General features: G+C 43.3%; 1 protein-coding gene and 1 long non-coding RNA gene across 2 annotated transcripts; one reads left to right on the top strand and one right to left on the bottom strand.

The window, feature by feature from the left end:
- Positions 1-2,837: 2,837 nt before the first annotated feature.
- LOC116974698 (transmembrane protein FAM155A-like) lies at positions 2,838-12,870 on the top strand. Its single transcript, XM_033023418.1, has 2 exons — positions 2,838-4,604; positions 12,775-12,870. The coding sequence occupies exons 1-2, from the start codon at positions 3,882-3,884 to the stop codon at positions 12,868-12,870; spliced, it is 819 nt and encodes a 272-aa protein (XP_032879309.1). The 5' UTR covers positions 2,838-3,881.
- Positions 12,871-26,728: 13,858 nt separating this feature from the next.
- Positions 26,729-45,646, bottom strand: LOC116974130. The gene is made up of 3 exons (XR_004412285.1): positions 45,637-45,646; positions 40,959-40,962; positions 26,729-26,956 (listed from the first exon to the last, which is right to left on the bottom strand). It is a non-coding gene; the product is annotated as an uncharacterized LOC116974130 (long non-coding RNA).
- Positions 45,647-72,089: the final 26,443 nt, after the last annotated feature.

A 72,089-nucleotide genomic window follows, 5' to 3' on the forward strand; every position in this document is an offset into this window, starting at 1 on the left:
TCAGGACTTCTTCAGACTGCTGTAGGAACCATCTACAAAGGTTTGTGACTTGTGTATTTGCGCAGAAGTCTTGAAAGTCGCCAGATCTTCCGCTGGGAATTGCAGCGACCTCTGTAAATTTAAGAGTCAAGAGAGGGTCAGGACAGTGTTATGTCCCACATTCTTACTTGCAGCAGCACAACACAATATGTAAATATAGTACACTGTAAACAATATAATAAACGATAAGAATAGTTCAGTGTGTGTATATACACATACCCACATATACGTACACATAAGAAACAAACAAACAATATAGTGCAATTATAACAAAGCGTATTTGGAGGTTGTAGTGTTTAATAGCCTGATGGCTGTAGGGATGAACCTGTTCCTGAACCTGGACGTTACAGTTTTCAGGCTCCTGTGCCTGTCCCGATGGCAGGGGTGAAATGAGTGTGTGGCCAGGGTGGTGTGGGTCTCTGATGATGCTGCCCGCCTTTTTGAGGCAGCGATCCCTACGACGGTTCGGGGAGAGGTCAGGAAAACGTGATTGACTGGACAGTGTTCACAACTTTTTGCAGTCTTCGCTCCTGAGAATTCACATGCGGAGCATGTCAAGGATTGGACATGGTAATTTACATTTCACTCCTGAGAAACAGATCATTGCCACGGTCTATCGATCATGGAATGTATCATTATCATCTGCAATCATTACTATCTATATAATATTCTAACCGCCAGAGGGTGGTGTTAGGCCAATTCTATTTTACTTTTCCGGGAAAATTGTTGAGAACTCAACTGCGGCTGATGCTGTGCCTGATATTTTCTGAAGTTTATAGAATGAACTTCAGTTTATGCTTCGACCCCATGCGCACGCGATAGAAAAATCAACATCACCAACTAATTTTCCGTAGATTTCGTTTTTCAAGACACATGCGAATTCTGGGCATTTCAATAACGGAATGGACCTCAGTCGAACAGTCAGTGTGGAGAAAGACACGAAATGCTGGAGTAACTCAGCGGGACGGGACGGGGCGGGCAGCATCTGTGGAGAGAATGAATGGGTGATGCTCCACGTCGGGCTTTCCGTTTCTGGAGGATTTCAGTGGAAATCGGGGTCACAACCAGCACTGGTTGTGCTGAATCTCTCTCATTGCTTCTGCCAAGGCCTCCTAGCGACAAACATTGCATTCGCAATATTGGCCACCAGATGGAGTCCACTGAGAACTGGTGGACAAGTGTGCAATCCCAAGATGTTTTGGATTTATTTTAAATATTATCAAAAACACTTCTCTTGGCCTTTCACTTCACCTTTCACCTTGACTATTCTCTCCAGCAATCACGCCGGGTATTATTTTGACAAAACACCTCGCTTTTTTTAATTGGCTTTTGCTTCTAAGCACAACCAACTGTTGCACATTATTCCGTCCTGTCCTGTCCTGTCCCGTCCCGTCCCGTCCCGTCCTGTCAAGCATTTTCTACACTGCGAATGTATGTTGTGGGGAGGAGGCGGATTTGCTGTTGCTTTTGCTTTTATCTATGTCTGTTGTGCTCATATTCTCTATTTTAGAGGGATATAAACCAAACGCGGGCAGGTGGGACTAGTAGATGGGGCATTATGGTCGGCATGGACAAGTTGAGTCGAAGGGCCTTTTCCACGCTGTTGAACTCAATGACTATATTTGAAGTATTTTAAAAAAAATGGATTGCTCTCAAGATTAAAGCCAAAATAATTCGAGTCCATGGTGTATGAGCCTGTGAATATATCTCTCTGACTATGTTCATTGTACTGGTACATAGCTGTATTTGACATTCGACAATAAACTCTACTTGACTTGTTGCTTCTAATAATATTTCCCAGTAAAGGATACCCTTGTTACTTTTTTTTAAATTTCCCAGTGTCTGTCGCTGAATGAATAAAAAGGTGCCGCGAACGTGCATATTCATTGTAAGTTGCTTGTGGGAAATGGGAAACAACGGGAGTTATAAGAGCTGGGATCTACTAATCGCTTCGTGCTGTTTGTGTACGGGGCAAGGCGTAACCTGAAATGATCAAGTAAGTGCACCTGTGAGTTGGTGGCAGTACAGTGGACGGCCCACCGGCTATAACCGAGCGCCCGGGACTCGGTCTTGGCATGTGAGACATTTCTCCCGTGCTTTCCCAGATCACAGATACCAGGGTGGAATTTCGTGAAGAGCAAAGGGGGAGGGGAGGGGGGCTTGTTCTTGTCAGCATTTTATTTTTCAGTGCCACTAACCAGCGCTCCATTTTAATTCCACCTCCTTGATAGCAATGTCTACTGCATCAGAATATATATATATTTACAGTGGGCAGTTGAGGGTGTTCTGGGCTCATCTTCATGTAAAGATTAACTTTCGCTGTTTTGTTTTGGGTGCTGCTGCAATAATCGCTTTCTAGCATTTACCAATACCGCTTGCATTGCGCGCTAATTAAAACAAAACACGGCTTGAAATCCCAGCATTATGGCACAGGATTCCCTCGTGTTCCCAGCCTCACAACAAGTGCCTCATTCGAGGAATGTCCAGCCTCAATATAACTCCAACGTCGCGCCGTCCAAACATATCTGAGTAGGTTTTTACAAAAAAAAACAGACCCTACAGCCTAAATGTCTGCGGTTGTTTTGTTTTGTAACGGCGGCGCTGCGATGTTTCATTCTGTGCTCATTTGTAATTGCTTGTCAAAGTGGAAATGAATACAAATGGGCAGAGTGCGGCGGGTGCAGGTTGCGAAGTCCTAGACATACCCGACGTCGGCACCAGAAACGTGCCCGGTCTGGTCTGGCCGGTTCATTGGTAGCATTTTGCAATAGCCACGGGGTTGTGCTGGAAGGAATCACAACTCCCGTGCCGTCTCCTGTTCAGTGCATGCTCCGAATTGATGAAAAGCCGCAGTTTCAGATGTATACTGCAGTAAGGAGACTGCACCGCAGCAGGATTGTGCTCAGCAACGGGCGGCTGTAAAAGGAACTAGTCTGGCACTAAATGCGCACGGCGGCACACGATACAATACTATTACACCTTTCGCCTCTTGTCCCATTGCTTTAGGCAGCGGCCGGGGATACATCTCACGCCAGAATGTGAACTGGACGATCGCCGCGAACACCGAAGACAGGATCCAAAGTGCCACTTTTTGGTGCACGGTTCGAAACTTCGCTCGAGGATTTGTTGTTGTTGTTGTGAAAATAGCGAAGGGCAGCTGATATTTGTGCGTGGCTGTGGCTGTGCCGCCGCAGACACGGCTGGGACGCGCCTGGTGCACAAGTGGATGATGCAGCGCCGGTGTGTGGCAGCGCTGGAGATGTGAGTCTCCCCTTCTCTCCCCTCAGCTCAATGTGCCAGGATGGAGCGATCTCGGTGCTGGGATGACGCAAACCACCGTCCTCAACCGCAACCCTCACCCCCCGCCCAAAAATAATAATAAGAGGTGTTTCTGGGCGAAGATGGCCGCAACTTCCACCCAACATGATGAACGCTGCGTTGCTCCAAACGCCAGGGCCAGCGACGTTTCGTCGGCATCAGGAGAAATAGTTCAACTTTTCTCTGCTTGCATCTGGTGAATTTGTTGGCGCCGATGTTGGCAGGGTCGGATGTGTGAGGCTGGTGTGATGTGAATCTGCAGAGAGTGGGCAGGGGAGAGAGGAGCTCGCTCGCCGTCGCCAGGAGCAGGCTTTCCCCCCGGAGTGCCATGGATAAGTCTGGTGTGACTCTCCTTGCTGCTCCTACGGATTGGATGGCAACAGTTGACCACCCGTACATGCAACCCAAGTGAACGCTCAACAGAATAGCAACGCGGCTGATCTAGCAAGACAAACCCGGTCAATGTATATCGAGGCAAAGGTCCGTTCGCCGCGGAGCCAGCCCGAGCCGCACTTGTCCACAATATGACCAGAGGCGCCTGGATGTGTCGCCGGCAAGACAACGGATTACAAATCTGGTATGTCCCCCGCCAGAACGACAAACCCTGCACGGATTCAGAGCGGGCCCAGAAATGGCGACTGTCTTTAGCATCTCTGTTGTTTTTTACCGTCCTGCTATCTGATTACTTGTGGCTGTGTGCGGATGCGAATCTCACCAGAAGCAGAGACCAGGAGCGGAGCACTTCAGCCGAGCCGACGGGGGGGAACCGCTCACTGTCCCCACTGTTCCTCAGCGCTGATCAGCCTAGGAGCACCGCCAGCAGTGACAAACGTGCTATTTTTCTAGGTAATACCACTAGCAGACCCATCTGCCAACTGGAACCGTGTCGCCCATATTATGTGTGTGAGCAGTGTGTAAGTATTGAAGATGCAGAGACTGTGTGCGGGAGCGCCGGCGAGGATGCGTCCAATGGGTCTCCGCCGCTGTCCTTCAACAATTTCCACCTTTCCTTTTGTGAATCCTACACCCTTTCTGAACTGTTCGCCGGGATGTCGAGACCAGAGGGCTCCAATTGCGATCTGAGCCTTGTGCTGGACGGCGACGCCACCGTCTGCATTCAGTGCGTTGAGATTTATCAACGTTTGGACCAACATGCCCAAGAGAAATACGAGGAGTTCCAGAGCTTGTTTCAGAAGTATTTACAGTGGGGAGATTACTCTGTGAAAAGTTGCATCGATGACTGCAAGGTAAGAGCGTGGAGCTTTTATTCACCGTGTCTGTTGCTTGGCTGCGTTGGAGAGTATGGAGTTGGCCATCTCTCTCTGTCGGCGTGGCCACGATCTTTGGTGGCAGGTGTGTGCCCGGATTCCTCAACTAGGATCTTGTTTGAAGTGTGCGATGTGCGGAAAACTATGTTGCTTTGTGTGATATTAAAGCAAGTGTTGTATCTGAGCGGTTTGAACGGAAGATGGTGCTGGTGATTTTTGCGCAGTTGTGAAATGCGGAGAGCGGCGCAATGTGAAGGCAGCCGGTCCCACAGTACTGGGATCTAACCAGCCGTGTGTTTCCACCGGGATGCTAGCGCGGAGGGTTTCCTGAAGAAAGTGGCACTGCACTTGTGGACTGTTGTGCTGCCCGACCACCTAGTCGGGTCTGAGTGGCTTCTGCTGTTGCGGTTGTATATTTTGTTCCAAGGTTTAATGAGCGTACTCTTGGCCGTTGGCACACACCAGACGCGCCGTGGTTGCGAATCCCACCATGCAGTTACGATGCAACTCTGCACATTCGCAAAGCAGAGCTTTGCATTCCAAAAGGCCACGATAAATCTAATTTATGTATATGCGATAAACCGCCCGATGCTTTCTTTCCCTGCTGCCTATTTATTGAATGTCGACTCTTACTAATATGTTGTACATGTCAATATACACGAGATCGAAAAAAACCCTTCATTTAGTTGATTTTTAATCTTGGTCCTGACTGCTTATATAGTAAATAGGATAAGCATTAGATAAGTTAAAACAATGAATGTGACGTATAACTCCGCGGTTAGTGAAGGAGTCTGGTCAGGCGACGATATCGCCTTTTTGAACTTATTATTATTCGCCTCACAACCTCAAATGCAGCCGGGAGTGAGCACAGGAGGGTCAGTCAGACTATGTTTGCAGTGCTATTAAAACCAGGACAGTCACAAACTTTGTCAGATCATTTGCAAACACTTAGGAAAAGGGGTGCAACAAGAGAATATTTGAAGTGCACAACTCATCATTCTTGTTCAACTACTAGATCAATAAATGCCAATACTCATATTGATTAGAACATCAGCCACCAACAGGGGAAAACGAGGGCTGTGTTGTTTTTTCAAATATTTCCTCGTTGCAGTAATTCAGGCAGGGTGGAGCTCCAAGAAGTCAGGATAATGGGAACACATCTGTTTGGGATGGGTAAGGATGGGAGAGGAGAGATGTGGTGGGGCCTGGTTGAAGTAAGGCTGGAGAAGGAACAAACATTATAAACAAAGAGACCTTTCCATACATTTGTGTAAATAAACTGAACTGACCAATAAGACCTATCTATATACAGGCCATTACATATATAGGTTATCTTTCCAGTCCAATATCAATAATTTAAAACTATCGTACACATTTCAAAAGATAATTGATTTTGCTTCTGTATTCATAAGACTGGGACATTATTTTAAACATTAAGTTAAATGTATTGGTGCTGAAAGGCACTTTTAATTTGCTTGCCAACTGGGGAATCAATTCACTTTCAAAACCAGCTGCATTATATTATGCTTTCTTGATCATGCAAAGTTAAGAAAGCCAACTTTATATATTTTTCTTATTTTTCACACTTCTAATTTCATTTTAGATGTTGTAAATAAATGCTAATGTGATAAATAATGTAAATCAGAATGAGTGATGTAAATAAATGTATGCCTGCGTTTAATGTGGAAAGAGCATTACGCTCATCCACAGTGTTGTGGTACCATTGAATGGTCTGCGAAATATCAACCCGGGACTAGGAATTGCTCATTTATTGTGTTCTATGCAGAGGAATGTAAGATTCAGAATGCATTCTTAACGTCAGTGATGAGTTGGGACATTGCACCATTACCTTTCATTCGTGCACTGCAAAGGTACCGATCAAAAGACACAGTTTGTTAAGAGTTCTTTCTGGATTTTTTAAAATCTGCACAACATTGTGCAAACACGTTGCTTTCCTCGTTGTACTTGCTGTTTATTATGGCTGACAACCACTTTTGTGTTATTGTGATAATACTTAATAATAATGGAAAACATTTGTGGAGGTTCCTATTGCAAGCCTATATACTGATATGGAATAAGCAAGAAGAACAGCATTATTTCTCATAAGTAGCGAGGTATGTATCCATTTTGTGCAGGCGTAGCTTACTTTTTCCTTTTTTGTTTGCTGGCAGTATCAATGAGCAAACATTAATATCAAGACTGATCCTCCGTAGGATTGATATTGCTTACAGAGATCTTTCTAAGCCAAGTTCAAAAAAACAACATCTTCCATCACTGATAAATTGCATTATTGAAATTCGGTAATACTGTACGGAAATGAATGCTTTGACAAGATATAAAGATATAATCAAATAGTTCATGACTTGCACCTGATGTGACATGATTATCAGAAATATTTCACATGAAACGTGTTATTTAGTAAAACAAAGCAAAATACACCTTATAAGGAATATAAGGAATAAAGTGGATGAGCTTGAGGCTCAGTTAGAAACTGGCAAGTATGATGTTGTGGGAATTACTGAGACATGGCTGCAAGAGGGCCAGGGCTGGGAACTGAATATTCAAGGGACTATGGGGCCATGAGGGAGGAGCAGGCCAAAGTTGACTGGAAAGATACACTAGCAGGGATGACAGTGGAACAAAAATGGCAGGTGCTTCTAGGAATAATACAGAAGGTGCAGGATCAGTTCATTCCTAGGAGTAAGAAAGATTCTAAGGGGAGAAAGGAACAACCATGGCTGACAAGGGACGTCAGGGACAGTATAAAAATTAAAGCGAAGAAGTACAACGTAGCAAAGATGAGCGGGAAGCAAGAGGATTGGGTAATGTTTAAAGAACAACTGAGATAACCAAAAAGACAATACGGGGAGAAAAGATGAGGTACGAAGGTAAGCTAGCCAAGAATATAAATCAGGATAGTAAAAGCTTCTTTAGGTATTTGAAGAGGAAAAAATTAGTTAAGACCAAAGTTGGACCCTTGAAGATCGATAAAGGTGAATTTATTATGGGGAACAAGGAAATGGCAGATGAGTTGAACAGGTACTTTGGATCTGTCTTCACGAAGGAGGACACAAACAATCTTCCTGATGTATTAGTGGCCAGAGGATCTGGGGTGACAGAGGAACTGAAGGAAATCCACATTAGGCAGGAAATGGTGTTGGATAGACTGATTGGACTGAAGGCTGAAAAATCCCCAGGGCCTGATGGTCTGCATCCCAGGGCACTTAAGGAAGTGGCTTTAGAAATCGTGGATGCATTGGTGATAATTTTCCAATGTTCTATAGACTCAGGATCAGTTCCTGTGGATTGGAGGGTAGCTAATGTTATCCCACTTTTTAAGAAAGGCGGAGAGAGAAAATGGGGAATTATAGACCAGTTAGCCTGACTTCGGTGCTGGGGAAGATGCTGGAGTCATTTATAAAAGATGAAATAGCAGCACATTTGGATAGCAGTAACAGGTTCGGTCCGAGTCAGCAGGGATTTACGAAGGGGAAATCATGCTTGACTAATCTTCTGGAATTTTTTGAAGCTGTAACTAGGGACATGGACAAGGGAGAGCCAGTGGATGTTGTGTACCTGGACCTTCAGAAAGCATTTGATAAAGTCCCACATAGGAGATTAGTGGGAAAAATTAGGGCACATGGTATTGGGGGTAGAGTGCTGACATGGATAGAGAAGTGGTTGGCAGACAGGAAACAAAGAGTAGGGATGAACGGGTCCCTTTCAGAATGGCAGGCAGTGACTAGTGGGGTACTGCAAGGCCCGGTGCTGGTACAGCAGCTATTTACAATATACATCAATGATTTGGATGAAGGGATTCAAAGTAACATTAGCAAATTTGCAGATGACACAAAGCTGGGTGGCAGTGTGAACTGTGAGGAGGATTCTATGAGAATGCAGGGTGACTTGGACAGGTTGGGGGAGTGGGCAGATGCATGGCAGATCAAGTTTAATGCGGATAAATGTGAGGTTATCCACTTAGGTAGCAAAAACAGGAGGCAGATTACTATCTAAATGGCGTCAAGTTGGGAAAAGGGGAAGTCCAACAGGATCTGGGGCTCCTTGTACATCAGTCTATGAAAGTACACATGCAGGTACAGCAGGCAGTGAAGAAAGCGAATGGCATGTTGGCCTTTATAACAAGAGGAATCGAATATAGGAGCAAAGAGGTCCTTCTGCAGTTGTACAGAGCCCTAGTGAGACCACACCTGGAGTATTGTGTGCAGTTTTGGTCCCCTAATTTGAGGAAGGACATTCTTGCTATTGAGGGAGTGCAGCATAGGTTTACAAGGTTAATTCCCGGGATGGCGGGACTGTCATATGCTGAGAGAATGGAGCAGCTGAGCTTGTACACTCTGGAGTTTAGAAGGATGAGAGGGTATCTCATTGAAACATATAAGATTGTTAAGGGCTTGGACACGCTAGAGGCAGGAAACATATTCCTAATGTCAGGGGAGTCCAGAACCAGGAGCCACAGTTTAAGAATAAGGAGTAAGCCATTTAGAACGGAGGCGTGGAAACACTTTTTCTCACGGAGTCTGTGGAATTATCTGCCTCAGAGGGTGGTGGAGGCAGGTTATCTGGATGCTTTCAAGAGAGAGCTAGATAGGGCTCTTAAAAAATAGCGGAGTCAGGGGATATGGGGAGAAGGCAGGAACGGGGTACTGATTGGGGATGATCAGCCATGATCACATTGAATGGCGGTGCTGGCTCGAAGGGCCAAATGGCCTACTCCTGCACCTATTGTCTATTGTCTATTTCTAATTGGATTGGGTATTGCCTTTTTTCCCCCTAAAGTCAAAATTGCCGACATATTTTAGTGGCTTTCCCAGAGTAGGAAGGCTCCGATTATAAATATAACTTAATTTAAAAAAATCAGAATTAGAATTAACATTTCTACCAGATATTTAAAGCTAAGAAAACAGACCACAAGATGCTTACTGAGATTGTAGAAAATGGGCTTTAATATAGGCTACGATAGAATAATCCCTTTAAATGAATGTTTTACTTATACTTAAGATTTGGGTTTGAACTGATTCCTTCGACATGTCGGTTAGTGGAGTAGTACAAGCCCTCTTTTCAGGGCCTTGACAGCCATGGAGTTAGAATACAGTAAGCAACATTGAGGCAAGGGACAAACATACTCCTCAGTAGTTTTGTCTACTCGTATCTGGTAGCAACTTTATGATTGTTTTACCTGGTCTCCTCTAGGTAGACATACAAAGCTGGAGTAACTTGGCGGGTTGGGCAGCATCTCTGGAGAAAAGGAATAGGTAACTCTTTGTGTCGAGACCCTTCTTCAGACTGAGTTCCAGGCTCGGCTCCTTTAGTATTCTTCATCATCTATTTCACTGTTCAGCTGATCAGACCTGCTCAGTAGGAAACCAAGTATTGTTCTTGTTTTGATAACATGGTTAATTGGATAATTATTGAATATGTACATCAGCTGAGAGATTATGGTTACTTATGTTTGAGGGGGTAATGATCGAAGAACATAATGGGAAATACTTGCATCTCACTTTGTTCTGAATGACTTGGCAGAGTAGATTCGATGGGCCGAATGGCCTATTTCTGTTTCTATCACAGAAACTTATGACCATGCTTCCTCTGTCTGTAGAAAATAATTATTGAACACAAAGTTATTGTTTATAGCGATTCAAAAACAGAATGCAGGAAGACCTTAATGGATCAAGCAGCATCTATGGAGGCAAAAGGTGTAGGTTAATGTTTTGGATTAGCACTGTGCAGAAGGACAGAGAAGGAAATGGTCAGATTGCCAGTGTGTAGCAGGGTGGTGTGGGATGGGGCTGCTAGCTCATAGGCGGAAGCAGATGAGCTGATGGATCTACTTGAGGATAAAGAATGAACTAAGGTAGAATAAAACTGGGTGAATGGGTGACTGCGTGGGATGAGAACACCAGGGGATGTGAGTGACTTGGAAAACTCAATGTTCATACCTTATGGTTGTAAGCTACCCAAGCAGAATATGAGATGTTGTTCCTCCAATTTGAATTAGGCTTGTCCATAGCAGTGAAGAATGCCAAGGACAGACTGGTCAGTGTGGGACTGGGAAGGAGAGTTAAACTGACATGCAACCAGAAGGTGGCCATGATGGGCAGTGCACAAAATGGCCACTGAGTCTCTGATTGTTTCCACCAACGAAGAGGAGACTACATCGCAAGCACCAAATGGAGTAAGCCTGGTTGGAAGAGGTATAAATGAAGCACTGCCTTATCTGGAGTGGCTGTTTAGGTCGTTAGATAGGGACCAGAAAGAAAGCGAAGGAACAGTTGTTAAAATTCCTTGGTTGAATGGGAAAGCATCTCAGATGGTGGGTGGAGAGTGGTAAGTTCATCAGGGAGTCTTGAAGCAAGGGTGACCTATACCTTTTGCCTCCACAGATTCTGCAGAAAAGAGATGGAGAGGGAAAGATCGGGTAATTTTTTTATTTCTTTGTTTGTTGTGGGTATTTGATCTTGATCAATAAAAACGATAAAGTTGCTTTCCGAGTGCATCTTTCATACAATGTGAAACTAGTTATTCCTATGGCTATGTGTTCGATTTCCAACTCCTTATTCAGTTCCAATGCCTTTAATAAAATTTGATTTTGTAATACTGCTGGAGAAGGTGACTAAGCCTAATTTGATATCCATATGCAATTGTTTCCCTGTTTTTTTGGGGGGGTTTTTGCTGGGTAATTTCTGGCTCCACGAGTCTTTGCCTATTCTGAAATATTGCAATATAATTTTGTCTTTAAAATTTTTTTTTGATACCATTGGTTTGCTTATTTTGATTTTTTTTTTAGTTTAAACCTATCTTGCATAGTTAGGAACAGATTAACATTGTTTTATTTACATTCACATCAGATTATTTTGCACCTGAGGATTTTGGTTAAAATAATCTGCCAGTAAAATTGAAACACAGGGCTGGAAATTCTACCGTGACTGACAAGTAGATTTCATATTTGATACTCGTGACAGGTTTATTTGAAATCCTAGCTGTGATGTTTCTATTTCATAACATGATTTAGAAGTTGAAAGGTCAGGTTTAAACATTTAAAGCCTTTTCTTCTGCACATGATGTCTAGTATCATGTCCAGAAGAATGCCTTTTTTTTACGGTTCAATATACACAGACATTTCATCTGATATTTGATTAGTATGGGTATCAGGGGTTCTGGGGAGAAGGCAGGAGAATAGGATTAGGAGAGATAGATCAGTGACATCTAAGGGGAGATCAGTCAGCGTGGAGCAGAGTGTTCAGGATGAGGAGTGGAGATGTGATTTTGTGCACGTGTATCTGAAGGGGAATTGCAGAGGAGATTTGAGGTGGCCAGGCAGAAGACTAGAGAAGTGAGCGGGAGAGATCAGGGCAACTTTGGAATGTCAGACGCAGGGGATGTAAAGGTTGGAACATCACTGAGGACCTGGTAATGAAAGATGGTCTGCAGTTTAATTTTGTGATGAGTAATGGTGCATTTTCTGTGTTAATTGCGGTTTGTATGGCATTACCCACCGGATGGTTACATTGTTGTAAAGCTCCACTAGTAACAGCTTGTGGGACAGCATTTAGCTGTCGAGTCACAGGTGGACTACATGCCTTCTTTGAATTCCATGTTCACCGAGGCAGACACTTTATAGGTCACCCTGTTCGCTAGTCAATGGGGAAACTGATTTCCTGGATGTTTTTTCTCCTCTGCTTTTATCGGAAATGTTAAGCAAAGATATTGACGTAAAAAAAATAATCGGCCATTTCAATGCGGTAAACCAGACAGTCATCACAATAAATAGGGGAGAATAGTAGAAAGGTCACAAAAAAATATGTTGGACAATTTTGATGTTGTATAATTTTTAATGTTTTTTACCAGAGGGGAAAAGTGTTATAAAATGTTTTGGAATAGTCTATTTTTTTAAATGTGTGCCAACAGCATTTAGACTGTGAAATGAATAAGCTTTCCCACAGCCATGCCTCTCACTCACTTTATTTTCTGTGAGATTTTTTTCTAGTGCATAATGTTCCCATTATTTCTGTTACATTTCCCTGAGTGCGTCTCTGACTACCCGACACTATTTTGAAGGGTGGATAGGGAATTTACTTTCATCAATGTATTTGAGATCTGTTTATCTGGGCTCTATGTTCTGCCACTGTAGGGACAGATGGTGCAAGGTGCCAGCAAGTTCACGAATTGCACATATGAATGTGTTTGCAGAAGTTCGGAGACTGCTGACACTTTTAAGGAACGGTAGAATTTACCAGCCAAGTAAAGGCTCTAACACTGGCAGTTTACACTACTCAGGAGTTGATGATCACAACCCGCTCTCCCACTGAGGTGTGTTGAGGTATCTGTTAAATATAGGAAGCAAGTACTGTATAACACATCAGACACTTACAGATTACTTTATAATGTGAACTTCATGTTCTCTTCAAACATGTGCAGGATGCCTCATTCGGTGCAACATTTATAGTTTGCTCTCTGAAGCCAGAGAGCAAAAAGCAACAATGATTTTGTTCCAGCATTTGGAAGTGAATTTGACAAAATCTTTGGATGTTTTCATCTGGCTCCAATTACCTGAACACGTTGGAATTTGTTGTAGAAGGTTATGATAATCATCGGGAAATGTCTGACATCCATATTAAAATCATCTTTATCTGGACAATATGAGAGTAATATGCAATTGGAAATTATGAAATGTTCCAAATAGCTACTGACCTTTAATAATAATAATAATAATGAGATTTTCCAATGAATATTAGGTCAATCACCCTTGAATTTAACCCCATACATCGCACATGTGAAATACAGCAGATTTTTGAAGATGTCACTAGAAGGGTTGATGGCGGCAGTTTTCAACATTGTATACATGGGTTTCAGCAAAGCATTTGATAAGTTACCGCGGGGTAGGGTGCTCGGGAAGGCTGTGAACTATAAATGTTGTACTGAATGAGGCATGGGATCCAAAGAAAACGTGCCAACTGGATGGGAAGCAGAATTATGGTGAAAGGTTGTCTTTCGGGCTGGAGGCCTGTGACTCGTGACTAGTGGTGTGCCTCAGGGTTCGGTGTTGGGCCCATTGCTGTTTGTGATCTATATCAATGATTCTGATGGGAACATATAAGGCATGGATTTGCAGATGACACTAAAGTGGGTGGTATTTTAGAGAACAAAGATGATTGCCAAGGACCTTGATCAGTTATGCAGGTGGGCTGATGCACATTTGCTGGAGTTGAATAGAGATAAGTGCAAGGTTTTGCATTTTGGGAAGTCTAACTAGTGAAGGACCTACACCGTGAATGGCTTGGCTCTGAGGAGTGGTGTAGAGCAGAGGGATCTAGGAGTGCAGATGCATGGTTCCTTGAAAGTGGTTTCATGGGTAGATAGGGTGGTCAAGAAGGCTATTGGCAGAAAAGAGGGTTCGACCCCTGAGGAGGAGTCTTGACTCAAACCATCACATATTCTTTTTCTCCAGAGATACTGCCTGACCCGCTGAGTCACTCCAGCATTTTTTGTCTATTTACGTCACATTGGCCTTCATCAGTCAGAATATTCAGCATAGATGTTGGGAGGTTGTGTTACAGTTGTACAAGACATTGGTGTGGTGTCATTTATGTTATTGTGTTCAGTTTTGGTTACCTTTTTGTAGGAAACGTGTTGTTAAGCTGGAAAGGATGCAGAGAAGATTTACAAGGATGTTGCCAGGACTCTGAACATACTAGGAACTTATTCCTTGAAACACAGGAGGATGAGGGGTGATCTTATGGAGATGTATAAGATCATGAGTGGAATAGATAGGGTAAATGCAGAGAGTGTTTTACCCAGAGTAGGGCAATCAAGAACCAGAGGATATAGATTTAAGGCAAGGGGGGGCGGGGGGAATTATTTAATGGGAACCTGAGGGGCAACATTTTTACACAAAGGGTGGTAAGTATGTGGAACGAGCTGTCAGAGGAGGTTGTTGAGGTTGGTACTATCACAACATTTAAAATTAATTTAAACAGGCACATGGATAGGATCGCTTTAGAAGGATACTAGACCAAGTGCAGACCCGTTGGGTCTGCTCCCCCAACTCAGCCGTTCCCTACCCGTAGCCCCCACGGGAGACGTGGTCCTCCAACTCAAGCGGCTCAGGAATCATTAGTGCGGCTGTTTTTAAATGGCGTCTTTGAGGCGAGATGCGGGAGCCAGCAGCCGTTATGGCCGCTGGCCAGCAGGAGGCGGCAAAATGAATGAGTGTGGGGGGGGGGGGGGGGGGGGGGAGTGGGGTGGTGGGGGGGAGGGGAAGAAGGATTTTATTAAAAATGTGTACATAAACACGACAAAATTTAATGAGGAGTCGATACTTGGAATGAAAAGTGAAATCTGTACCGAAAGGGAAAAAAAGTCGGCGTTTCTGGGTCTGAGGTTGGGGTAGCAACGAATCAAAGGCTGGCAGCCATAAGTCAGAAACACACACAGCCAGCCAGACAGCAGCCACACAGTTTTAATATTATATAGATAGATAGATAGATAGATAGATAGATGGGGCCAAATTCAGGCAGGTGGGACTGGTGTAGATGGAGCATGTTGGTTGGCGTGGGCAAGTTGGGCTGAAGGCCCTGTTTCCACACTGTATGACTCTATGATCAAACTAATACTGCAGCTTCAGACAGGGGACATTGGCATCCTTTAGGTCTGAAGAAAGACTGCAACCCAAGACATCACCTATCCATGTTCTCCAAGGTTGCTGCTTGACCCGCTGAGTTAATACAACGGGTCAAGCAGCAACCTGATGCCTTCCTGACTCAATATTGATTTCATAAATCAGTCTGGACATTGAAACTGAGCTATATCTAAAATGGAGATCAGAGAATGAAGGGAAAGTAAAAATGGGATTACACTAAAATGAGATGATAGTCAGCAAGGGTAGAACAGGGCTCGAAATTAGCGTTTGCCCGGGTGCCCGGGCAACATAAAGTTAAAAAAGTTAAGCGAGAGCCCTGTTGAAGGACTTATTTCCCTGTACCATCTCTCCATGACTCCAAACAACCTGCTGGGCAAGTCGATTTGTAAGCAATGGGTAGCTAGGATGGCTTGGCCTTATTTCAATTTAAATTGATAGCTCTGTCTCTAAGTCTCTCGGTTCAAATCTGTTTCCAACATTTGAAAGCTGAATCAGTTGATGTTATAGTGCAGAATCAGGATGTGCTGTATAGTCCAAATAAAACAATATCGCAAAAAACACTTTCCGATGTAAAATATCCCTCGGAAAAGATAGTCCCATTTAAATTTTATTTATCAATTACAACTGTAAAAAACAAATGATCAGGTCATTATGTCATTGCTCTTTCTTTATGGGGCCTTGTTATCAATTCTCTACCCAACATGATAGCACCAGATATTCTTCAGAATGCCTCATTGGCATAATATCGTTTGGGGGTTTGTGAAGGATTTACAATGATCAATAGCTACCTTTGTGTGTCAGAAGACGTGCTGCATTAATGCAGTGTTTGTGGTGTTGGCACAAGCTGTGGGTGAATCAAGGCATTTTCTGTGACATATTGTAACACTTGGTCTTGCATTAAGCAAAGCAAAAAAAACCAACATTTTGAGGTAAGTGTTTAAGTTTATACAATCTGTGGTTGAGTTTTCTCGGTGGCAAATCACCAATGAACTATCATGAAATGGAATCTCTGAGGTTAAATATGGATATAATAATTGGTATGAAACAGTTTAAGAAGTGAATTATGGATGCATCCAATTAAAATAATTAGTAACTGAAGGGATCGAAATTCTACTCCAGCAACTTTTAAGCAGTTGATAATTTGAGAATATTCTCAGAGATTAAATCTAATTAAAAAGTGGCATTAGTCTTGGCAGATAATTATTGTTGAGGATGAAACCCTTGTGTTCTTTGCACCAGAAGCAGGTATGATAGTAAAGGTTTGCTCTCTTAAAATTCACTGGAGAAATTAATTGTGGTTCTCGCTATTGTGTTGAGAAGATACAAAGCATTCTATGGATTTAAATTGTATTATTGTATTTTTGATTTTGCCACGATAAATTACCAGGGTGATAAAACGAAGTTGGCAGATTTACCATCCTATTATTTCTGCTATTGCCCACAGATATTTTTAAAGATGCCTATGGCAGAGTTACTGAAGTGTTGGTCCGTGGTCTGTTTTGATATGTTAATTGGCGCCCCATGGTGTGCTTTAAGCTAGAATCAGGTCAGAGATACAACCGATCCTCTGGCTGTTTTATTGGGACCTGTGGATGCGGGATTGCATGATCAGGACCCAACGGCCAACTAGTGTCTGCTGATGGTATTTCGCTACATCCACAGCAGCATTAGGTTCTGACACGATACGATATGATAGAAATTTATTTATCCCAGGAGGGAAATTGATCTGCCAACAGTCATAAAACACAAAATACATGAAACATGAAATTAAAGTGACGAGTGGAAAGGATTGGGGATGTGCAAAGAATGGGGAGGGGAGTCGGTCCACCCCACGACAGAAGGGGGAGGAGTTGTACAGTTTGATAGCCACAGGGAAGAAGGATCTCCTGTGGCGTTCTGTACTGCATCTTTGTGGAACCAGTCAGTTGCTGAAGGTACTCCTCAGGTTGACCGGTGTGTCATGGAGGGGGTGAGCTGTATTGTTCAAGATGTTCCACAGTTTGAGGAGCATCCTCCCCTCCAAGACCACCTCCCATAAATCCACCTCCGCCCCCAGGACGGAGCCAGCCTTCTTGATGAGCTTGTTGATCCTGTTGGAGTCCGCGGCCTTCACCCTGCTGCCCCAGCATATGGCAGCGCAGTAGATGGCACTGGCCACCATCGAACGGTAGAACATCTGCAGCATCTTACTGCAGACATTGAAGGAGCGGAGATTTCTCAAAAAAGTACAGCCGGCTCTGTCCCTACTTGTACAGGGCCTCAGCGTTGCTGGCTGGACCAGTCCAGTTTACTGTCCAGATGCACTCCGAGGTATTTGTACTTGTTTGTATTGGGAAGGGTGTTCATTTTATTCAAGTGTGCTTTGGGGTAGGTACCCCAAAATAGTCTGACGCCTTTACTTAGTCAATGTGATCATCTTGCTAGCTAATCAAAATAACAATTAGATAGCTATGCATAAATTTAGGGAACAATAGTCACCAAGACTGTTTTGTTTTCACTCTGGTTTATACTAATGAGTGAACAAAAGCAGTAAGTTCATCAAAAGCATCAGATGATATCCTAACGTGACAGTACGACTGGGAACAATAATGAAATCTAATAAGTAATTGAGTACAATCATCATCTGAAAAACATTGTGAACTAATGTGCTGTACAAGTTTGATATCTATCCTGACGGATCATTGATTTGGACCAGCATCTATATTTTCACTAGGCAAAATGGCAATGATGCGTTATTAGTAGAGCCAGGATTTTGCCATAAATGCCATGTGCCTTTTCATGCCTTTTTAAGAAAGGACTGCAGATGCTGGAAAAATCGAAGGTAGACAAAAAATGCTGTAGAAACTCAGCGGGTGAGGCAGCATCTATGGAGGGAAGGAATAGGCGAAGTTTCAGGTCGAGACCCTTCTTCAGACTGATGGGGGGTGGGAAAAAGAAAGGAAGAGGCGGAGACAGTAGGAGAGCTGGGGAGGGAGAAGACAAGGGCTATCTAAAATTAGAGAAGTCAGCTACCCAAGCAAAATACCCACGCTTGTCTCCTCACTTCATTTACTGCTGGCTCCAGTTGCAAATCTGAGTTATCGAGTGATCTGTGCAAGGCATTCATTGATGCTGGAATTCCACTGTGGAAATTGGAAAACAAATCCCTCAGAGGTTTTTTTTTAGAGAAATACACAGAGGAACACATACCAAGTGAGTCATCATTACGGAAACATAATGTTGACAGCACCTTCAACATTGTTGTGCAGAAAATTAGAGATGAAGTTGCATGCAACAAAATATGGATCTCAAAAACTTCATCTACTCTACCTTTTTCATCAACCTTATGTGTTAACTGATTAAAAATGTCACTTGGGTAAGTTAATCAGAATTTGCCTTTATCCGATCACTGGCAAATTTTTAAACTCAAATTTCAAGTTCCTATTGAATTTGCGATTATTATTTCTTGATGTTTGTCTGTACCTTGTGGTTAGGATTTGGAAGGCAGTAGTAGGTGTGAAAGTGAAGTCAGGTTCAATGATAGCATTCACAATGGAACTGGATAATATTTGAAAGGAAAGACTTTGCAGAGTTTGGAGGAGTGCTGAAGAACTGAGATGACTTGCATTGCGATTATATGGAGGCAGCACAGATAACGAGCAGAATGGCTGTGATTTCCACATTCTCAACAAATGAGGTTATACTGCCAAGCATGTCCTGAAGCCCTTTTTTGAATGAGGGTGTTATGTCTATCATTTACGCTATCTCTTCATTCTCCAGTTCAATCCAATACAATAACTCTGAACATTTTATTATTTTTTTCTACTTGTCTCCGTGCTATCTTTTTTCTCAACCATACTCCTGAACCTGCTCCTATGATGTTGGTCCTTGTCCTATTAAGGTGAAACCTCGCATGTCCTCCTGCATTAGAACTGATCACGTTTCCCCTGGAGCTGTCCCCACTGTACCATGAGCTAACCACAATCACACTCGCAATAATACTTATTAGCCAAGTATGTTCTGCAACATATGAGGAATTTAATTTGCCAAGTCAGTCATACAAATAAAAAGCAACAGAACACACAAAACCCATTTTGACATAAACATCCATCATCGTGACTCCTCCACATTCCTCACGGTGATGGAAGGTGAAAAAAGTTCAATCTCTTCTCTTAACTCTCCCGCGGTCGGGGGCCTCGAGCCCTTTGTTGACGGGATGATCTTGACTCCCGTAGCCGGTGGCGGGCCCTCTGCGTCGAAGCGATCTGCTTCTGCATCGGAGGCATGTCAGCTCTCCCGCTCTGGACGATCGAACCTCTCGTCGGGGCTGATCGAACCTTCCGCGACGTTGGAGCTCCCGACATCCACGGCCTCTCCCGAGACTGCGAGCTCCACAATGTAAAGTCCACAAGCCGCAGTTGGAGCGATCCCAGGCAAGGGATCGACTCCGATGTAAGTCCACTCCTCATGGTGGGGCCCAAGGTCGGTCCGAGGAGGCCTCCAGCTCCATCGATGGTAGGCCGCAGAGCGACCAGAGAATGCGATCCAAAAATTAATCGCATCTCCGGCAAGGTAAGAAACTGGAAAACATGTTTCCACCAACCCCCACCCCCTCTCCCACATAAAACAAAACGGAGAACACTTACATGAACTTTTAACACACACTAAAAATAAAAAGAAAAGACAAAAAAACAAACTGTTGGCGGGGCTGACAATCATGTGGTGCCCTGGTGCATGACTGGATTATCTCAGTGTTATTGGTTTTAATGTACAGTCATAGCATTACAGAGTTGTACACCACAGAAACAGATCCTTTAGTCCAACTCGTCTATGCTGACCAAGTTGCCTCAATGAGCTACTTCCATTTTCCAAACTTTTTCTATCCATGCTTAAGTGTCTTTTAAATCACTTCCACTTCCTTGGGCAACTCATTCCATACATTTTTTTATCCAGCATGAAAATGCAATTACTACTTATCTATTTCGCCAGTTTACCTATATTCTCTTATAGTCGATTATTGCTTTCTCTGCAGTTCATTATACCCCACAGTTTCTGTTAACTGTGAATTTGAATATTGTGCCCTCTACATCCAAGGCCAAATCATTAACAATGTATCAAGGATCAAGAAGAAAGGTAGTGGTCCTTTTGGTAACTGCGCTGATCTCAACTGTACAGTCTGATAAACAACCTTTCCCTATGGCTCTCTATTTGTCATTTATCTGTTCATGGTGCCACTGTTCCTTTTATTGTATGGACTTTAATCTTAATGACAAGTTTGTATTTGGCATTTTATCACATGCCTTTTCGAAGTTCATATATACTAATCAACTACATCTCCCTCATTGACCCCCTCTGCCACATTAGCTTCAAGCATTAACAAGTTAGTTAGACATGATTTGTGTATAACAAGTTCATGCCGGTACTGATAATTCCCTGTGTGTCCATGCAATTGCTGATGCTGGCCTTGGTTATTGTTTCCAAATCATTTGCTTGTGTTGAAGTTAGACTGACTAGCCTATTTTTCGGAGATTTTCCCTGTATCCCTTTTAAGCAAAAGTATTGAAAATTTGCAACACTACATTCCTCAGACCTCATTCTGCAGATTTTTAAAAGTTCCTCATTTGTAGAAGTCTAGAAATTCCTGGCTAGGACTATGCAATTCCCTCGCTTTCATTCCTTTGCAAACCATAATTCATCTCTTTTGACCAACATCTTCTCTTTATCATTTTTTTAGCTCATCCAAATTCTCAACTGCGTGTTCCTTTGCTGAGATTCTAAAGGGCCTGTCCCACTTTCACGACCTAATTCATGACCTTTTTTACTCGTGGTCATTTTTCATTAGGCTAGAAAAACGCCGCGACCTACCTGATGTCACGAGTACCTATGACTAGCATCACAACCTACCTACGACCTCGTGACGGCCTTGCTGCGAGTATGAGTCAAGGACAAACTCGGCAGAGGTCGTGAATTAGGTCGTGAAAGTGGGACAGGCCCTTAACAGTTTCTTCAACCAATGGGGAATGCTGAGATTTAAGCCTCTGTCCCACTTTCCCGAGTTACTCACAAATTCTCCTGAGTTTTCCCCTTGATTCAAACTCGGAGAATTACGGTAATAGCCAGTCGTAGGTACTCGGGCTATATTTTTTACTCGTGGACATTTTTCAACATGCTGAAAAAATGTCCCGACTTACCTGATGCTCTGAGTACCTACGGCTGGCATTACGAGCCGCTACGAATTATCTAGGGACTCATACGGCCTCCTACGGACTCGCTACTGACTCCTACGGACTCGCTACGGACATTCTCCGAGTTTGGGGAAAACTTGGGAGAATTTGTGAGTAACTCGGGGAAAGTGGGACAGGGGCTTTAAATTCACATCATTTGACGGTAATGATCAGACAAGCTTTCATTGTTCATTTCGACTTTCGGATGAATGAAAGCAGTTCAAATTATGAAATGCATAGACAGTGTATGTGGTCAGAACCTTTTCCCCAGGGTGGAAATGTCAAATAACAGAGGATATACATTTAAGATGAGAGGGACAAAGTGTATAGGAGATGTATAGCACAAGTTTATGTACACAGAGTGGCGGGTGCCAGGGATGATGGTGGAGGCAGATACGATAGTGACATTTAAAAGTCTTTCTATAAGCACATGGATATGGCCCCGACCACGGGGGAACAATGGAGGAGGACTGACTGTACTTTGTGCCTTCTACCGCAGTGAAGAATGCTGCGGTGGATGTTTGTGTTAAATTTGTATTGTGTGTTCTTTTTATTGTACAGCTGCTGGCAAATTCATTTCACTGCACTTTATTGTGTATGTGATGAATAAATCTGATTGATTAATTGATATGGAGGGATATGGATCACATGCAGGGAGGGGAGGTTAGTTTCTTAGTATCATGTTTGACACGGACACAATGGGCTGAAACACCAGTTCCTGTGCTGTTCCATGTTCTATTTTATGTTAATGCAGTGCCATAACAGAGCACTTGTTGTGGGATGGATTTAATGGTAAATGGCATATTTATAGAGTGTGCAAGGCATGATCTGCTAATCATGAATAATGTGTGCACGCTGTCTGCACCATCTGCAATGTTGGTGCACATAAATGTTAGGGATAGTGAAGTTGCGGTTACATCAGTGAAGGCCGTCAGCATTTAATTTGAGGGAGAAGACGACAGATGATCAGATTATCAGAAACGTTCCTGCCGATGGAACCTGTTACATCAAGCGGAAAAAACCCCTGCATTCTTCTGAGCCTTGCTGATCAGCTGGATCCATCGGAGGTAATGCTGCTTAGGCCAGTGGGAGGTAAATGAGCCTGGGTAGTTTCTACACAGCAGGGTGGGCAGAGCAAAGCCTTTTAGTTGAAGGAAATTTCTGCTCAGCCAGCTATGGATTTTGGAAGTCTGAAAGTTCTGAGATATTGGAGGTATTGAGTGTTATTGGTGAGGTAGAGCTGATTTTTTTTGTTAGTACATGAGAGCGGACAAATACTATGTCGGCATCAGCTGCACATTATTGGTTTCCTCATAAATATCAGATAGCAAGGTCAACGAACGAAGGTTATAAAATGGAGTAGATTATAAGAAACACCTTAAAGGATGATTTAGGAAGAAAATAACAAAGCTTGAGTCTTAGCCAACAACCAGCGGGGAAATGGGAATTACAAATTACTGACATTAGTCAATAGGAAAATGACTAATTACAAATGTGATAAAAAATACCAGAATTTGAGTTGTCCCACACATCCAGGTCCAGCTACTTTTCTGCAGCCACCATGTTCTTGAATTGACCTGAACAACCTTAATCCTACCTCAGCAATGGAACATTACAGAACACCTCCCGCACTTCTAAGAACTGGTTTTCCAATTGTGTTTTCCACTAACGTCTTGCTTTTGCAGTCATTTTCCTTTTCATTGTCTTGTATAACTTATTTTTCTGTGCTTACTGAGTCTATGTTGCTGTGACACTAGAGGAAGCAAGATTTCATTGCACCTTTGCCTCGATGTGCTTGTAGATATGACAATAAACTCAACTTGAACTGACTTGAAGCTGTGGAGGGATTAGCAAGCAAGGATAAGAATTTTAAAGATAATATTTTGATTGAACAGAACAGCAGACAAGGTCACCAACACCAGAAACATTGGGCGATAGGGACTTGTGATCAGGACACGTGTGGTAGCATTCAAGAAGACTTCAAATGTATTCATCAATGGATAGAACGAGGCCATCCATTGAGGTAGTGAGGTAATGGCAAATGAACTGATGCAAGAGTGGAGCTCAGAGCTGAAAATATTTGATCTTCAAGATGGTTGAATATTTTGCTCAAAGATAGACATAAAATGCTGGAGTAATTCAGCGGGACAGGCAGCATCTCTGGAGAGAAGGAATGGCTGACGTTTTGAGTTGAGAAAAGTCTTGACTTGAAACCCTCCAGTTACTCCAGCATTTCAAGATTCCAGAGAGTTTATTGTCATGTGTCCCAGATAGGACAATTAAATTCTTGCTTTGCTTCAGCACAACAGAATATTGTAGGCATAAATAAATACAGAACAGATCAGTGTGTCCATATACCATTGAATATATATATATATATATATATATATATATATATAAATAAGCAGATAAAGTGCAATAGGCTATTACATTTCAGATTTTTGTTTGAGTCGAGTTTAATAGTCTGATGGTTGTGGGGAAGTAGCTGTTCCTGAACCTGGATATTGCAGATTTCAGGCTCCTGTACCTTCTACCTGAAGGTACATTTTGTGTCTATCTTTAATTTAAACCAGCATTTGCAGTTCTTTCCAACACAATCTGTAGCTCAAACAGGCAGCACAGTCAAATATGACAGAGCTTGCAATAGCTTGACTTATTCTCATATTGAAGTAAATAAACATGCCAACTGTACATAAGATAGACACAAAGTGCTGGGGCAACTCAGCATCTCTGGAGCAAAGGAATGGGTGACATTTTGGATTGAGACCTTTCTTAAGATGCCAACCATACTTAATGTTTCTCCCTTGTCTTTGCATTTTAACATGCATGACCTCCCACTGAAAAAAATCACAACCAGATCTGATTACTCTCAGTATTCCTCCTGTATATCCTCCTTAATCATCAAACTCACTTAATATTGAAGCTGTGAGCTTTCCCATGGTTAATCATTGTAGATCTTCCTGTTGATCTCTGACGTTGGTACCTTACCATTTCCAAGAGTGAATCACCAGACCTACTGAGAATATTTCACTCGAACAATGCCACTTAGTTAGTGACCCTACCTACCATCGAGTCTACTGCCATTTAATCATGACTGATCTCTGCCATTTTCTTGCCTTCTCCCCATAACCCTTGACATACGTTCTAATCAAGAATTTGTATATCTCCGCCTTAAGAATATCCACTGACTTGGCCTCTACACCCCTCTGTGGCAATAAGTTCCGCAGATTAACTACCCTCTGACTAAAGAAGTTGCTCCTCACCTACTTTCTAAAAGAGCGCCCTTTAATTCTGGAGTAGGAAGAAGTACAAATAGAAAGTGCTTCAAACTTTATTAATTCTGTTACTTTGAATGTGTCTTGATTTAATTGAATTTGGAAAGATTAAAATAAATGTCCTTGAGTGTTTCTAAATGTTAGTGACATTCATAGACACCCAGTCTCCAATAGCTTTGACAGCTGAGGAGCCTGTGGCTAGCCCTCACTGGCTCTTGAAGTATCTCCTGGGGCTTGGTCTGCTACTATTGGGAAATCCCCACTCTCTGCTGGATCTTGCCAATCAGCTATAAATTGTTTTCCTTGTTGAAGCAATGCCAAGGGACTGCAGCGGTAAGAGTGGGCTTTGCAGACAGATGATGAATAAGGATGAACAGCTTGCGGCTCAGAAGAGAATCCACAACACATGCTTCAGGCTTGTCAGTTTCTAGTTGAAGGGAATCAATTTTAGATCCTGGAGAAGAAGTTTTGAAATTTTAAAGAGGGTTGGGGATTGAGAATGTACTGGTGAGGCAGTGATAAGGTTCACTTCTCTAGACACATTTCAACAGCACCGGTCATTGTCTGAATACACAGCAACCTGAGGCAAGCCCGGGCTTCTCTCTCTCTCTTATCAATCCACTGGAAAAGGCCTGCTTGAGACAAAATATAAGCTACAACCTAGTCCAGTATTCCACTATATATCTTTTATATATTTAAAAGCATTTAACCTTTTCATTCCCTCCTTTTTATCATTTTGATGATAACAATTACAGTCCTCGCTGAGTACATAAGAAAGGCCATAAGCATCGCAACAGACAAATTAAGAGTACAATTAGTAACACAATCAATCCATAGTGGACAATAATTCCCCAAGTCCTTCCAAACATATTAAATGGCCACGAACCTCCCCCTGAGCTATAATCATAGAATTCAGCTCCTACCTTCTTTATTTTAGCCACTTCCATTGTGATATGGGCGGCCAATGCGGTAATGTTGGAGGAAGCATCAGGAATAAAAGTACAACATTCCCGGCTGATTATGGCGCATGTCCTTTACTGCTAGGATAAAATCTAGGGCCATTCTGTTCTGTAACACTACAGTTCTCATAGCTACCATCTCTGCTGTTACCCCTTCTATCTCCTCCTGAGTTGCACTCAAGGAGGCGGCAGTGACATTAGCAAGCGTCTCCATAGCGGAGGCCATTTTAATGGAGTTCCCGATCATAAAGAATTGCTCAGCGTTCATTAGGCTTCGCTTGGAAATCCCCGTGTGCTGGTGCAACTGGTTCATGCTTCTCATGTGTGGGACCACATAGGCAACTTAACACCACCCTGTCCAGTGATGGGGTCCTTTTAGTCGTTCCCAAGTTGCCCCGTCTGCCGGCGGCATTCCTGGTAACCATGGGTAGCCCCAGGATCCACATACAAAATATGTGCCATTAACCGGTCGGGGTGGGCCGGCAATGGTGGCTGACTGGGTTGCCACACACGTACTGTTTCCGAAAAATACACCAGTGCCTTGGTTGTGGCAAAAACAGGTAGTATTAACTGGGGGTACACAAAATTGCTGGGGGAACTCAGCGGGTGCAGCAGCATCTATGGAGCGAAGGAAATAGGCGACGTTTCGGGCCGAAACCCTTCTTCAGACTGCTATTAACTGGCCTGTCTGGATCTCTTACTATCTGCAGTCGGGGTATATCTGCTGCACTTGTCATGTTTAATTTCCAATCTTGTTTAAAGGGAGCGGTGTACCATCCTTTAAATATGGGTTAGTCCTCAAGTTTGCCATTCTGAAGGCACCCATTAGTTGCTGCCATTGCGAAAACAGTTCCTCCTCCATCATTATATGGGATGTGCGTACACACCCAGCATACACTTATATTATCACGAAGGGCAAATTCAAAAACTCATAGAAACAAATTATTTTCCCAAGTCCAGTCCATCTGGGCCAACCCCAAAATAAAAGGGGGGTCAATAGCCCCATTGCCCTTTCTTGGTTCTCCAAACTGTTTACAGTCAATCAGATGTATCCAACAGGGGGGATCTTCTATCTTCACGGCGGTTGCTGTTGGTAGCACTTGGTATAGTTCCTTTCAACACAGTCTCAATTTCTTCCAGTCCCAGTACCTTATCAGTATGTAGTCTGACAGTATAGATTTGTCCCCGTGTTCAACTGGTAGTGGCCTCTGTGCCTCTTGTACCTGGGAATGCAGACCTGGCAAGGCATAGGTTAAATGCTGTGCATACATAATTAGTTCATCGCTGAGGCCCCGTAGGTGTAACATCCACACTCTAGTCGCGCCCCAGGGGGTACGTAGCCTGGGGTCACCCTCATTTCAAGGACAGCAGTAAATGCAGCCGAATAGATGGCTTAATCCTGGTGCCCAAAAACTACACAAGCTACTTGTGCTACACGTTGGAAGATAGAGGAGAACATAAAAAACTATGATTTAGAAAGATTGTTCCTAGTTCCTTTAATCAGCACTAAATAATTTTATACATTCCAGGATAATCTCAGAATAGTGAATGCTTTTGGCAAGTGAGAACAGTGTCTGGTTGTGCTTCATCTGGCCCAGCCAGATTTGGCTTTGAATGAGTGTCTAACACACCCTTTCAAGTCTGTTTTCACAAGTTCACAAGTTATAGGAGTAAAATTAAGCCATTCGGCCCATCGAATCTACTCCACCATTCAATCATGGCTGATCTCTGCCATTTTCCTGCCTTCTCCCCATAACCCTTGACACCTGTTCTAATCAAGAATTTGTCTATTTCCACCTTAAAAATATCCACTGACTTGGCCTCTACAGCCCTCTGTGGCAATGAGTTCCACAGATTAACTACCCTCTGACTAAAGAGGTTCCTTCTCACCTACTTTCTAAAAGACCGCCCTTTAATTCTGAGGCTATGACCTCTGGCCCTGGACTCTCCCACCAGTGGAAATATCCTTTCCACATCCACTCTATCTATGCCTTTCATTATTCTGTAAGTTTCAATGAGGTCCCCCCTCAACATTCTAAACTCCAGTGAGTGGAGGTCCAGTGCTGTCAAACGCTCATCATATGCTAACCCACTCATTCCTGGAATCATTCTTGTAAACGTCCTCTGGACCCTCTCCAGAGCCAGCTCATCCTTCCTCAGATATGGGACCCAAATTTGCTTACAGTACTCCAAATGCGGCCTGATGCGGCTGTATGGAGCATCAGCATTTTTGATGCTCCATACAGCATCTCTGTTTTTGAATTCCAGTCCTCTTGATAGAAATGCTAGCATTGAATTTGCCGCCTTTACTACCGATTCGTCCTGGGACATAAATAATAAGCATTGTTATCGGGGTGGTTGTCAGGTTGAGAGAGAGAGTGGTTGGTTCAATCGTGGATAGAAATCTCAACTTGGATAGACGGGTGTATAACTACAGAAATGTAATGGCCACAGAGGGGCAAAGGCTAGATAATTGAGGCTTTGAAAATGGAGATACAAATGCATTGGAGAAAGTTATTTTTTTTCTCAAGAGAGTGCACCAAAAACAAAAGATTTTGAAGGAATATTTTAAGTGATAAAAGTCATCAGATTTGACCCTACCTGCAATTGAAACAATGGGGATAAGAAGACAAACAAGGGAGAGATGGCAAATGAAGGTTGGGAGGTTTATAGGAAGGAAAGGACTTGGGGAAGGATGTGAGGATAATGAACTTAAGAGATCAAAATGCATTTGGAGAATGAGGTCACTTGGATGAGGGTGGTTGAGAAATATTAACAGAGTGATCGTGAGAGTTATTTTATGGTATCCAGGCTGGTAGCTGAGTTGAGGAACTTAAATGATAAGGAGAATGAGTGGAGATTGAAAAGCTGAAGTAGTTCTAGGTTTCTTAAGGGCCTGTCCCACTTACGTGTCCTTGGCACGCAAATTACGCGACCTCGTGGTCGCGTTGAGCCGCGATGGTCCCGCGAAGCTCGGGCGCGATTACATGCTTACGCACAGCCGTCTGGAGCGCGTGACATCATTTGAAGATGGACACAAAGCTGGAGTAACTCAGCGGGGCCAGCAGCATCTCTGGAGAGAAGCAATGGGTGACGTTTCATGTCGAGACTCATCTTCAGTCTGAAAAGAAGGGTCTTGACACGAAGCGTCATCCATTCCTTCTCTCCAGAGATGCTGCCGGTCCCGCTGAGTTACTCATGCATTTTGAGTCTATCTTCAATTTTCTTGGCCCCGCTCTGGGAGTAGAAGTGGGGGCGGATCCGGACCGCAATGGCCGTGAGCCCCAGGCCGAGCTCGACGATTGTTTGCCTACTTCTGTGGCTGTTGAAGGTGAGACGTTCCGTCGCGCCAGGGTCTTGGGCCTGTCCCACTTTGGCCATCAGTTCCGCGACAGGCCGTTGGCGCGCAAAGATTTTGTTCACTACAAAAATCTGGGATCCCCGCGCGATGTCGCGCACAACTACATACCCCTCCGTGCTTCTAAGTGAGACCGGCCCTGCGCGGCCATACGATACCCGTGTGCCTCAACGAGACCACGAGGTCACGTAATTTGCGTGCCAAGGACACGTAAGTGGGACAGGCCCTTTAGATGCAGGACTGGAGACTGGAGAGGATTTCCTTTTCTTCTCCTCAGGATAGAAAGTCATAAGGTCATAATGTCATAAGTGATAGGAGCAGAATTAGGCCATTCAGCCCATCAAGTCTACTCTGCCATTTAATCATGGCTCATCTATCTCTCCCTCTTAACCCTACCTTCTCCCCATAACCCCTGACACCTGTACTAATCAAGAATCTATCTATCTCATTCTCATTGATAAATTGGTCACTCTCAGCCTCCCCACTCTCACATGTGCCTGGATAAAAGATTTCCTCACCAACCGGCCCCAGACTGTGAGACTCGGCCCCCACCTCTCCTCCACTCGCAGGTTGAGTATCGGCTCCCCACAGGGCTGTGTGCTAAGCCCCCTCCTATACTGTCTCTACACCTACGACTGTAGTCCGGCCCACAACAACAACCGCATCGTCAAATTTGCTGACGACACTACTATAGTCGGACTTATTTCAAAGGGAGACGAGGCAGCCTACAGAGAGGAAGTCCTGAAGTTGACAACCTGGTGCTCAGAAAACAATCTGGCTCTGAACACCAGGAAAACAAAAGAGCTCATTGTCGACTTCTGGAGGCACAGCACCGACTTAGTCCCCCTACATATCAACGGCGAGTGTGTGGAGAGGGTCAACACCTTCCGGTTTCTCTGCGTCCTTATCTCTGCTGACATCTCCTGGACAGACAACACGACAGCGGTCATCAAGAAGGCTCAGCAGCGGCTGCACTTCCTGAGGGTTCTCAGGAAGCACAACCTGGACTCTAACCTGCTGCTGACCTTCTACCGCTCGTCCATCGAGAGCCTGCTGACATACTGCATTACAGCATGGTACGGCAGCTGCACCATGGCAGACAGGGAGAGGCTTCAGAGGGTAACTAGGACAGCACAGAAGATCATTGGTTGCCCTCTCCCCTCCCTGATGGATATTTATACATCCCGTTGCCTTAGCAGGGCAAAGAATATCATCAAGGACAGCTCCCATCCTGCATTTGGACTGTTCGACCTGCTGCCCTCTGGAAGGCGCTATAGATGCATCAAAACTAGGACAAATAGACTCAGGAACAGTTGTTTTCCGAAAGTCATAACTACTCTTAACTCACACATGCACTAACTTCACGGCCCAACACCCGGACTTCCATCTACTCCATCCACGTACTGAAATTTGGAACTGTAATATGTATTGTAATTGTAATTTTAAATATTTTTAAAATAATTTTTAATATTTTAATATAACTTTAAAAATCTGCCTAAGAATACTACCTATTCATCCTTCACCATTTTGCCTTTATAGATATGTATATAGCGCCGCAGAATTGTGCACCTATCTCCCCCCCCCCCTGTTTTGTTTTCTGTTTCTTGTTTTTTGTACTAAATTATATGTATGCACTGAGTACGAGATGCTTTTAATCTCATTATACATGTATAGTGACAATAAATGGCATATCTATATCTATCTATCTATATATGCCCATTGACTTGGCCTCCACAGCCTTGTGTGGCAAAGAATCCCTCTCCACATCCACTCTATCCAAGCCTTTCACTTTCCCATGTTTCAATGATGACCCCCTCATCCTTCTAAACTCCAGCGAGTACAGGCCCAGTGCCGACAAACGCACATCATATGTTAACCCAGTCATTCCTGGGATCGTTCTTGTAAACCTTCTCTGGACCCTCCAGATGACCTGAGGTCATCCAGTCTAATGAGGAGAAGGGTTGGCAAGTAATGATAAGTGAATGTCAGAAACATCCCTTCCCCTTTTATTGATTCAAGCTTCCACTGCATTGAGTGATTAGGCAGAACGTTAACTACGTTCTATTCAGCACAGCACTTTTCAAATATACTTTAACCTATGTTTGTACACTCGGCTTCCGACGGGTTTCACAAACCCATTTTGCATCAAAATAAATCTCTGAAATGCCATGCAGACACAAACACATTTTTCTTACAGTGGCGCTGACAGTCTGCTACCTCTATTGATCCATGTACTTGCATACTTCTTATCTCAATGGAAATCAGTGCTGGCAGTGATGGGAAGAGTTGTGGTAGGGGTCATCGTTTTTGGTGGCATCAAGGATTTATTTTTGTTTAATTCTACTCAAATGTTCACCTCATGTGTCTGTTCTTTGAAATGCAGAATAACTCTTGCCTCGTTCTCCACACCCGGTGTGTCTGTAACCAGCAGAGGAGGATGTTGTGAACATCTTTGCATCATTACTTCATCTATTTTTCACAGCGACCTCCTCCAAGATTGACACTAATTATGAACTAAGGTCACCTGCAGGAAGCCTGCATGAGTAAAAAAAAAACTGCAGATGCTGGGAAAACCTGCAGGCCACATTGTTGGGAAGAGAAGCAAAGTTAACATTGCAGGTTTAGTTTTTAGTTCAGTTAGAGCGTGGAAACAGGCCCTTTGGCCAACCGAGTCCATGCCAACCAATTAACCTACAAACCAGGCACATGCCGTCAGGGTAGCACAAGGTAGACACTGACTAAAATAATAAAATTATAATTATTAAATATAAATAGTAAAGGCATGGGAGAATAATGCCTACATAAGGGATCGATCTCTTAGGTAGGCATAATTCTCCGTGCCTTTCATCTGCAGTACATGTAACACGCGATGGTCTGTGCAGCCGTTGACGCTGCTTCAAGATGTCAATTTCCAGGGTACTGAAGGCAGCTGAAATTCTGCCTTTGCAGTACTGCCCATGCGCAGTGCAAGTTTCTTGGCGGGTTTTTCAAACATAGAAACATAGAAACATAGAAATTAGGTGCAGGAGTAGGCCATTCGGCCCTTCGAGCCTGCACTGCCATTCAATATGATCATGGCTGATCATCCAACTCAGTATCCCGTACCTGCCTTCTCTCCATACCCTCTGATCCCCTTAGCCACAAGGGCCACCATGAATTGCCATTGTCTTAGGAGTATCTTACGAAACAAAGAGAGAAGAATGGAGTTTGTGTACAAATGATGTGGTAAGTAAATTTCTTGGTGCTATATGTTTTTAAATACCGTATTTCCCGGCAATGAAGACGCCATTTTTTACCCAAAAAAGATGGCACAAAAATTTACATGTGTCTTGGAAGCCGAAGTTGGAAGGTTGTTAACCAAGAAAGATAGACTTGGCTATCCCTCAAGTACAGCAACGTCAAAGACGATGTTGTTGCACTGAGGGAAAGCCAAGTCTATCCCTCATTGCTGGCAGCTGATGGGAAGCGGCTGTAAAAGGACAGCGCCGCTGAGGAGGGGCGCCTTTCACAGCGTGTGAGGAGTCTGGTCCGGGGTAAAGTTGTGGGGAGGGCAGGAGCGTTGAGAAGAAGGGGGTCGGGGATCATGCCAGCAAATCACTTGCCGCGACGCTCCGGGGGGAGAAGTAGCTTGGGTTGCTGCGAGCGGCCACCACCTCAGCTCCTTCTGCCGGCCCCCGCTCACCTCTGGCAGTGCTCTCCATCTGAAAACCTCTCTCCTGCTGCTCGCCGGCCACACTAATGTCAGCCGCTTCCCGCAAATCCTTAAATTCCGACAGCGCGATCAAGGGACCAATTGAGGTTACTTGGCTGTCGGAATTTAAGGATTTGCGGGAAGCGGCTGACAAGAGCGAAGTCGGCGAGTGGCAGGTGAGAGGTGTTCAGACGGAGAGCACTGCCAGAGGTGAGCAGGCCGGCAGAAGGCGCTGAGGTGGTGTCCAGTTCTGCTGTCCGGTCCTGAGGCCGCTCGCAGCCACCCGAGCTGCTTCCTTCCCTGGCCACAATGCGGTGGCTCCGCACCCGGAGCACCGCGGCAGGGGTGAGTGAATGAGTTACTGGCATCATCTCCGACCTCCTCCTTCTCAATGCTCCTGCCCTCCCCGCAACTTTACCCCTGGCCAGACTCCCCACACCCTGTGAAAGGAACTCTCCCCCCAATTGGCCCCTTGAACAAGTATTGTCATTCAATAAGATCACAACTGATTCAATTTGTCCCGGTGTGCTCCCGTTTTTCCCACCATCTCTCCACCTGCTGTCACCCTCCACCCCCCACCCATTCAGTAATTCAGAATGAAGGAGATTTGGAAGCCTGGGGCAAATTGCTTTCTTTATTTTTATTTTTTTGAGCGTGAGAAATTCAATGTCCCACCAGCCTTCTTTCAAAATTTAGCAACTCAAAATGGGGGTGCGTTTTCATTGCTGGGAAATACGGTACTTTATTAAGAGATTAGGCATTTTGAAGACTGTATAAAAGTCGACTGACAGCTTACGGAGAGAACAATCTGCGCCTGCGCGGTTTAAGATTTTAAAAAAGCCGACTGCCAGCCTACCCTGAGTAATCACGGCACGTGCCTGCTACAAACCTGTACGTCTTTGGCGTGTGGGAGGAAACCGAAGATCTCGGGGGAAAAACCCACGCAGGTCACGGGGAGAATGTACAAGCTCGGTACAGACAGCATCCATAGTCGGGATTGGACCCGGGTCTCTGGTGCTGCAAGCGCTGTAAGGCAGCAACTCTACCGCTGTGCCACCGTAGCCCCTTTCTCAGAACTGGGAAGGAAAGAAAGGCAGTTTGTTGAGTTGCAGGGAGGGTGGGGAAGCAGTGATGTCTCGGAGTGGGGTGATCGTGTAGATTAAGCTCTGCACAAAGTTTCTGGTCAGTGAGTGAATGGGAGTCAATCCAGAGTGAGAACATGGATAAAATAACCTAGACAAAAGAAGGTAAGAGTTGTGAAATGCAGAGCAGGAAGATGTGACCTGTGAGTTTGGCTGGATAGCTCCTTCTTTCCCCACGGAAATAAAGGAAAAAAAGGAGTAAAATAGGGGAGAGCTCAACCAATATCACAGATGAATAACTTAGACAGAGAAATCACATTCTCTGATGTTGTAGAATTCAATATTTAAATATTGCAGATATTCCAAGTCGTGCCATGATGAAAGCGTTTCACAGTACCTTGGTGCACGGGACAATAAATGAAACTGAACTGAACGGATAAAGAGTCTGTGGCATTAAAGTTGTGTGTGAGCTGGTTATCTTGACAGGAGTGTTCAACTATTCATGCCCTGGGAAGCAACAGTTTACATAGTCCAACAAAACCACCCAGATAAAACTAATGCAGTGTGTACATTGGATGTCATTAGAATCAATAAAATGCCTTTTAAATCCTGTGCAGGTTCAGCAACCTGCAGAGTGTCACTTCCTTCTTCTCCCTCGTTTCTCCTGGCATTGGTATCCCAGTAGTTCCCTGAGATAGCCCTACCAGACTACACACTTCTATACACACAATGTTCCCTAAGACAAGTCATACAAAGACTACAGTCATACAAGCTGTACAGTCATACAGTCTAAACACTCTTAATTCTCCTTCCCATTCCCACACAGACCTTTCTGTCCTAGGTATCCTCCATTGTCAGAATGAGGCTAAATGCAAATTGGAGGAACAGCATCTCATATTTCGCGTGGGCAGCTTTACAAGCCCAGTGGTAAGAGTTTTGATTTCTCTAACTTCAGGCATTCTCTCTCTATCCTTCCTCCACCCAAGTCGCGCTAGCTTCTCGTTTTCACCCTACAAACAGCTAACAATGTTTCCTTTATCATCTTACGGTCACAGTGGCGCAGCGGTAGAGTTGCTGCCTTACAGCAAAATGCAGCGCCAGAGACCCGGGTTCGATCCTGACTACGGGTGCTGTCTGTATGGAGTTTGTACGTTCTCCCCGTGACCTGCGTGGGTTTTCTCCGAGATCTTTGGTTTCCTCCCACACTCCAAAGACGTACAGGTTTGTAGGTTAATTGGCTTGTTTAATTGGTTTGATAAAAATGTTAAATTGTCCAAGTTGGCGATATGCAGAGTACTGCCCTGCCGACTACAACATTCAGAAGGTTCAGAAGGTACTTTCTTGCATATCTGTCATTCATTGTTTTTTATCTCTCTACATCATTGTCTATATCTCTCTCTCGTTTCCCTTATCCCTAACCAACCTGGAGTAGGATCTCGATCCAAAACGTCACCCATTCCTTCTCTTCAGAGATAATGCCTGACCCGCTGAGTTACTCCAGTTTTGGATTAGCAACAAGGAGAGGAATCATAAGCATGTTACCGGAACTAAGAATTGTTGGATTAGCAAGAGCAGTAATCGTTGGAGCAGCACTAGGAACAGGAACTGTTTGACCAGCAGCAGCAGCAGTAACGGGACAATATGAACTGCACGGCAGGAACAAGAACTAGATCAGCTTTGTGTCTATCTTCAGTCATACAGTCATACAAGCTGTACAGCCCCTCAGTCATGGAATGTTCCCCTGAGATAGCCCTACCAGACCACACACTTCCATTCACACAATTTCTGAGCCAACAGTAAGATTAAAGCAAAAACAGCCAAACATCTTCCATCAAAGAGAAAATGAAATTTGATGACCGGTATATATTTTTTAGTTTAGAGATACAGTGTGGAACCAGACACTTCGGCCCACCTAGTCTGCGCCGACCAATGAGCTCCTGCACACTAGTTCTATCCGACACACTAGGGACAATTTACAGAAGCCAGTTAACCTATAAATCGGCACGTTTTTGGAATGTGGGAGGAAACCGGAGCACCCGGAAAAATAACCATGCGGTCACTGGGGGAACATACAAACCCTGTACAGGCAGCACCCGTAGTCGGGATCGAACTTGGGTCTCTGGAGCTGTGAGTAGGCAACTCTACCGCTGTGTCATTGTGTTGCCCATAGGTGCAACAGAGCCAAGATGAAATGGAGGTAAAACAGGAACAATAGCCTGTAGTAGTTAAATGATAATTGACCTGTAAATACTGCTTAATATCTATAAATTAATTACTTTTGACAAGTGGATCTTCCTGCAGGTTAGCATCCTGTTACACTTGGTAAGGTCAGTGTGTGGCTTCTGATGAGCTAGACCAGCGAGTGTATCCTGCAGCTGCAGATTACCCTCATTCAAACAGATTTCTCACTATAAATGATATCAGTGTGACATCACCCTGAATGCAACCTCGTCTTCCAGAACATTGTCTGTCATTTTGGACCATCCATGAATGAAAGCATTTGAAAAATATGTGTCACACAGCCCAATTTCTAATTATTGAAAAACATTGCTGAGCTCCTAGAGATGGTTAATATTAAATCCAGTTTCAGTGTGGTATCCTCTCAAGAAAGGTCTCAACCTGAAACGCCATAGATTCCTTCTCTCCAGAGATCCTGCCTGTCCCGCTGAGTTACTCCAGCATTTTCTGTCTATTTTTACTGCTTACATAGTTCGGTAAAAAGAATGAAATTATTTTTAATGTTGTTTTGATTTTGGGACATGTACTGACAGTGAAATAAATGGGTTTTTTTTTAACAGAACTTTCTTCAAAAACTTTGCTCTTTAAATATTAGTATATAGCTGTTTGTAAAAACCTTTTGTAAATTTGACACATATTTGCTGAAATCCTGCTGAATTAGCCTTAAAATGAAATCAGTTTAATCATGAGGAGATCTAAGATATGTTAATATGAAAAAAGATCATTTTGTTTTCTTGGTTTCTTATTTTCAGAATATTATTCAGAACCTATCCTCAGGTGAATATTAGTAGTCACTGGGTTAGGTAGCTTTTCAATGTGGGGTTAGGTAGATTTTAATAAAAATGCTTCTCCAGGGTCAATGGTGAGGAAAAGAGGCGAGGAATTGGGCAACTATTTTGCTAGTGTTTCTAGCTCTCCCTGAAGGAAACAAAGATTAGCATTGTATCCTGCGTATACAAGTTTGTAATGGCATTAATAATCAGATATTCATGGACTGGTTTCAACTGTCCGAAGCTTTTGCTGGGTCTCCCATATAGGGTACCCAGTATTGCATTTTATTATGTTATTCCTTTTACCCTTCCAAAAACCAGAGAGAGTAAAGAGAAACCTTGCCTCATGCATAGATCTATACATGAAATTTACCAACACATAATCCCTGTCTGGCCACTTGTCAACTGGGACGCTATGAATGCAAAATTAAAAGTTATCCATCCAGTCAGAGATTGACAAAACTTGCTCTACCTGCTATTAAGATGTACTTTGTAGCATAATTGGGTGATAAATAGGAAGACATGGGTTGAAGATATCTCCAAACAATTCTATATGTGATGCTTTGGAGCTTTAGTTATCACCATCAGGAACTAAAGGTAGTGTCTGAAGAAGGGTCTCGACCTGAAATGTCACCCATTCCTTCTTTCCAGAGATGCTGCCTGTCCCGCTGAGTTACTCCAACTTTTTGTGTCTATAAAAGGTAGTGATATTGTTCCCAAACATTACATGAAACCAGTTACCTGAAGCTGTGAGGCCTCAATGAATATGTGAACTCTGCATCTAGACTTCACTATTTCTGGCCCATACAGTTAAGGGCCTGTCCCACTGTACGAGGTAATTCAAGAGTTCTCCCGACTTCTCCCTGATTCGAGCTCGTGTAATGTACGTAGCGGGTACGTAGCGCCTCGAACGAGTAAAAAGTAACAACTTTTTTCATCACGAGTATTTTTTTTTTACAGTGTTAAAAAAATGTCACGAGTTTACCGGATTTCCCGAGTACCTACCGTTACTCGTACGAGCCGCTACGTGACATCCACTAGCTCCTACGTACCCGCTATGGACATTACACGAGCTTGAATCAGGGGAGAACTTGGGACAACTCTTGAATTACCTCGTACAGTGGGACAGGCCCTTTAGTGGTGTTTAAAAGGAGGTTGGAACTTAGATTATGAATTATGCTTCATACTTTTTAATTAAGAAAGTAGCTTGACTTTTTATTGCTATGTTTATTTCTAGTGATACATCATTACAATATGGTTGCATCCCATTCCTTAATTAAAATGATGAAAAGCATAATTATACCATTCCAAGGACCAACAAATTGCGATAATTACATTTTGAAGCTGAAGTTCTTAATTAAACTGACAGATAACAGTTTGAATGAAAACATTTGTTCCACTATCTGCTGATGATCCCTGGAAGAAACGTCAATCATTTGAATTACAGACCAGTTTCAACTAAAGTAACTCCAGCCTCTGCTCATGCATTTTGATAAAGATGACATACGAATTATAATAACCTGTCTGCATTTGTTTGTTTTTAATAAAGACAGAGACAGGCAGATAATTGTGATTGTCAAATAAACCCCGTAATTATGTATGCAAAACTAAGGATACATTGATTGCAAAATGTTGTGTTGTCATTAAACCATTGTCTTTCCATTACATGGCGTGACAACATAAAACAAGATTCAAATTTACTTTAGTTTAGAGATTCAGTGCGGAAACAGGCCCATCAGCCCACCGAGTCCGCGCCGACCAGCGACCCCCACATAATAACACTACCCTACACACACTAGGGACAATTTACACTTATACCAAGCCAATTAACCTACAAAACTCTACGTCTTTAGATTGTGGGAGGAAACCGAAGATCTCGGAGAAAACCCGCGTACAAACTCCATACGGACAGTACCCGTAGTCGGGATCGAACCTGGGTCTCTGATGCTGAAAGCGCTGTAAGGCAGCAACTCTACTGCTGCGCCACGGTGCTGACTATTAAAAGTTGTATTTAATTGTCATGTAAGCACAACTACTTGCATCAAAAATACAAGCTTCATTAAAAAAAATCCTTTCCTTAAAATAAAAAAATGAAACTACCATTAATTTAACCAATTGAAGTCATTTTACACACAGTCAGGTGAACTTCAAATTGCAGAATGCTGTAAAGAATTATGAGAATATTCAAGCTCCTCTTATGAGAGGTAGATTAATTAGTAATTAACAATGCACTTCATGAAATGAATTATGATTCCAAAACCATTTTCATAGAACTATTTCTTTTTAACAAAATAAGACCAAGAGATTTAATTTGTAGGCATTTGTTATATCACACATATTTTCATAAACACATATATGATATCTGCTGTGTTGGTTATAATTCCACCCAAATAGTAACTTCATCACAATAATAAATTCACCCTATTCAGAATATTAATGGGTGAACTTGAGCGTTGGTTTTCCATGGCAAACAACCTGATTACAGATGTGTTGCCATGTGGGGTAATACTTTGATGGACTGAGAGTGTATGCAAGGATGTACAAACACTTACTTCTTGAAGTTTATGATCCTTTGAAGTATTTGCACACATCCTTTCTAAAGGGCCTGTCCCACCTTCACGACCTAATTCACGACCTCTGCCGAGTTTGCCCTTGACTCATACTTGCAGCATGGTCGTCACGAGGTCATAGGTAGGTCGTAGCAGGCCGTAATACTCGTCGTAGGTACTCGTGGCATCAAGTAGTACGCGGCGTTTTTCAAGCATGATGAAAAATGTCCACGAGTAAAAAAGGTTGTGAATTAGGTTGTGAAAGTGGGACAGGCCCTTTAGTTAATGAGTAACGCAATGATTGGAAGGGTCTCAACCTGAAACATCACCCATTCCTTCTCCCCAGAGATGCTGCCTATACAACTAAGTTAAGGGCATCAAGTAGGTCGCGGTGTTTTTTCTAGCCTGATGAAAAATGTCCATGAATAAAAAAGGTCGTCAATTAGGTCGTGAAAGTGGGACAGGCCCTTAACTCCAGCATTTTGTGTCTATCGTCAGTGTATAACCAGCGTCTGCAGTTCCTTCCTATACAAAGCAATGATTCAATGATTCAATGGTACCTTATTGTCACATGGACCTGGGTACAGTGAAATTTATTTTTGCATGTAATTCTGTAAATATTTTACTATGCATAAGTCCAATCATACTCAAGTGCATGAGTGTAAGAATAATAGATTACACTGAGGTGTTAAGGTTCATTTTCTTAAAACAGACAACTTACAATAAGTTGGGTAAAACCAATACAGGCTTTAATGATCATTTAGCTAGAGAGTGCTAGGAGATACAAAGTCAAGCATATAGCAGATGCTTAACTCCTCCCAGGCCATCACTCTAAAGAATGAAGACATACAGCATCGTTTTATACTGTTTTGGAAACATAGTCACATGTTCATACAGAATGGCAGCAATGACATCTAACATATCAATCACAGCTCTACCCATTCAAAACATGCTTGTCACTAATACAATATAATCATGCTATGGTTATATCGATCCTAGTTTAGTTACGAAACCCCAAATAACAGGAAGTTAGTCAAAGGTCTATCATCTGCAGTACCTTCTTAAACAATGTAAGGATCCTTATCAGTTGCCCACAGAAGTTTCTGCTAGTCGAGGATACAGAATTCTCAGGAAGTTCCCAAGCTCCCAAGGTTTATGTTTACAGAAGCAAGCCAGAACCTTCTCACCATTGTCAATATCTTTTGCTTGGGCACAACAGGAAGCAACTTGGATGCAGTTTGAATGTTGGCCTCCAATTTCCTGATTACCCAGCCCTTCTACAGAATCCAATTTCAAAGCTTTAATTTACTCAGAACCCAAAACCCAAATTAATCTTTACTTAATAAAATGCATAAAGTATTCCATTATTAACTAGGATATTATCATTCCCTCCTATTATCATATTAGAAATGATAACACTACAGTCCTTGGTTAGTACATAGTAAAGGCTTCAGACATTTCAATACATAAATTAATACAACAATCAGCAGTACAATGGATCCATAGTAAATTATCATTCCCCATATTCCTCCACACATACTAAATGGCCACCATTCTCCAATTTTATTAAAGTTATACATCTCTTCTCCAACCTCTGTAATCTTCTTAATTTCTCTGGTGATATGTGCTGCTAAATCTGCAATCTTAGAGGATTCATCGAGAATGTAAGTGCAGCATTCACACCCTATAATAGCACGTCCTTCCTATTATCCTATAGGGATATACGACAAAGTGCATCCATTTCAGCCATAATGGATGAAAGGGCCTTTTACTTGTAGGTAAAGACATTCACCATTTAATTAAACAATTTCTCCAATCCAGGGGACGTATTAATCAATTCCTCTGATGGACAGGCTGTCCCATACAGTGGGAAAGCAATCATCCAGAATAGCTCTGACTCTGATATACTTCACTTAGCCCTCATCGGGAATATACAATTCAGTTACAACACAGCTCTCACGTGAGGGACAACAAAGGTCAAATAACAACATCCCCTTCAGTTATAGGTTGACCTAATCAACCTTTCCCAGTACTTCTTATCCCCAGGTACATACCACGTAACCATGGGTATGTCCGGAATCCACATACAAAATACGTCCCATTTATTGGACTCAGCGGCCATTAGCACTAACCTTGGTGCAGGTGCTGTTGGTGCAGGTGCTGTTACTCAAGTATACTCCGTTGCTTCTTCTGTCACAATAACAGGTAGTATTAACTGGGCTCTGGGGAAATGAATATCAACATGTTAACTCGAGAGTGTTCTTCTCGGATTGTCCGTGGCATAATTCCAGCTAGTGTGAGGAACAGTCGCCTGCAACTCTGCAGCAGCCGGCCACTCCATCCCGCCAGTTTCCCAATCGCTCAATCATATGAACGGGCTGCTTATGGGTTGGGTGTTCGTACACTGGGCACCACCTGTAGAACAAAGAAAATATGCTTTATGGTTTGTGTAGGAAGGAACTGCTGGTGCTGGTTTAAACCGAAGAAAAGCTGGAGTAACTCAGTGGGACAGGCAGCATTTTTGGCAAGAAGGAACGGGTGACGTTTCGGGTCGAGGCCCTTCTTCAGTCTGAAGACCCGAAACGTCACCATTTCCTTCTCTCCAGAGATGCTGCCTGTCCCGTCGAGTTACTCCAGCTTTTTGTCTATCTGTGGTTTACGATTTCTTTATTGTCATCTGTACCAGGTGCAGTGAAATACATGTTTTGCATTCAGTTCAGCAAGACTATCCCCGTACATAAGTATAAATGCCCAGTCAGTAAGAACAGCCCTTATGTAAGAGGTGCCATTTTGCGCGCCATTTATGCGACCTGGTAACGTGTGGGTAGCATGTGGGTAGCGCGGGACGGGCGCATGGAGTGGCGTGGAAGAGTGTGGAGTTGCGCGCGGTATCGCGCATTGCTCCGGGATTTCGTTCTGCATGAAATCTTCGCGCGCCACCGGCCTGTAGCGTAAATGACGGGCAAGTGGGACACCCTAGCGCAGCGCAACGTCTCACCTCCAACAGCAGCAGGACCAGGCAAACGATTGCCGAACTCGGCCTGGGGCTCACGGCCGTTGCGGATCCGGATCCGCCCCCACTCCTACTCCCAGAAAGGGGCCAAAGCGATTGGAGATAGACTCAAAATGCAGGAGTAACTCAGCGGGACCGGCAGCATCTCTGGAGAGAAGCAATGGGTGACGTTTTGGGTCGAGACCCTTGTTCAGACTGAAGAAGAGCCTCGACCCGAAACATCATCCATTCCTTCTCTGTAGAGATGCTGCCGGTCCCGTTGAGTTACTCCTGCATTTTGTGTCTATCTTCAAATGATGTCACGCGCTCCAGACGGCTGTGCGGACGCATGATGATGCGCGCGACCATCGCTGGTCAGTCACTACCGGCCTGTCGCTTAATTAATGATGGCCAAGTGGGATAGGCCCTTAAATGTTGTTTGGTTCCTTAAATATTTATTTGGTATTTATTTATCCAGCATGAGGATAAATATATTGTTTGGTGAAGTGGGTATGTAGTTGGCAGCAGTTTTTACCTGGTTGATAATCCATCTTGGCATCAGATCAGAGCATTTGGGTGAAATTTATACAATAGAAGCCAGTGCTGGAAAGTTCCTGTCTGCAAAGGCATTTAAAATTAAAACTCTCTCTGAGTTCTAGAACGAATGATGTCCAATTATATGGGAGACACTGACTAGAGAATTAAATGTCAGATATATAGACAGGCCTCCCCGTAGATTTAGGGGGAAGTTCATGTGAACTGTGGAAATTAAATTCCAGGAATTATAAACTCGTAAAGTTGTTGTTAGTTGAAGAAAAGCTATGAGAGTGCTTGATATTAAATCTGATTTATGGTCACTCAGAGGTCAGGAATTACTTTGGATTCAATTCAGCATGACTTTAGGAAATGTTTAATGATAGTGATACAGCGCGGAAGCAGGCCCTTCATTTACATTTACCAAGCCAATTAACTTACAACCTTCGTACGTCTTTGGAATGTGGGAGGAAACTGAATATCTCGGAGAAAACCCACGCAGGTCACGGGGAGAACGTACGAACTGCGTACAGACAGCACCCGTAGTCGGGATCGAACTCAAGTCTCCGGTGCTGCAAGCGCTGTAAAGCAGTAACTCCACCGTGCCACCCATTCTAATGTGTTTCTGCTATCAGAAACTGGCTTTCTGGTGTTTCTGGCTTTCTGGCCTCTGGCTTTCTGGCAAATCTCGTCTTGAGATTCATCCGTTAAGCTATACAGAACAGTTCATAATGGTTTTGTTAAGAAGTCTTTTCAACAAATTCTCATTTGAGACTTAACCGATTAATGCAATTTTCATTGGAATTCATTATCTTTCGGGGAAAAATAAGATTTCAGCATAAAACGTCTTTTTTAGAACAAAAAGATCTGGCCAACAATTGCAACTGCCAGTGTGGAATGGACAATGGGAATTAGTGTGTCTGGTGGCAACATTGAGCTTGGAAGTTACGATGGAAAGAAGCTCAAGGATGGTGAGGAGGATCTGGGATCAGACACTGATGAATGGATAGTGGGGATGATTGCAAAAGACAATAAATGCAGTAGGCCATTCAACTCGACGAGCCAGCACCACCATTCACTGTGATCATGGGTGATCATCCACAATCAGTACCCCGTTCCTGCTTTTTCCCCATATCCCCTGACTCCATTATATTTAAGAGCTCTATCCGACTCTCTTGAAAGCAAACAGACAATTGGCTTCCACTGCCTTCTGAGGCAGAGAATTCCACAGATTCACAACCTTCCGTGTGAAAAAGTTTTTCCTCATCTCCGTTCGAAATGGCTTACCTCTTATTCTTAAACCGTGGCCCCTGGTTCTTAGGATTTTGAAGAGGGAAGAGATACAGGCAACTAGTCAAAGGTGATGAATGTGAGTGGAAGGAGTTTTAGTTGCGTGTGGTCTACAGGCTGTTCGTTCCCACATTGTAAATGCCTGCCTTATGGACAAACCCCACATACATACAAACTCCCAAAAATATGATTACATTCAAAAGTCCAATGTACGTACATATGTTTGTTCCTACAAACGTCTAAACTAGTTTCCTCCTTCAGGAGGGGCAATGAGGAGCCAAGCACATGTGGCAGAGGCATTGTTGAAGATTAGATCAAAGAGCTGAATTACAGAGGGCGTGAGAATGGCTGATATTTATATCAAACTGTAACATCAAGGACCCCAAGTAATTCTGAAGACAGAGGAAAAAAAATCCAATGATTGGATTCATATAAAGGGGGGTGTTTGTGATTGTTTGAGGTCAATCTACCCATCTCCAGGATTTTGTTACAGGAATTCCTCTGGCCTTGGCAGTTTTCTTTCATTCACTAATGATTGTTCTTCCGTTTAAAGCTTAGAATTAAGGATGTTTGTTGATAGAGTCACAGAGCCATAGAATCTTACAGTGTGGAAACAGGCCGTTCATCCCAACTTGCCCACACTGGCCAACATGTCCCATCTGCACTAGTCCCACCTGCGTGCATGGTTTGTTTAATTCCATTCACAATGGCCGAAACAATGAAGCAGCAAACCATAAATATTCAAGCACGGCTTGAAGAGTGGCAAGTAATATTCATGCCACAAAAGTGTCAGTTGTTCACCATGACCCATCTCAGACAATCTAATGGCCTCCAATGGCAATATTGGCACCATGGTTCACCACCCATTAACACCTGGTGAACTAACAGGTGGCCACCAGTTAGAAACATTTATATTCAGTTTCTGACTTTGGCAACTGGTAAACCGGGGCATGCTGTCTTCAACGCAGTTTGTGGATGACTTGCCACTTCCAAGCTGAAAGAACATTTGTTACTCAGGATAGACACAAAATGCTGGAGTAACTCAGCGGGACAGGCAGCAACTCTGGAGAGAAGGAATGGATGACGCTTTGGGTCTCGATCCCAAACGTCACCCATTCCTTCTCTCCAGAGATGCTGCCTGTCCCATTGAGCATTTTGTGTCTATCTTCGGATTAAACCAGCATCTGCAATTCTTTCATACCCATACAGTATGTTACCCAGGGTCTTCCCATTACCTGAGCTGCTTATTTATATAGTTAGTATAATAACTTAATTAGCCAGTTAAATTTAGGCCCATGTGCCATCTGCTCCACACAAATTCTGCTCCCCATTCTAGCCTTCATCCTTTCTAATAGATAACAGTCACTGTCAGTCTAAGATCAAATATTCTATTCTTAAACCTCAAACATCGACTTTACCTTTCCACTTTTAATCTGCTGATGAAAACCTACATTTAATTCCAAGTTTGTAAAAACTTACATCGCTGGGGGCTGCGTTTATCATCAGCCTGCGTGTGTGGAGCAGACCAGCAAGCAGCGCAGCACGTCATTTTCGACTGCGCTGTCCTCCGCTCCCCCCCTCCCCCCCCGGTGGAGGGGTAGACCTCACGGCCCTCGACAACAGCACATTGAACTGGCTACTGCGCCTGGAGGGCGTTACATAACCTCTGCTGCCTCAAACGCAAGAAGAAATAGAAGTTATAACTTGAAAAAAAAAAGCCCAAGCAAAAATCTGCCTGTGATCCTCAGCATAAAGATCGCTTCCATTCAAATATGCAACAGTTTAACCTACTAAAACCCCTGTCTCACGGTGCGAGTCCACCCACGAGTGATCCCGAGTTTAAAACAAATCAAACTCGTGGTAATCACGTAGAATTAACGTAGCGGGAATGTCGGAACTCGTAACGCTAACGGCAGGCACTCGGGAAACTTGTTAACTCGTGAAAATCTTTCAACATGATGAAATATTTCCACGAGTCAAATTTACTCTTGAAGTAAAAATTTTAAACTTTTAAACTTGTTGTAAGAACGTAGTAGCCCGTGAATTTACCGTAGTGACTCGTGAGCCTACCGTGGGCACTCTTTAACTCAGCGGGACAGGTAGCATCTCTGGAGAGAAGGAATGGGTGACGGGAGTGCTGGAGTAACACAAAGACGCAGCAGAATTTTGGAAACGTCATCCCGGCACCCGTTCCTTCTCTCCAGAGATGCTGCCTGAATAATACAGAGAGTCCTCCTTGACATACCGACTCTCCGTAATCTTCTCAGGAAGTAGAGGCGCTGATGTGCTTTCTTTATGATTGTATCAGTGCTCTCGGACCAGGAAAGATCTTCAGAGATATGCACGTCCAGGAATTTGAAGCTCTTGACCCTTTCCACCATCGACCCGTTGATATAAACGGGACTATGGGTCCCCATCCTCCCCCTTCCAAAGTCCACAATCAGTTCCTTGGTTTTGCTGGTGTTGAGAGCCAGGTTAAGCTGCTGCATAAAATCTCCAATTTAAACCAAGCTTTTTATAACTTTAAAATATAAAATGTACAGTATCTAATGACTCGTATTTGGAACGTGCCAGCTCTTTTGACTGCTCTGCAGTGAAATGTCTTGGTATATTTTAGTATGCTAAAGTATAAATATGGATTGTGATGCAAAAAGGTGCTCATTGTTGTACCATCATTTATTGTAGCTGGGATTTTTTAACCTGGCCACAATTTTTGCATGTAAAGGAGATTCATTTTTAATGCGAAAATATGTTTTGAGGCTAGTTTTTCTTATGAACAGTTTTGACTCTGCAATCTTAATTCTGACCTCCCTGAAATGTTGCCAGTACAATATGAAATGTATTTATATTAAATCACAAACATAAATATCATTTCATTTTGTTTCGTATCTCAACAAAATCTTTTCTCGAGTTGATCTGTTAACCAGTGAGTCTTATTCTGTGCATTATTACAACTGTGTCAGACTGAAACATGTGACGAAGGAAGTTTGCATTTGCTTAGTGTAAAATGTGGAATTTATTACCAAACGTCAACGGAAATGCACAACACATAATTATTCTTGAAAATGTAAAATCCTCTGGCATCTGACATTCTTGTTTGAAAATCTGTTTTTTCTTGAAACGTTTGGAATATCTTTCCAGCTGAAAGCTTGTGAAATTTGATATCGGCAGATGAATAGATCAATCTCCACTGCAGTGCTGCAGTTCTCTGCTGTGTAGTTTGCACATCGCTGATTGGTATGGCAATATCTGCTACAAAGGCTGCAGTGGGCTTGTGTGCAAAGGATCTTGATGCCTTTTCAGCAGCAGATACACAGCTATCAAAACCTCAAGGCCAAAAATGTAGTAAAATACAGTTTACAGGTTTATTTTACATTGTTCAAAGCATCTTCGAAAAGGATCATGCCTTACAATTAAATGAACATGTTTACATGTGATTCTATTCTTGAAGACAGCAAGCTATGTTGCCTTGTTCAGCATTTCATGGGGAACCATTGTATCTATTCTCAAGATATTAATATTATCAGCAAGGCCAATGATTTTGCCAATCGATTGGTGCAGTAAATTAATGGACCATTAATCCTGACATTTTGGCTAACAATCCCAAGATTGAGATCAAATCCCACTGTCACCGATGTGAAATTAATATATAGATGATTAGCTGGAACAATGTAAGACAAGTTAACATTAAAGAAAAAGTTCTGGGAAATAATGGGAAAAAAGCTCATACTTAAATTCTGGAAAAATGCGCCCACACCAACAATAAAAATGTGGATATCAAATATGTTTGAAACACTACATCGGGAAGAGATGAGATTCCTCTTAGCAGGCAAAGCAGACCAATTCCAAAAGACGTGGTCTACGTTTTTGGAACTATTACAAGCATGAGGTGCAATAGTAACTTTAAAAAATAAATAAATAAACAAATAAATAAATAAATGGTACCAGGATCTGGCCTGGGGGGTAAAACAACAAAAACTGACTTGGTTGGTAGTCCCCTTTCTGCGGAGTTTAATGTTATAATAGAGCGATTGTTTCTCCTTTCTTTTTCCTTCTTTTCTAGGGTCTACTTTCTTTCTTTACTTCCTTCTCTAACTTCTTTTCTAAGGGGCTTTCTTTTCTCAACACTCTCTTGCGCCTTCACGACTCTTGCGCACTTTCCTTACTTCCTTTACTTCTATCTTTTTCTTAAAGCTCAAAAAATGAAGCGGTACAAAAAATGTATTAAGACATATGTGTTGTGTATTATTGTAACTTACCGTACTTCTAATAAAAATAATAAAAAAAATAAAAAAAAGTTCTGGATTGTTGTAAAATTTCATTTTGTTTGCTCAAGCCTTTCAGGATGGATGCCTGCCACCATTATCCACTCCTGCTCGAGATTACAGATTCTAGACCCATCGATTTGTTGACTCTGAAATGGCCTGGCAGGGTACACAGTTCAAGGGCAATAAACGCCTGCCAGGGGCGGCACGGTGGGTGGCGCAGTGGTAGAGTTGCTGCCTTATGCCCCTGTCCCACTTAGGAAACCTGAACGTAAACCTCTAGATACTTTGCGCCCCACCCAAGGTTTCCGTGCAGTTCCCGGAGGTTGCAGGTGGTTGCCGGAGGTTGCAGGTAGTGGAAGCAGGTAGGGAGACTGACAAAAAACTCTGGGAACCACACGGAAACCTTGTGTGGGGTGCAAAGTCTCCTGAGGTTTCCGTTCAGGTTTCCTAAGTGGGACAGGGGCATAACAGTGCCAGAGACCCGGGTTTGATCCTGACTATGGGTGCCGCCTGTACAAACTTTGTACGTTCTCCCCGTGATCTGCATGGGTTTTCTCTGGGTGCTCTGGTTTCCTCCCACACTCCAAAGATGTACAGGTTTGGAGGTTAATTGGTTTTGGTAAAAAAAAAGTTGTGCATTTTCCCTAATGTGTGTAGTGTAGTGTTAGCGTGCGAAGATCGCAGATTGATGCGGAATCGATGGACCGAAGGGCCTGTTTCTGCACTAGACCTCCAAACTAAACTGAACTAAACACTGGTGATAAATGTCCACAGTTTTGATCCTATGATAATTACCAATGATTGGGGATTTAGACTATGTTAAGGTTGTCTGTGAATGCATGGTGCTCTAAAGTGCCTTCAATCCTTGGTACAATATACAACTTGGCACATGCTGACAACTAAATCTCAGTGTGTCATGGCAATACATTTCTTTTGTACTCAAACTTGTCAGAAAATAATCGGTAATTTGAACCAGCAGCGAAGGAATTTGAACACTGAAAAGAACACAAGGGAAAATAATGACTTACAAAACAACTGTTCACTTCTGCTGCATAGCTTATACAAGAACATACTTTGCTACCGATCCTTCTCTGGACATAATTGACTTTATCGTTCCTGGGCCTGTTGCTGGTTTCTGGTGTTCTCACTTTGCAGGTCAATGTTGCCTCATCTGCTATCTCCATGCCAGCTTTCATCAGGCAAGCTTTCTTATTGAGATAGCTCTAGTGGGCAGCCACAGTGGTGCAGCGGTAGAGTTGCTGCCTTGCAGCGCCTGCAGTGCCAGAGACCCGGGGTCAATCCCGACTACGGATGCTGTCTGTACGGAGTTTCTACATTCACCCCGTTACCGCGTGGGTTTTCTCCAAGATCTTCAGTTTCCTCCCACACTAGAAAGACGTACATGTTTGTCGGTTAATTGGTGTGTAAATTGGCCCGAGTGTGTGCGTGTAGGATAGTGCTAATGTGCGGATATTGCTGGTCGCACCGACTCGGTGGGCTGAAGGGCCTGTCTCCGCATTGTATCTCTAAACTAAACTAAACCAAAGTTAGCACCTGTTCCTCTGATATGGGACACCCAGGTTCATTATAGCCTTGTATGACCTGGAGAGTTGTGTCTGCTGCAATCTCACTCTTTTTCTCTGCCTGGTATTGGCCTGAAGTGGTTTTCATTCTTATTTTGTGTCCAGTTAATAGCTGTGGCAATGGCGTTGTGTGCCTGTCATCGTACATACATTTATTTTCCGTTTCTGAAAATCATCTCTGTATTCTTCCATGAGTTGTGCAGCAGAAATGCTTGCTCATGTACAAACAATTCATGTGATCTGTGTGTGTATTATTGTCAGCCAAATCTGCTATACTGTACTGCATTCCAGTCTGTGTGTAACATCTTTCGGGTCTACAATGTTGAAATTGCCATTTGCACCTCCCTTGATTGTTTGAGTACCCCACTCTCAACTCGTATTACTCACACCACTCTCCAATGTAAAACTGTAGAACTTCAACAAAATGTAATTCAACTATTACATCGCCATCTGGTGATGGATGGCTTGCCCCAGGTGGACTATCACAGGTTGCTCTCAAGCTAGGTTGCCCTTGCACCAACATCTTGGCATTGGTGCAGGAAGGAACTGCAGAGCTGGTTTAAACCGTAGATAGACACAAAATGCTGGAGTAACTCAACGGGCAGGCAACATCTCTGGAGAGAAGAAATGGGTGACATTTCGGGCTGAGACCCTTCTTCAGACTCAAGGCAGGTGGGTTGAGAAATGGTTCCTTGAAAGTGGAGTCATAGGTAGATAAGGTGGTCAAGAAGGCTTTCAGTACATTGGCCTTCATCAGTCAGAGTACTGAGTATAGAAGTTGGGAGGTCATATTACAATTGTACAAGATATTGGTGAGGCCACATTTAGAGTATGGTATTGAGTTTTGGTCTCCTTGGTATAGGAAATATATTGTTAAGCTGGAAAAAAATGCATGAGAGATTTACGAGGCTGTTGCCAGGATTCGAGGGCCTGAGCTGTAGGGAGAGGCTGTGCAGGCTAGAACTTTATTCCTTGCAGCGTAGGAGAATGAAGGGTGATCTTGTAGAGATGTATAAGATCACAAGTGAGGAATTGATAGGATAAATGCAAGGAGTGTTTTAAGGGCCTTCCCCACTTGGCGATTTTTTCAGTGGCTGCGGCATAATTGACTTATGTATCATGTCAGCGACAAATACGCTGCGTGAAGATGTATGACGCGCCGGTGACGCGGCGTGATGATGTATGACGCGCCGGTGACGCGGCGTGATGATGTATGACCCGCCGGTGACGCGGCGTGATGATGTATGACACGCGGTGTTTTTTCAAGTGTCGCAACCACTTTTTTGTCGCCGCTGGATTTTGAAATGTTCAAAATCTTTTGGAGACTGATATGATGCCGGCAAAATCGGCAAGTGGGACAGGCCCTTAACTCAGAGTAGGGGATTTAAAACCCAGAGGACACTGGTTTAAAATGAGGAGGGAATGATTTAAAGGAACTGGCTGTCCCTTCAGGCGAATTTTTGGTGCGACTACAGGCGACTGCTGCAAAACTTTCAACATGTTGAAACATTTTCAGCCACAGTGGTGACAATTTTTGCTGTCGTAGGTGCTGTCGTAGGTTGTCTCCAGGTGTCGTAGGTGAATTCCATTAAAACTAGTCCCTGGCAGTGGCCTGAAGAGTCGCCTAAGTGGGACAGGCCCAACATTTTTACACAAAGGGTGGTAGGTATATGGAACAAGCTACTAGAGGAGTAGTTGATTAAACTATCACAACGTTTAAAAAACATTTGGACAGCTACATGGATAGGATAGGTTTGGAAGGATATTGGCCAAATGCAGGTAGGTGGGACTAGTGTAGATGGGGCATGTTGGTCGACAAGGGCAAGTTGGGATGCAGGGCCTGTTTCCACGTTGACACTTCATGGTCTTTACTGCCCTCTTTGTGCATGTCTTGTAATAATTTTCCAATCCACATCATTGGCACTGGTTCCCAAAACACAGTGCATTTCTTTTCCTCTGGGGCCATCCACAATACCTGCAGCATTTAACCAATCTAGGCTGCACTTTCCATTTTTGTAGGTGATCTGTCGCTTCATGCTTTTGACTATCTGACAATTCTGTCCTGCCTGTGGATAGGTCTGCCAATTTCCATGTCTGAAGCAATTTTCTATATTTGAAAAAAAAGAAGTTTACTTTCATATTTGTTTGATTTTCATCAGAATTATTGGCCCTCAAATTAAAACACCATCACCTTTGTCCAGAATGCATCACAACCTCGACAGTGCACACTGGTCCCGGTTAATTGCGTATCATGAAATAACCGTTCATTTGGGCTGAGTTGCCAGATTCCAAAGATAATCTTTGATATGCAAGGTTCTCGAATCTGTGTAACTGATGTTTTCCGTTAATAGTCTTAGTTCCTTTAACGATTCTCGTTGGGCCAAGTTACATGTAACGGACATTACAGGTGTGTTGCAATGCATTCTCCAGGGCTCCATTTGACAACGTTATGATACGGTACAGTTCTCTCCTTTATGAGCAACTAGATACAATAACATCTTTTGTCTGATCTATCTGTCTTAAACAGCTTATTGCTATTTGTTCTATTGTGTACTGTCTCCATTGAGTACTGCCTCCATTAAATTACACAGGTTGTTGTTTCTGCTCAGTTGTGTTAGAGGAAGATCATGCTTAGCATTCGATATATTGTGATTCAAGCATGAGCTTTGAATTTCACATTCCATTAGCCAACACTTCTGTCATCATGTTTCAAATATCTCTCTCCCTCGGCAATACTGAAAAGAGGTGGTAATTCAAAATAATAACAGGAGTCCTTTATTAAAATATTGGATAGCTTTGTGTCACGACAGTATGTTTACAGTGACTTCATTCGGAGCCAGACAAAGTCCCAGACAAGTTCCATATAAAACAGTGTTGTTTCATTCAGATTACTATCTGAATGGTGACAGATTAAGAGAAGGGGAGGTGCAACGATTCCTGGGTGTGCTTGTACATCAGTCACTGAAAGTAAGCATACAGGTACAGCAGGCAGTGAAGAAAGCTAATGGCATGTTGGCATCTAGGAGCAAGGAGCAGTTGTACAGGGCCCTAGTGAGCCACTAGTGAGTATTGTGTGCGATTGTGGTCTCCTAATTTGAGGAAGGACATTATTGCTATTGAGGGAGTGCAGCATAGGTACACCAGGTTAATTCCAGGGATGGTGGATGTAAATACCTTAGTTTCACACAGGTTGAAGCACAAACATCATTACATATGCAGTACATCACATGTTCACACTGCTACAGCTACTGCCAGGCAGCAACCGAATTCTTACACTATACAACATATAATTACATCTCTTCTTGTATAAATGAAAAAGCAACTAAGGCATTTCAAACTATAAACCAAGTAAATAATAATGGTTAAACATAATAAGGGTGAAACATAATCGCCATATCTAATAGGTGGCTTGCTAACCCGCCCGGTCCTTGTACGGTATGGTGCTGCCTCATCAACCTTTTCCTCCGAAAAGTTGGGGGCTGCGGTAGGTAAATCCACGGGTCTGTGGGGAGAGACCGCAGGGGAACCTGGGGTGGACCGTCGCGGGGATCCCGGGGAGCCAGTTACAACAGGGGACGCGGGGAGTGGGCGGACCCGGTAGCGGCAGGTGATGGAACGGATGCAACAGGCGTTGGTTTAAACTTGAGCGGTGGGGCATCAAGACCCTGGGATGCCGGACGCCGTTCCTTCACAGGAAGGAGATGCTGACGGTTGCATCTATAGAGGACACCATCGACTTCGACCAGGTAGGAGCGTGGTTCCTCAGAGGGGCCGTGGATGTGTCCCAGATTGGTATGTCCTTTATCTGTTTGCAGTCGTACCACTTGGCCTTGTACTAGTGGTTTGCTGATCTTGTCATAACAGGCACATTTGGACCTTTGCAGGACGCATACTAAAATGTATGCGGAGAATAGTTGGCTAGATTTACATTATGTTGCTGTTGAGGACTGTTGGCATCAAAATCAGCTAGTGGGGCTACTGTTTCTGCCATTCGACATGCATGAATGGCTTGCTCTAAAGTCAGTTCAGCATTCCGCAGCAATTCAGCTCTTAGCTTGCGGTCGCTCAATCCTCCCAGAATTTTATCTCGCACGAGCTCATTTGTTAACTCACTGAAGTGGCACCGTGAGCTGATGTGTCTTAGGTCACCGGTAAATCGTTCCACAGGCTCGTCAGCCTGTTGCTGTCGGGCAAAAAATCTTGTTCTCTCAAGTATGCGATTCGATGGCAGGTCACACAGTTATCTAAACTTTCTCAGCAGAACTGCTGGGTTGTCGATAGTCTCAGCTGGCACCACTACCAGCTACCACTGCGTCTGCGTCGAGGTGAGCTGGTGCAAATTCAAAGGAGTCAGCGCGGATCATAGCTTCCGGTCCCGCTAGACTCAACAGTAGCGATGCCTTTAGGTCATCGGGGTCATTTCGGTGAACGATGCGGATATAGTGAGCATAGTCTCGCTCAAACATTCGCCAGCGCTTGGCTATATCAGAATCAAACACGAGCGGGCTTGGCTTTCGACAAGAGTTAGCCATGTCGTCAAAATCACTCACTAATATAAACTGATAAACAAAATAAATCGTGGTAGATCCGATTTTCTGACACCATGTAAAGATTACGATCTCAAACAGGTTGAAGCACAAGCATCTTTATTGTCTAGTTCATCATTACATATGCAGTACATCACACGTTCAGGCTACTGCAGTTACTGCCAGACAGCAGGCGAGTTCTTACACTATAAATTATAAAATTAGGTGGAATTATAATTACTAAGCATTCTGATTGGCTAACATGGAATAGCCAATCTACAGCTAAATATGCTAAAAGAATGGATTGACTGGGCTTCTTTTCACTGGAATTTAGGATGAGAGGGAATCTTATAGAAACATATAAAATTCTTAAAGGATTGGACAGGCTAGGTGCAGGAAAAATTTTCCCGATTTTGGGAAAGTCCAGAACCAGGGGTCATAGTTTAAGAATAAGGGGTAGGCCATTTAGGACTGAGATAAGGAAACACGTTTTCACCCAGAGAATTGTGAATCTGTGGAATTCTCTGCCACAGAAGGCAGTGGAGGCCAGTTCACTGGATGTTTTCAAGAGAGAGTTACATTTAACTCTTAGGGTTAAAGGAATGAAGAGATATGGGGAAAAAGCAGGAATGGGGTACTGATTTTGGATGATCAGCCATGATCATATTGAATGGTGGTACTGGCTCGAAGGGCCAAATGACCTATTCCTGCACCTATTGTCTATGTTTCTATGAGCATTGAAGGGACTGGATAGATGAGGTGGCAGGTACAATTACACTGTATAACAGGCATTTGGAGAGTACTTGGAGAGGAAAGGCACAGAGAACCTAACACAAGCAAATGGGAGCATCATAGACAGGCACCTGTGTTTGCATCGGCGAGTTGGGTGAAAGAGAGCCGTTTCCATGTTGTACGATTCTATCATTTGTAAGTTGAAAAGGTGAAAATTGAACTAAATTCTTGTTGCCTATCTAAACACTGATCTTGTGCCTCAGAGAAAAATAACACAGTGCGATGTTAGCAGTGGAGGCAACAATTCAAGCTGGATTAAACACCCTGAAAACATCAAGATAACAGTGATGTAGAAACAGCTCAGACTTTATCATGTACAGCTGGGGTTTGTTGCAGTCATTCCAATGAGCTACATGTGCAGTTTAGCTGCTGACCTGTAACCAACTAGCTTGGCAGCATTCTAAGAGTTTTCCTTAGAAAGTAGTGAGAAGGTTTCTGCTTGGCAGGTTTGACTTGCCGTTTAGCGGTGATGATGGCCCACTCCTGCTTTACAGGGAGCTTCATGGAAATATATATCAATGCCATCAATATTTGGCCAAGAACAACTTGTCAATTGGATTGTCAAACTCTAGGATAGTATATTGCAATATCTGATGGTACTGAACAGATCCTGATAGAATATCAACCTGTACCTTGGGCAAAATTCAGAACCGCCATCATTTGAACCACAATCGATCTTTGCCTCATGTCTTTTATCTAATACCCTAAGGAGCTGATAGAAATATTTTGTTCTTTGAAAAATTCTGTTGCAAAGAAGTCCACGCCTTTTATGTGTGAGTAACTTATAATTTCCACCATTAAATGTATCAAGTAAAGTGCTTCTTGATTTCAGTGGCCTGGTTTTATTATTTATACATAACATTGTAGGTTTTAGCCAGTGTGCTTGTTGCCTTTGCAAATATTTCCTCCGGTTTATTTTGTTTGTTTTGTTTCAATAGTCTTTTTTAGCCACAGAGTCGTAGTGGTAAAGTGTGAAAGCAGGCCCTTCGGCCCAACTTGCCCACACCAGCCAACATGTCCCAGCTACACTAGTCACACCTGCCTGCTCTTGGTCCATATCCCTCCAAACCTGTCCTATTCATGTACCTCCATAGATGCTGCTGCACCCACTGAGTTTCTCCAGCATTTTTGTATACCTTCGATTTTCCAGCATCTGCAGTTCCTTCTTGAACACTATTCATGTACCTGCTTAACTGTTTCTTAAATGTTGAGATAATCCCAGCCTCAACTACCTCCTCTGGCAGCTTGTTTCATACACCCACCACCCTTTGTGTGAAAACATTACCCCTCAGATTCCTATCTGTGGGTGGTCCAGCCCCTCCTGAAAAAACCTAACCTCAACCCCACCTTGCCAAGCAACTACAGACCCATTTCCAAACTGCCTTTCCTTTCAAAAGCCCTTGAAACGGTAATTTTAAGTCAACATGCCTTACCTTCCCCAAAATAATATCTTGGAAACTTTCCAATCAGGTTTCAGGGCCCACCACAGCACAGAGTCTGCCTTGTTGAAGGTACATAATGACCTACTGCTCACCGTTGAGTCTGGCGACTGTGCAATCCTGCTCCTTCTCGACCTCAGCGCAGCATTTGATACTGTCGTGACGCGTAAATGATGTCGCATAAATTACGCGCAAATGACGCCCAAGTGGGACAGGCCCTTTAGCAATTGCAGTGTCGGAGACCCAGGTTCGATCCCGACTATGGGTGCTGTCTATATGGAGTTTGTACGTTCTCCCCGTGACCATGTGGGTTTTCTCCGAGATCTTCGGTTTCCTCCCACATCTTCCATTGACAAAGAATGATCAGTTATTTATTGGGCATTTATCCCACCACCTACTCCTGCACCTATTGTCTATTATCTATTGTCAAAGCTCTGTGTTATTGCCCACCTAGAATCTGCATATGTTTAGTTCACTTTACTTTAGTTTTGAGATAAAGTGCGGAAACAGGCCCTTCGGCCCACTGAGTCCGCACCGACCAGCGATCCCTGCACATCAACACTATCCTACACACACCTGGGACAATTTACACTTATACCAAGCCAATTAACTTACAAACCTGTATGTTTTTAGAATGTGGGAGGAAACCGAAGATCTCGGAGTAAACCCACGCGGTTAAGAGGAGAACGTACAAACTCCATACGGACAGCACCCGTAGTCAGGATGGAACCCAGGTCTACTGGCTCTATTAGGCAACAACTCTACCGCTGCGCCACCACGCCGCCTTATATGTGGTCAAACCAAACCAGTCACTAAAGAAAAACACTGTGGATGCAGAAATCAGAACTCAAAACAAATGTTAAAAATGCTCAGCAAACCAAGAAGCATCAGTGGAGAGAGAAACAGAAAATATTTTAAGTCAGTGGCCTTTCATTAGAATTGAATAATAGGTTGTAAGTTAATGTGGAGTTAGAGATGTTATGCTGAGAAGAGGAACAGGACATAAGGAAATGTCAATGGCAACTAAATGAAAAGATGTGAGGAAAAACAAAATGTAGCAATGGGACAAATGATTGCAGCAGAGTAACAGATGATATGGGAAGTATTGAATAGCTGATAACAGAAGGGTCTTGTGTCCCAGCAAAGATGGGTACAATGCTGGGTGGCCACGGTGGCGCAGCGGTACAGTTGCTGCCTTACAGCAATTGCAGTGTCGGAGACCCGGGTTCGATCCCGACTACGGGTGCTGTCTATATGGAGTTTGTACGTTCTCCCCGTGACCATGTGGGTTTTCTCCGAGATCTTCGGTTTCCTCCCACACTTCAAAGACGTACAGGTTTTTAGATTAATTGGCTTGGTGTATGTGTAAATTGTCCCTAATATGTGTAGGATAGTGTTAATGTGTGGGGATCGCTGGTCGGTGTGGACTCGGTGGGCTAAACTAACTCTGTATCTCTAAATTAAACAAAACAGGTAGACACAACTTGCTGGAGTAACTCAGTGGGTGAGGCAGCATCTCTGGGGAGGAATGGGCGACGTTACGGGTCGAGACCCTTCTTTAGACTGAAGAAGGGTCTCAACCCAAAACGTCGCCCATTCCTTCTCTCCAGAGATGCTGCCTCACCTGCTGAGTTACTCCAGCATTTTGTGTCTACCTTCGATTTAAACCAGCATCTGCAGTTCTTTCTTAAACTAAACGCAGGATGTGGGCCATTCAGCTGGCTGAATACCAAAGGAAAATACATTTCTCATGCACAAATGCATACCTTCTCCTGTTTAAGAGGCACTGGCACAATCCTCTTTACAAGAGAAACGTGGTTATCTAAAGCCATAGCCATAACTTTAATCCTAATTTGGATTTTGAAAACCAGAAGGATGTACATAGAACTATGAGATGCTGTTGTTAAAACTCGCATTGAACACAATTCAAAAAGCAAAGGAGACCAAGGACAGAGAGGTCAAAGTAGGAATGGTAGAGTATTCAAGTAGCAAGCAATTGAAAGATCTGCTTGCAGACTGATCAAAGTATTTAACAAAGCAATCAAGTTGTGTTCATTCCCATTCAGTGCATAGAACCAAATACAATGCACCAGTAAATCACTGTTTCAACTGCTAGTGTTTGGAGCCCTGGTTATTGGAAAAGGAGAGAAAGAGAAAAAAAATCAATAATGTAACAAGCTTACATTTTTGTTTGCTCTTTCTTGAAAAACGAAAAGGAATCTATTAAATAATTCAACTCGTTAATACATGGAATATTAGAAAATGTTATGTGGAAAGCTAAGCAGGTATATGCTATCATAAACGTTGATGTATAGTTTAATTTCATCTTTCAGGAAAGATTGCATATAATCATGATCCCAAACTAGATGCCCGTGGTGAGATGCTTATACACACCACAGGTGTATAAACTACCCTGCTATTTGAATTGGATCAACCTGACAGCAAAACCTCGTGTGAAACGATGCTGCCAAGAGGCAGGGGCACATTGAGCCTCATCCTTAAAACAGCCGAAATAAACTCAAGTGCTAATCCTCCTGAATTAGCCAGTTATTGAATCAATCTAAATGCTTCCAAATTGCATGATACTCAAAAATTATTAAACATTTTAGACCTAACATGCTTACATGCAAATATATCAACTTGGAGTTGGAGCTTTGCTCTTTAAACCTGCCACACCATTCAAAAATGTGACGTAACCTCAACTCCCCATCCTCCTCACCGTTCAACCCCTTATTTACCTAGTATCAGTCTATCTCTGCCTTGAAAATATTTGAAGACTGATTCCACTGCTCTTTGATGAAGATGGTCCCAAAGGCTCTCAACCCTCTGGGAGAAAAGACAATCACTTTGTTTCTGTCTTAAATAGGTGCTTCCATATTTTTATGCATTGACCTCTTGTTCTAGATTTTATCCCCCCAAAAACACACATATTCTTTACATCCAACTTGTTGAGATTAATTAAGTCTCTTCTTACTTCTAACTCATTCCCAGCCTGCTCAACTTCTTCATATAGCAACCCATTCCAGATATTAGTTCTGTAAATCTTTTCGGAGTTTATTGCTGTACATTTATATGCTTTCTTAAATAATGACACCAATGCAGTACACAATGCTGCAAATGTGCTGTCATTGGTGCCTATATAAATAAAGCATACCTCCCCACTGTTGTATTCAGTTTCCTTGGTATGAACAATCACTTTCTGTTAGCTTTCCTAATTGCTTTTGTGAATGATGTATTCAGCGACTGAGATCCCTCTGCTTCTCAGAGCTTTGCAGTGTCTCACTGCATAAAATAATGAATAGAGCAATTGTGAAACTTCCAGGTCTGCAGCGTCCAAGCCAAATAATAATACATTTATTTTTATTTATTTTTATTTTTGTATAGTGCTTTTCAAGGACTCAAAGTCGCTTTACATGGTGAGTCAAGAACAAAACAAAATAGAGCAGTAAGACAGAGATGCAAAGGGGAGGGGGACATGGGACTAAGGGTAGGCAGAGGTGAAGAGATGAGTCTTGAGGCGGGACTGGAAGATGGTGAGGGACTCAGAAGTTCGGATCAATTGTGGGAGGGAGTTCCAGAGCCTGGGAGCTGCCCTGGAGAAGGCTCTGCCTCCAAAAGTGCAGAGGTTGGATTTCAGAATGTGGTGATGTGGTGCCAGGATTTGGTGTGGGTAATGAGTCGGGCGGCTGCATTCTGGACCAGTTGGAGTCGGTTGATGTTGCTGAAATTGATGCCAAAGAGAAGAGAGTTACAGTAGTCCAGTCCAGCCAAATGACCCTGAGCAACACATGAAATGCAAGTCAAAGGTGTCAAGAGAGAATTTCGGACCACATTATATCCATCGATCAAGGCAAGACTTGCATGCTATAACGGGCTACAAAGTGAGGTAGTGCAATATCGCTGGCAACAATGTACCTTTCCCTGACGAGCTCAATTCATTCAATGCTTGCTTTAAGCTTAAGCGTCACCCGCTCAGATAGCCTTGGATGCTTCTGTGGCCATGGTCACTGCTGCCAATTTCAGATTGGATTTCTTGAGAGTGAAACGGCGGAAAGGAACTGGCCCAGATGCAGTCCCCAGTCAGACCTGCGTGGACCAGCTGGCAGGAGGACTCACCGACATCTTTAACCCTTCCCTTCTCCATTCTGAGGTTTCATTACATTACCATCATTGTGTAAAAGGAAAAAGTTCTGATGCAGGATGTCGAGCAAAATGTTGACTACCTCTTTGCCTCTGCAGATGATGCTTCCAGAACCAGGGGTCACAGTTTGAGAATCCAGAACCAGGGGTCACAGTTTGAGAATAAGGGGTAGGCCATTTAGGACTGAGATGAGGGAAAAACTTTTTCACCCAGGGAGTTGTGAATCTGTGGAATTCTCTGCCACGGAAGACAGTGGAGGCCAATTTACTGGATGTTTTCAAGAGAGAGTTAGATTTAGCTCTTAGAGCTTACGGAATCGAGGGATACGGGGAAAAAGAGGAACGGGGTACTGATTTTAGATGATCAGCCATGATCATATTGAATGGCGGTGTTGGTTCGAAGGGCCAAATGGCCTCCTCCTGCACCAATTTTTTTATGTTTCTATGTTTTTATGTTTCTATTAACATTGAAGGTGGCAGATACAATTACAAAGTCTAAAGGGCACCTATTTTTTATGTTTCTAACCTGCTGAGTTCCCCCAGCAGTTTGTTTTTTTTGCAGTTTAATATCTCATATTTTCTCATTTCAGTAAACAATTTAATTTTCTTGTAATATTTATAATTAAAATACAAATAGCAGACTCTTTTAAACAGTTAGAACTATGTACAGAGACTGAACTTTAAAGTTTGGGTTCCTTGCACCCATTCTTCTACACTGAAACAAATGGGCCTGCTGTCTGTTACATTGCTAACACACTGTAACTGCAGCAGAATCCTAGCAAGATAGAATTTATCGCCTGATGGTGCACAGAATCCAGCCTCAGCACAGTCAGTGTAAGCCAGTGAAACACAGTTCATTTTTAGTTTAGTTTCAGCACAGAAACAGGCCCTCCAGTCCAACGAGTCCACACCAACCAGCGATACCCGCACATTAGCATAAGCCTATACACTCTAGGGACAATTTACACTTATGCCAAGTATACAAACCCAAGCCAAATAACCTTTCAACTTGTACGTCTTTGTAGTGTGGGAGGAAACCGAGGATCTCGGAGAACGTACAAACTCCGTACAGACAGCACCCGTAGTCGGTATCGAACCTGGGTCTCCGGCGCTGCAAGTGCCGTAAGGCAGCAACTCTACCGCTGTGCCATCGTGCAAATCAAATCAAATTTGTTTGAGATTCGGTCTTCCTGTGGAAATCGTAATGTTTGCAGCACGTAGGCTGAAAAATGCAAGTGATTCAGCAGTTCCCGGCAAAATCTTTTCATTGATATAATCACTAACCACGTGTAGCTGATTAGAAATCCAGATGGGAGCTTTTCTTTATTATCAGCAGGCTACAAGTTGGACCACTATTCAAACATTTTAAACGCGCGCACAATTTTGTTTTCACATTTACTCCAACTTTATTGTTTGAATATTTGGGGAACACAAATATGGACATTTATTTGTATTGTATTAGTACACAGATAATATATACCAAATGTGTACAAGTGTACAAAATGTGATTGCTCTTGCTCTAATTAATTCATATTCAACAATTCTTCTTATCGAGTCCACACACAAGATTAGTTGTTCAGCCAGAGCTGAACACACTTCTCGGCATCTGCACAATGGTGTCTGTCTTGCGCTTCTAGTGCTTCTTGTGCGTGGTGGTGGAAAGATTGGTTGAAACAGGGCCGCGACGTGAACGCTCTTTCCTTGGCCCCTTAACAATTCAACATATTCAACAATACCAGCATAAGATGAATTAGACGCACAATATATTATAATATTTTTTAAACTGCCTTATGCACTTTAGATAATATATAAACATGAAGTATCTATTTGGCAATTAGTCAAATAGAAATTATACTAAAAAAGATTAGAAATGTAATGGCTGCAGTAATTTCGAGGTTAATGCGATTTTTGTGAAATGCATAAATGTTAGTGCACTTTTCAATAATCAAGACTAAATTACATTAGATTAAAGGAAACAGAAAGACATTTCAGCTCACTGTCTATTTTTTGATTGATGAGGTTGTTTACTTTTGTTAAGACAATCTTGTTTCCCTTAAGCTCTGCTCTTACTCTGATTTGCATGTTCATAGCAGGGAAGCTAATCCGTTGAAACTTCTCAGTGGAAAAACCCCTTCATGAGAAAAGCATTGCTCTCTTGGTGTTTGACAGGTCAACCTCATGACAGAACTGTCAGCATTTTAGCAGCTGAAGCAGCAACAAGATTTCTTCAACTGTTCGGCTTCTTTAGCAAGGAAGACCATTTATATCACCAAAGATTTCAGCATAGTTTGATTCTATTTCCTTATTTCTTTACGGTGCCGCTGTTTTTAACCAATGCTGCTACAGGTTTCAGCAAATATGCTGAAAGATGAGAACCATATTTATTAAAGGCTGAAAATTGCCATTCAAATTCAATGCACATTATTGACTATCAATTTGCAGCTGCCTGCACTGGGACATGAGAAGGGACAATGTAGATTGAATGAAGATTTAGAAATCAGAGATGCAAGGGGACTTGAGAGTGCTGGTGCAGGATTCCCACAAGGTTAATTTGCAAATTGCATTGGTAGTAGGAAAGGAAACTGCAATGTTCGCATTTATTTTGAGAGGACTAGAATATAAAAAACAGAGATGTAATGCTGAGGCTCTGGGTCAGACTTCATTTGAAGTATTTTGTGCAGTTTTGGGCCCCGTATCTGAGGAAGGATGTACTGGTATTAGAGACAGTCCAAGGGAGGTTTACCAGAATGATACCAGGGATGATTGGGTTAATGTGTGATGAGCATTTGATGGCTCTGGGCCTGTGCTCACTGGAGTTTAGAAAGATGAGAGGGAACCTCATTGAAACTTACCAAATAGTGAAAGGCGTGGAGATAGAGTGCGTGGAGAGGATGTTTTCACCAGTGGGAGTGTCTAGAACAGCCTCAGAATAAAAGGATGCACCTTTAGAAAATAAATAATGAGGAATTTATTTTGTCAGTGGGTGTTGAATCTGAGGAATTCATTGCTACAGACGGCTGTGGAGGCCAAGTCTTGGGTATTTTTAAGGCAGAGATTGACAGATACTTGATTACTAGTGCCCCTGTCCCACTTAGGAAACCTGAACGGAAACCTCTGGAGACTTTGCGCCCCACCCAAGGTTTCCGAGCGGTTCCCGGAGATTACAGGTGGTTGCCGGAGGTTACAGGTAGTGGAAGCAGGTAGGGAGAATGACAAAAACCTCCGGGAACCGCACGGAAACCTTGGGTGGGGCGCAAAGTCTTCAGAGGTTTCCGTTCAGGTTTCCTAAGTGGGACAGGGGCATTAGGGTGTCAAGGGTTATGGGGAGAAGGCAAGAGAATGGAGTTGAGAGGGAAAGATAGATAGTAATAATTGAATGGCAGAGTAAACAGCTAGGGCTAAATGGCCTACTAAAACCTATGGACTTATGTACATAATAAAACTCAGGAGATCCATTGAGAGGTTAATGACAAAATTCTGCTAGTGGCCTGCTTGCAATTCTCACTTGTAGTATTTAGTTCTGTAACATAATTTTTTTAGAAAATGCCTGATTAGAGGCAAGAAATAAAGGTAATCAGTCATGTCAAGTCCAGTTTATTCAAGTCAAGACCTGCAATCTGCAAATGGAATCCATGCAAACCACGTGTCTTCCAAAATCTATTGCAAAATTCCAATCTTGTGTGCTCTGCATCAACATATATCACAAATGGTTGCCACTGTAGAGAGCCTTTAGTATCTCTGAACTCTGTTAATTAGCGGAACAGGCAGCATCCCTGGAGAGAAGGAATGGGTGACGTTTCCGGTCAAGTCCCCTCTTCAGACCAAGTCATCCACAATTGGTAATTCAAGTATTGAATTGGCTTCCTGAAAGAAGGCAGAGGATTGACTTGAGGTGTGTGACCAGTGGAGTTCCGCAGGGTTCTGTGCTGGGACCTCTGTTTGTGTTATATATGTAAATGACTCGGAGTTCATCGTAGATGAGTTGGTTAGGAAGTTTACAGATGACACCAAGTTTTCTGGGGTCGTGGACTGTGAAGAAGGCTGTCAAAGAATGCAGCAGCTACAGATCAGCTGCAGAAATGAGCAGTGAAATGGCAGATGGAGTTTGATCCAAGCAAGTGTGAGGTGTTGCACTTTGGGAGGTTGAATGTGAGGGGGAAATATACCATTAATGGCAAGACTCTTAACAGCATTGATGTACTGAGGGATCTTGGGGTCCAGGTCCTAAGTGCCGGATATTATTGTATATCCTTGGACATCTTGATGCCGACTATCAAAGAAGGCAAATGGAATCCTTACCTTCAATGGTCATGGTATTGAGTAGAAGAGTCAGGAAGTCATGTTGCAACTTCATTGGACCATGGTCAGGCCACATTTGGATTATTGTGTGTAGTGGTGGGCACCCTAATACAGGAGGATGTAGAGGCTTTGGAAAGGGTGCGGAGGAGGATTACCGGAATAGTGCCAGAATTAGGAGGGGTAATAGCTACATGGAGAGGCTGGATAGACTTATGGGCCTGTCCCACTTAGGCGACTTTTTAGGGACTGCAGGAGACTTTGCGGTCGCCACATGTTCGCGGATGATTGCCGGGGAGTCGCCTTCATGGTCGTGAGGAGTTCCCGCATTCTGGGAACTAGTCGTGGCCTCATTATAGTTTCTGCAAATTTTTCAACATGTTGAAACATGTTGAAAAACTAGCGGCAACCAGAATCAGATTCAGATTCAATCTTTATTGTCATTGTGCAGTGTACAGTACAGAGACAACGAAATGCAGTTAGCATCTCACCCAGAAGAACGAACATAGAATAATAGAACAGTAAAATATATATATATGTACATACAGTAGCAGGTGCAATTTTTCTGGGGGAAGGAGTGTCCGGGGAGGGGGGGGAGGGGGGGGGGGGGGAGGGGGGGGGTGTGACTGGCAATCATCAAGGTGCAGAGTTAAGTTGTGTAACAGCCGCAGGGAAGAAGCTGTTCCTTAACCTGCTGGTCCGGCAACGGAGAGACCTGTAGCGCCTCCCGGATGGGAGGAGGGTAAACAGTCTGTGGTTGGGGTGAGAGCAGTGAGAGAATGAAGCCGCCATGGAAAGTAGCGAAAGTTCTCGTGCCGTAGGTGGGTCGCCAGGAGGTCGAAAGTTCTTCTAGGTTCTCGTAGGTTGTAGCCGGTGCTGACCGGTGAATTTGATTGGTTCATTGGGGAAAAAAACGTAAGCAGTAGTTTTCAGAACCAAGGATAACTGCCCGGCAATGTTAAATGTCCGGCGAGATTCACAGCCGTGTATCTCTGGCTTCTTAAAAGTTGTCTCGACTCCTTCTTCCTCCTTCTCCCCCCTCTCCACCTCCTCTCCCCCCTCTTTTAAAGGACTTACCGTACACTGTGCTTTAGCTGTCTTAATTACAGCGCCAACCTTCCTGTTCATCGTGGTATGTGTCTGTATCACTTTGGCTTTGCACCGTGTGAATTTCACTCAGACGGCGCTTGCCCATTTGTCCTGTCCCCCGCCTGCATAACGGGCCGGTGAAGGAAGCAATGTGTGTGTGTGTGTGTGTGTGTATTCCATTCTGACGGTCGCCGTTCCAGTTGCTGGTTTTTCAGGCGACTGCCGGCAACTTGATGTTTTATTTGAGAAAGAATTGCAGATGCTGGTAAAATCGAAGGTAGACAAAAATGCTAGAGAAACTCAGCGGGTGAGGCAGCATCCATGGAGCGTAGGAATATTGTAGGAAATTGTATGAAAATCCAGCTCAACTCTGCCGGTTAACATACCAGCCCTGCCTGGACGTACGGGAACAATGGCCCAGGCTTACAGCCAGCTCCTTGGAGAAGCAGCGCTAAGTCCAGCTCAACTCTGCCTGTCTCGCCGGGTTTACCTACAGCCCTGCCTGGACTGATGGGACACCAGCCCGGTGCCCTGGAGTTAGCCCTGCTTCTCCGCGCTGGCTGTAAGCCTGGGCCATCATTCCCATAAATCCAGGCAGGGCTGTAGGTTAACTCAACGAGACAGGCAGAGTTGAGCTGGATTTAGAGCTGCTTCTCTGCGCTGGCTGTAAGCCTGGGCCGCTGCTCCCATCTGACTCCCGTCCTGGCTGTGGATGAGGTCAGGTCTGTGTCCATGCAGCGGCATGGCTGCCGAAGGTGTTTTTCGCTTGTGACCTATGACCTGGGCATGCCCAGTCGGAATACCAAACTCGCTTATTAGGAGAGGCATGGACAGCATCAAAAGTCAGAACCTTTTTCCCAGGGTGGAAATATCAAATAGGAGAGGGTATAGCTTTTAGGTGAGATGCAATATTTATAGGAAACTAGACTAAGTGCGATCCGTTGGGTCCCAGCATCACACGGGAAGACTGGTCCCCCAATGCAATATTCCACCTCTCCACCAAGTCCAATACTGGTGGCCAGTGGGTTGGGGGGGGGGGCTTTCTGGAGCGCTAGTATGGGTGTTGTGGGCTGAAGGGACTGGTTTCCAGAGGGCTAGTATGGACATTGTAGGCCGAATGGATTCTTGGGCTGGAGGCTCAGTCACTTAAGCCCATTGTGCTGGCAGCTCACTCACTTATGGCTATTCCTTGCAATTCCACTTCAAGCAAGGTGCTGGGCCACCAAATTCAAGTATAGTTTCCTGCCACTTCAAGCAGGGTTCAGGGCCACCAAATTCAAGTGCAGTGTCCAACCACTTCAGGCAAGGTGCAAGGCCACCAAATTCAAGTGCAGTGTTCTACCACTTCAAGCAGCGTGCAAGGCCACCAAAAACAGAGAGTTGTGACCTTTCCCTCCCCCATCTTGCAGAGACTGATACACGCCCACACTTCCGAGTTTTATAGTCCCTCCCCCACCTACCAGAAGGGGAGTGGCCTTTTTGGCATGATTGACAGGAGAGAGAATCTCAACATTTCTTTAAACACTAATAACTCATTTATTTGTCATCGATGGGAAAAATCCTCGGCACCTCATGAGCGTAGGGGGACTCTGAGTGAGATGAGCAATATGTTGTAGCATTCTTTCTAAAATCAATATACAGCACAAACAGGAAGTGGCCAAGATTAGACTTTTAATTATATAGAAGGCAACACCACTTTTCAATAAGGCAAGGCAACTTTTGCATTTTCAAACCAAAGGCAACTTTTGCATTTTCAAACCAAAGGCAACTTTTGCATTTTCAAACCAAAGGCAACTTTAGCATTTTCAAACCAAAGGCAACTTTAGCATTTTCAATCAAACCAAAGGCAACTTTAGCATTTTCAATCAGGCCAAAGGCAACTTTAGCATTTTCAAACCAAAGGCAACTGTAGAATTTTCAAACCAAAGGCAACTTTAGCATTTTCCAACCAAAGGCAACTTTTGCATTTTCAAAACAAAGGCAGCTTTTGCATTTTCAAACCAAAGGCAACTTTAACATTTCTAAACTAAAAATCACACTTTTTCATTTTCAAACCAAAACACACTTTTGCATTTTCAAACCAAAACACACTTTTGCATTTTCAAACCAAAGGCAACTTTAGCATTTTCAAACCAAAACACACTTTTGCAATTTTAAACCAAAACACACTTTTACATTTTCAAACAACATTTTCAAACCACATTAAGGGCCCTCACAGGTCAGTAAAACCACTCACAGTTTAGTAGACATGTGTTCAGTGTTATTCACAGCTCGGACTGAGAGCCGCGACCTCTCGCTCCCCCATCTTGCAGAGAATTGAGGCACCTCCACACTTCTGGGTTTTATAGTCCCTCCGGAAGGGGCGTGGCCTTCGTGGTGTGATTGACAGGAGTGAGAATCTCAACATTTCCTAAACATTAATAAGTCTTTTACTTTTCATCGATGGGAAAAATCCTCTTGCCCTGCGCAGCGGATGGGGGACTCTGAGTAAGATGACCAAAAATCACAGCCGTAAATGGCAGCATTTTTTCTAAAATCAATATGCAGTGCAACAGGAAGTTGTCAAGATCAGAGTTTTCATTATATAGATGTAGGGTGCTAAATTTTTACACAGAGGGTTGTGTGTGCCTGGAATGAGCTGCCAGAGGTTGTGATGGAGGCAGATATGATAATGGCATTTAAGAGATGTTTAGATAATCACATGGATATGCAGGGAATGCAGGGATATTTGGGTGATCTGCAGACAGATAAGACTTGGTGCCAATTTGCACCTTCCTGTGTTTGGCTCATAGCCCTCTAAACATTTCTACACATGTACCTGTCCACATGTTGTTATAGATACTGCCTCAACTACCTCCTCTGGAAGCTCGTTCCATCCACCCACCACCCAATACCCAATGGTATTGGCGCCATGTTTGGTACAGTTATTATGGGCCGAAGGGCCTGTTCTTGTGCTGTGCTGCTGTATGTTTTATGCTCTATGTGTTACTTCAAACTACGTATACCACAAACAATTTTGAGCTTGCAGCATAGATAATTATTTTCTAATTATCTTCTAAAACGTTGTCATTCGCAGAAAGGCACTTTTGAAAGCATTCAAGAAGAAAATCACCTCGTCTTTGATAATTAAAGTCAGGATCTCTGAAGTCTTATGATCATGATGCCACTGCTGACTATCAGTAGTGTGACTATGAGTGTTTCCTCAAGCTTGGATCTAACTACTTCAAAGGGTTTGAAGGGTTTCGGCCCGAAACGTCGCCTATTTCCTTCGCTCCATAGATGCTGCTGCACCCGCTGAGTTTCCCCAGCAATTTTGTGTACCTTGGATCTAACTACTGTTTTGTTTGGCCTCTTTGCGGAATGGGACAGTGGAAAGGAGGTTGAAGGACAGCAATTTTTATTACAATATCCTTTGTAGACAGCTTGAAGAACAAGTATTAGCCACTGGGAATCGACCTGGTCACTATTCCCGGTAATTTTCAGAGCAACAAAAGAGGAATATTAATTATATTTGGTTATGGCTTAGTTTTAAAGCTGTAAGTTGTACAGGGATAAGCATATTGATAATTGGTAATTGAATGTATCCCTTGAGTGCATAGTTAAGCAGCTTTTCATAACACTGTTCTTATATCAGAACATTAATACTTCATCAGTGCGACTGGGGAAAAAAAAATTTGTTTGTGATCTTTTTAATTTTAAAACTGCCACCAATGTTGCTGTTTAATTTGGCCCCAGGAAGTTTGTTTAAATATATGCAGAAGAAAACAAATCCTTGAAATTTGACAATTAATTAATTACAATTGTATGAAAATATTCAAATAGTTGAATTCATGAACTTGGATAATTTCAAAAGAAAAATCTTTTGCGAACTATTTTTGATCGGGTCAAAATATATTTAAAACATGAATTGTTCAGCCCTGTTTATTAAAATCAAATTTACAGTGTTTAGAGGTGATGTCCTGGCGTCTTGGACTATCCATGTAAGAGGAGACCAATCATATCATTATATCTCATATAGAGTCAAAATGTCATACAGCATAGAAACTGGCCCTTCAGCCCAACTTGTGTATGCCAAACTAAATGCTGCATTAACTCTAGTCCAATCTCCTTGCGTTTGGCTCATATTCCTCTGAACTTTCTTATCCATGTACCTGTCCAAATGTTTTTTAACTGAGATCAAAAAAAGGTAGGGAGATAATTAATAAAAAAAACCTACCTGATCTCCCGGTTGCTCAACACTTTAACTCGCCCTCCCATTCCCATGTTGACCTTTCTCTCCTGGGCCTCCTCCATTGTCAGAGTGAGGCCCAGCGCAAATAGGAGGAACAGAACCTCATATTTCTCTTGGGCAGCTTACACCCCAGTGGTATGAACATTTACTCTCTAATTTCAAGTAACCCTTGCTTTCCCTCTCTCTCCATCCCCTCCCCTTCCCAGTTCTCTGACCAGTCTACTGTCTCTGACAACATTTTATCTCTGTTTGCTTCATTGTTACCTTCTCCCAACTAACAATGATATATTCTACATTTTCCTTGAGCTCCATTCCCTTGTCCTGTTTTCACACCTTATACTGTACGTCCTTATCTATACTCTTCCTTATTAATGTGTACCGCCCACTTTCCTGACATCAGTCTGAAGAAGGTCTCCACCCGAAACGTCACCCATTCCTTCTCTCCAGAGATGCTGCCTATCCTGCTGAGTTACTCCAACATTTAGTGTGTATCTTCAAATGTTTTTTTAAATGTTGTTACCGATCCTGGCTCAACTACCTCCTCTGGCGGCTTGTCCATATATCCACGGCTGTGGGTGAAAAAGTTGCCCCTCAGATTCCTATTAAATCTTTCCCCTCTCACTTTAAACTTTTGTTCTCTGGCTCTTCTTCTGCTCTGGGTAAAAGACTTTATTCTCCTCATGATCACCTACACCTCTGTAAGATCGTGCACCAGCCTCCTGTGCTCCGAGGAATACCTGCCTAATCTCTCCAGCAGTCCGTAGTGCCATGTGGCAGACCACGGTGCCATGTCTATCCCCTGGCAGCAGGCCTGGAACACCCACCGTGGAGCTGGGAAACCCGCCCCCAAGAGGAACGCTGCTGAGCTCTGCCCTGCCCATCCCCAAGGAGAGGGCCACTAGAGGCTTTGCAGCAGCAGCCTGGGCAGTGGTGCAGCAGTGGAGGACGATGGCTATGTTTGGCCAGGCTGCAACATTAATCCTGCAACGCTGCCAGATCGATGGGCCTTCATGGCCAGGTTAAGAACTCTGTACTCATATCAACTTGAATGAGAAAATGGCTCAAATCTTATGACACTTGTATATTGTCTCAGTGTGCTATTCCTTCACACTTGTACAGATTCTAAGTTGTCCTCATGCATTCTTACTGAACTGTCTGCAGAAAATAATTTTACTGTACCTCGGTACATGTGACAACAGAGTACCATGAAACCATTGAACTATAGCTCATGCCATTAAAGTTCTGGCAACATCCTTGTATATCTTCTCTGCACTCTTTCCGCCTTAACAACATCCTTCCCTTAGCAGCGTGACCAAAATTGAACACAATACTCCAAATGCGGTCTCACCAATGTCTTATACAACTGTAAAATAACTCCTAACTTCTATACTCATTATGCTGACCGATGGAACTCAATGTACCAAAAGCCTTTCTGACCACCCTACCTAACTGCAATGTCATTTTCAAGGATCTCTGTACCTGCGTTCCTAAATCTCTGTAGT

The sequence above is a fragment of the Amblyraja radiata genome, chromosome 6 (genome assembly GCF_010909765.2).
Source record: "Amblyraja radiata isolate CabotCenter1 chromosome 6, sAmbRad1.1.pri, whole genome shotgun sequence".
NCBI lineage: Eukaryota > Metazoa > Chordata > Chondrichthyes > Rajiformes > Rajidae > Amblyraja > Amblyraja radiata.

Coding starts and splice junctions, on each gene's coding strand:
- LOC116974698 (XM_033023418.1), top strand. CDS start 3,882: ATGACCAGAGGCGCCTGGATGTGTCGCCGGCAAGACAACGGATTACAA. Junction 4,605..12,774: donor GTTGCATCGATGACTGCAAG/GTAAGAGCGTGG, acceptor CTGCCACTGTAG/GGACAGATGGTGCAAGGTGC.